This window comes from Magallana gigas, chromosome 1 (genome assembly GCF_963853765.1).
Source record: "Magallana gigas chromosome 1, xbMagGiga1.1, whole genome shotgun sequence".
Taxonomy (NCBI): domain Eukaryota; kingdom Metazoa; phylum Mollusca; class Bivalvia; order Ostreida; family Ostreidae; genus Magallana; species Magallana gigas.
The window spans coordinates 22923938-22996026 of NC_088853.1; the positions used below are offsets into that span (position 1 = coordinate 22923938).

The 72089-nt window shown below is 31.6% G+C and overlaps 1 protein-coding gene, 1 long non-coding RNA gene and 1 other non-coding gene across 3 annotated transcripts; all 3 read right to left on the minus strand.

Annotated features, from left to right (window-relative positions):
* Positions 1-15620: 15620 nt before the first annotated feature.
* Positions 15621-55667, minus strand: LOC117687113 (receptor-type tyrosine-protein phosphatase epsilon). Its single transcript, XM_066085574.1, has 27 exons — positions 55608-55667; positions 55105-55131; positions 54270-54406; positions 53341-53574; positions 51858-52112; positions 48030-48167; positions 47168-47308; positions 46263-46397; positions 26686-26775; positions 25788-25905; positions 25292-25398; positions 24618-24790; positions 22012-22099; positions 21819-21895; positions 21683-21719; positions 21418-21515; positions 21107-21235; positions 20759-20901; positions 20210-20345; positions 18979-19128; positions 18576-18675; positions 18149-18222; positions 17807-17932; positions 17544-17666; positions 17206-17330; positions 16451-16586; positions 15621-16289 (listed from the first exon to the last, which is right to left on the minus strand). The coding sequence occupies exons 3-27, from the start codon at positions 54334-54336 to the stop codon at positions 16218-16220; spliced, it is 3072 nt and encodes a 1023-aa protein (XP_065941646.1). The 5' UTR covers positions 54337-54406; positions 55105-55131; positions 55608-55667; the 3' UTR covers positions 15621-16217.
* LOC136276512 (uncharacterized) lies at positions 36325-37627 on the minus strand. Its single transcript, XR_010714993.1, has 2 exons — positions 37403-37627; positions 36325-36904 (listed from the first exon to the last, which is right to left on the minus strand). It is a non-coding gene; the product is annotated as an uncharacterized lncRNA (long non-coding RNA).
* Positions 41366-42689, minus strand: LOC105346874 (uncharacterized). Its single transcript, XR_010711663.1, has 3 exons — positions 42561-42689; positions 41493-41630; positions 41366-41398 (listed from the first exon to the last, which is right to left on the minus strand). It is a non-coding gene; the product is annotated as an uncharacterized protein (transcript).
* Positions 55668-72089: the final 16422 nt, after the last annotated feature.

Sequence of the window (72089 nt, forward strand, 5' to 3'; positions counted from 1 at the left end):
CCATTGACTTAACCTTTGTATTTTGTAACGATTATTTTAATCAAAATTTTTTTGTAAAGGGTACAAAACTCTGTAGTGATATATTTTTGCTATTATATTCCATGTTATCAAAACTAAATTCCCTTACGAACCACACATATCGCATTTTAATATCAGCGTAAACAAAAGCCATGTGATATTAACTATTTAGCAGTATAATGAGAAAAAATAGCATTTATTTTTTTCAATACAAAATATGTGCCTTTATTTCACGAGAAAATATTTGAATTACTGTATCTTGTATGCAAAACAAAAAAATTAGGCCGGGATCGGTTCGGGGAGGGGGGGCGTTCAACTTACTGGGGTCAGGTTTGTCCTTTCAAATCATCCCTCTGAGATGATAAAATCCAGAAAAGGTGGGCATTGTATTTTCAAAAAATTTAAGCTCGTTTTCTGCATCTGTCAAAATCCCACCCTCCCTTCCCTAATAGTCATATTTTCCTTTTTCTGCTGTTGTGTTCTTTACGTATTTCAATTCATTAATGAGGACGAAGATGTTCGATTGTGAGTATTTTTTAAAGACAGTTCAAATATTCGTCGTGGCATGTACCTGTGTTTCGTTTGCACGCACCAAATCAACTGGTGCCTATGTATTGTTGTGCTTACTTGTTGAAAAATGACAATTGATTTGTGCATGTGAAGTTGCTGAACTGTCAAACCAGTGAATTGTGTAAAATTGTTCTTGTCTTATTATCTAATTTTCATTAAACAATAAATCAACAGCACTTTTGATAAGCTTCGTTTTTTCGGGTTCTGTTTTACAAAAATCTTACTAACAGAAACTCTACTGCATTAACATAACATGAGTGGGGGTGAAATGAGTTAAAAAAGTGAATAAAATCGTCAATTTTATATATATATATATATATATATATATATATATATATATATATATATATATATATATATATATATATATATATATATATATATGCCATCTGGTTTTGAGTTTTGATTCTGTGTAACTTTAATTTTTTGTGCATCAAGTAATTATCCTGAAATGTCATTGATGTTTTACCAATAAAAAATGTGTATAATAATATAGATTGAAAAATGCTTAAAAGGTATTAAAGCAAAAAAGATTTTTTGAACTTTTATTTATTTTTTTCTATTCAAAATAAATTAATCTTTGTCGTTACAAATAAGATATGAACAAAAAATCTATAATTATGAATAACATTGTCATTTTGTCTGTTAGAACAATTTTGACTTGATATTTTTAACAGTTAAAAGAAAAGAAAACTGAAACCCTGAGTTTGGGGAATCTTATGGTTGAATTAATTATATCAAAAACATTTTATGTATATATACATAATTAAAGAAACATCAAACCAAAATTTGTCTGTTTCTAAAAATTTTGTTTTTGTAAAACAATCACATCACCTTCCATATAATCAAATTTAAATACCTTTACATAATTTATACATACCATGATAATCCTTGAATATGTCGTACTTTTCCTGGGAATCAATCTTAATGAGATCGGCGTTTCTAGCGTGACAGTTGGCCTGAGCTGTTGAATATGAGACAGGTCCTTGGAAATACTTCAGACATATTTGGTAGGGCATCAAATAGTAAGTCGCATAACCGTCAGCACAGGGCACTACAAAACACACAGATAAAATATCACTTCTTTTTAGTGAATTTTTAAGCTTACATGTAGTACAACATTTTTAAATTGGTACAAAAGAAAACGGTACTGAAATCCGAGTCAATATCTGTGCACAAAAAACATTTTCGACAAATTATTGTCAAATTCACACATGGGTGTTATTTTTTCAGTTTAGATAATTCCTACTCAAAGTACATTTTAACCCTTTTTTCGAACATTGGTTTAAGTCCATGCCTGAAATTGAAAATTATTGACCTGAAATTTTAAGATAAAACACTTATTGCCCACCATTGACATTTGAAGTTTATAATTATGGTATATTCAGTTTAATACTGATGCATCGTTTAAATAATATTCACAACCATATTGAAGACATGAAAAGCACTGTAAGTACTGGATATATTGAATTTAAGATAGAATATTAGATAAATATTCATACTTTACAAGTCAAAGATAAAGAAGCGACTAACTATTGTTTTCCTTAAAAGGTGTAGTTTTAAGTCACTTTCAAATAGAAACCTTTTTTTCTGAAAAAATTTTTTAAAAAAATACTTACATGTTGGTGGGACGTAAGAGTTCCAATTGGGATCAGCTATGTCACTTCCTGTGATGTCATTGCAACACATACATGTGTTTGTAGATTCATCGTGGCTGATCATGACTATCTTTTTCACTGTGATAACACAATGTCCGAGACATTCGTTCTTGCTTATGATATTAGGAATTTCGTTACACGAAGATTTCGGATACTCCTTTGTTTTGATACCGTTAAAGGTCTTGATTCTAGTTGCTTCAATGCCAATAATATTAACAACCAAACATATCACGAGAGATGCCGTTGGTAACATATCTTAATTCCTAGTTTACCGTTTAAAAGAAATATTTGAGTAATTAGCCGCTTCTGCTGACAAAGCAATAGAACTGAAGTGTTATACTTATAGGAATTCGTTTATTATTGAATGAGAAATCGTAAAACATCACGTGACTTAGAAAAAGAAATTTATCAGAATAATTTTGTTTATGAAGTAGTCTTATAATTAAATGTTTTTCTATTCTATTTGAAAGTTTTGATTTTTGACTAATTTCTTTTTGACAAAAGAATTTTCCGTTGACTTAACTTACTAATGTTTATGTAAAATTGATTATAATGGTGTATATGATGGATGGTAAAGCGGTCTTTAATGTTTCATAATTATCAAGGTGCATTATATCAAAGCAAGGTAAACAATTAATAATAACACAATGTTCCAGTAGCAAATTGCATGACATAAATGGTATAATTATCTGGAGGTTATATAACTTTTATATCTATTATTTACATTTTAACAATAAACCAATCTATACCTATTGATTAACTTGAATGAGTCTCCATTTGTTAGAGTACACCACCATGGTTGGAAGATGTCGAAAGATCTTAAGATTTATGTATTTAAATATTGCATTTCGTCAGGTGTTTCATTTTTTTTTTAAAAGCCCTTACATATAGAAAGAATAACATGCAGTCAACCTCTTGTTTAAATTGTTGAATTCGGACTATGGGAGCAAATGTCAATATCTCGTTCTTGTGATACCTGTATATGATCGACTCTCGACCGTACTCGCACGATTAATGAAATAAGTCTTCGTTCAAATCATCTTGGTAGTAAAGGTCTATACTACCATGGACACGAGCCCGGACATGTACTTCTTCCGGTCCTCCGCTCAGGTTGATCCAGCAAACGTTTGGCATTGGAGAACCATCATGAAACTGCCACTGACCATTGACCTTTATTGATTCTATCCATACTTGTATGAGGGTATTGTTGGCAATCGGAAGTTTAATTAAAGTAATTGAAAAAGAATTGAGAATGATTATATTTTTCACGTGGATTATGTATACAGAATAGATTATATGGTATGCTCTCATATTTTACTTACATTTTTTTTTATAAAATGACTTATATAACGTTTAGACATCTATATACTGGCCATTGATACCCACTCAAATTCAAGTTTTTATGCGTATCTTGTAACGATTACTTCAGAAAAAATAAATTAAATCAATATGACTATGTGAAATAATACATTGTCGTGGTAAATTGTCGTCTTAAATATTCTTGAATTTAAAATGAGCAGGCTTTAGCACTAGGTAAATAAACATTACATTATTACATTAATAAAAAAATTGGCATTACTTAATCTTGTGATTGAGATTTTAAATTATTGGTATACCGGTATGTTGTTCAACATCATACATAAATACATGTCTATCAGTAAGGCATATTCTGTTTTCAAAAATTAGTAGAATCATTCTTTAGTACGAGTGTAGAATACTGGAATTCCACCGAAAGGGACAAAACTTACGGTTTAGGACCAACTAAAACGAGGCTATGCCTACATCTCATACTGATAACCTCATACCGAAGAAATCGATCTCACACAGGTAATAATGCGAGAACTTATTATTCACACTGTTTTGTATGATTTGGTGTCGGACGATTATAATGTCTAAACTTTACTTCAATTCTGCTTTCGTTATCATTGTGACATACTCATAATTCATGTCAGGAATTGTATCTGTAAAAAACAAACATGAACATGCATACAAAACAGGTAACCGGTTTTTTCTTTTTAGAAAACTTCTTTATATGCTACAGGTAGTGCAATGTACGAAGTGAACACATGACGATTTTTTCTAATAAAGTATATTTATTTTTAATCTAATCAATTAAACAAAAGAATTTCTGAATTGATTAGCTTATTCCATCATCTATCATATCTTGAAGGCAAATTATGTTTGTTTATATTTTAGATACGTGTAATAATATACAGGGTGGGATAGAAAAAATTTCATACTGATAACCTCATACCGAAGAAATCGATCTCACACAGGTATTAATGCGAGAACTTATTATTCACACTGTTTTGTACATGTTTGATTTGATGTCGAACGATTATAATGTCTAAACCTTAAGTTCTGCTTTCGTTATGAAAACGTGTTGTGATTGAAGACTTGTATGAAAACATGTTTGGAAAATGTTTAAGGAAAACTATTTGTCGAACACAGTTTGTGTAATCGTTTCAGAAATTCTTTAAATAATGAGACGTTTAATGGCGAGTATATATAAAGGGTAACCAGCATTGGTATATACTCATAATTCTTGTCAGAAATTGTATTTGTAAAAAAAAACATGAACATGCATGCAAAAGACGTACCATTTTTTTATTTTTTAGAAAACTTCTGTATTTTAATCTTTCTAAATTTGTGAAGACTATTACAAGGTTGATATTGTTGCGTGCTGTCAAAATTTAACAAATAGTCAAAATTGATGGTAGCTTTGAGCATTTCTATAGAGAAGTGTGTGTCGCCTGATATCATCTAATGATACGTGTAGACTTGGACATTTAAAATGATAATCAGATATCAAAGATAAGCGGGAGAATTCATGAGTTTACAAGTGAACGTCTAAATCTTACACAAGATGGTGAAATTCATATAGACACAGCTATGTAACGTGAAATTAAATAACCATATTTACTGACATGAATATTACTTCTTTCGACAAAACAATAGAATGAAAAATCCCTATTTTCATGTCAATTTTTTTTCTTTCTCCGATGATCAATCAAAAGTAATTCTCTCGGAGAAAGTTTACCTATGTACATTGAAAAAAACCCGTGAAAAATGTTTATAAAATAGACCACGGCGGGAGACCATGGTGTAGCGATTTTTAAATTTAAATAAATGTGACATATGGGCATATTTGTTCGGATTATGGGGGTTACATGTACATAAAGTAAGCTCGACGCACGTTCGATCCATGTTTTTGTTTTGTTTGGGTTTTTGGCTTTCTTCTATTTTATCATAATTATATATCAAGAAATTTAAATTCCGTACAAATCTAAAATGTGCAGATCTAGATGGGGTAAAACGTTTAAAAACATGAATTCATGTTTGTATCATTGGGTGAAGCATTGTTTAGAGTTATGTCATTTAGATGATCGCAGATCGCCGGTTCCAACGCGACTGATCTACTCCGTCAATGTTTTAAGGAAAAGTTACGTAATCGTATTCAAAAAAGTCAGGGGTCTATAGGTCGAATAAAAATGCTTGCAGATTTCTAACAAATTGGTACAGAATATATGCTTGATCGTCTTTATTTCTATTTTAATCATATATGTTGATTGTAGTTTTTAATATTTAAATGCATAAACAAGGATCTTGCTTATGTCTGTCGTCGCGTGTATAGGCAGCGCAAGTAAAATGTAACTAAGTGAAAATACAGAAATATAAAGATCTTTGGGTTTTCTTTTAATCAAACAAAAGAGGAGGATTCATTTACAGTTCTTAATTATTGATGGATATACACATTAACTTCGCATCCATCTACATTAAGGTAGTCTAAGCGGGCGAAGATCTTGTACAAAATAACCACAAATCGTTCTAGTCGATTAACGCGCCATAACTCTACACGGCAAAGTGCGAGGAATGAGTTACTCATATTCATTACACAAAGCTTACGTTTTAAAATGTTGAAATTATTGTGCCATGTAGAAAATGTAAACACTAACTTCAGTTTTGACAATATAAATTAGTCTTAGTCGACGATGTTGCATGTATAAGTCCTGCTCGCTTACAAAAAATGTTAAACGTTGCATATAGATGTTCATGTTCATGGCGCTTTCCCTTTAATGCACAAAATCCAGCATTGTTAGGTTTGGTAAGGGAAGGTCCCCAGCACAACAAACCTGGGAAATAGGAAAGGAGGACATCTCAATCAACGATGTTTACAAACGTATAGGTATTATCTAACACGCTGAATTAAAATCCAGTGAACAACAGACAGCCGTAACATAGGCAAGAACGCATACTTAGCAGTACGGAACGACCTGTCTCATAATACGGATCTCTAACTCTTGTTAAACTCTTTACAAAAAAAAGTACTACTACGAATATGAATTGTGGAACAATTTAAACCAACTAAATTTACAACATTTAAAAAAAAAAGATATCCAAGGTCTGATTTCAACAAGGTCAGATGTGTGGTGGGGTATGCTTTTTTATGGACAAGTGGGTGAAAATCTCCACGCTACAGCGGGAATCGAACTCATGACTTACAAATGCGTAGTATATATATTTTTTTTTTCTTCTTCTTTGCTTTACAAATTCACTGCAACTTGGTTTTTGTTGAGTAAAAACTTGAATCAATTACCCAAGTTGAGGTGAAATCTGTAATAATAATGTTTGCAAAAAAAAAAAAATCAGATTAGGGTTTAGACCCCACGATAATTTTGCAATACAAAAATGACCATTCTACATATATCTTTTTAATCCTCTAAATTTACTGGGTAACTATATAATCAAACTAATATACACCACATTAATAGTAAAGTTTGGGTAGAGGTGGGTGTGTCAAATATTTTGTTGATAGATAATGATATAGCGGTAATAATATTATGCTTACTTGTCAGTTACGGACTGTATTAAAACAAGTAACAATATACATGGAGCTTATTTTGATTTCGATGAAAGAATACTAAGAGGTAGGAATCCATCGTGAAAAAAATTGAAGATTTCGTAATAGTCTAAAGGTTGACTGAGAGATGGATGAACTTTAATAACTTGACATCTGCAAGGCCTGGGAGAAATCCACCGACCGTCGACATGAAAATAACGAACAACTGAGTAAAATTAATTATAAAAGTTTGTATAAACATGTACAGCATTCAACACAATATTAATAATATGCATTCCTTGACTTTTTATTACTGCTCTTACGAGGGATGTACCACAGTTGCATAGACAAGTGGCGTTATGTAGTTAGTAGAACACACGGGAAAAAAATTTGTGCCAAAAAGGGTTCAAGTTACTGTGGAATCATTAGAATTCGTTGGGTCTAATTTTCGTGGATTGCTTAATGTGGGGATGTTATACCTATAAATGGATATAGATTTAATTTAATAATTCCTGGAGGCTGTTAAGTTTTGTATAAATGATACCCACGAATTCCTCGACAACTGAGCCACCACGAAATGTAATGATTCCAAAGCATTTGCATTTGAACATTTTGTTTATGTTATATTTTGGAGGGGGGTAACTGTTGGAATTGACAATCCCGAGAAAACCATTGTTTACCGACACGAAGCGGAGTCAATTTCAACTGTTACTATCCCAAGCAGGCACGATTTATTTTCTATACTTCATTTTTTAATTTTATAAAAAAATTTACCGTTGACGTAAATTCACACATAATTTACGCGCATGTAACGATTCCTTTTATTATACGTTCGTGTTAAATACTGAAATCTGTTTCCTTCAGCGTTAGCAACACATTTGGCAACGGGTAACACAACGAACTGTTACATGCGACTAAATTATGCACGGACGGTTCGCCATAGAATTCACGTCATTCCTTTATAAAAGCTTTCAAGTTAAAGTTTTCTTTAAAATGAAGACATTCAGTATAATAAAATAAATAGTGCATTTTTGGGAGGGTTATAGTTGAAATTGACAATCCTCGAAAACCATTCTCAACCAAGGTTGACAATGGTTTTCTTGGGGTGGCAATTTCAACTCTTACCCTCCCAAACAGGCACTATTTATATAGTGTTACCCGTTGCTAAGTATGTTGCAAATGTTTAGGGTTAAAGAACGGATTATAAGCTGCGTCTAAACCATGAACGTATGATGATTAATTTTGAGCGTGATTGCATTACTTAATTGAAAGAATACAAGCTAAAAACTAAAACAAAAATCAGCATAAAGAAATTAAAATCGTGAGAAAAAGACATTTTCAAATAAAGAGGAAAAACATATATCTAACTAGGATAATTTGTTTGATGTATTATCCCAACCAAATTGTCGGATTTATCGGATTTTAAAATGATTTTATTGCAGGACATTTGTATTCTGCTAAGAAAACGTACTATTATACATTGTATGTGCTTTTAATTTGCATCGTAACTCGCACTGATTTATATGATAGAAATGAAAATACTAAATATTTTTAGTTCAAAGTTTCTTATGTTTTAGTTTGAGGTGGGTAAAAACTCTACACTATAACTTATATTACGGCATACCATCACTAATAAAAAGAATTTACAAAACAATTGTTGCCTTCTCCCGAATGATTAATTCATTGATAAATTATCCAAATCTTGGTGAATATGAATATTTCAAACTATCTTTCCTCTGAAAAATTTTCAATAGCAAGTCTTATCATATAAAAGAATATATAACTGCAAAAATTTTTTCTGATTACTCCATCAAAAACATTGCATGTCGGCATTAGAAGGGTTCATTTAGACGTAATTATTAAAGTTCTTTCAAGTCGTGCTTAATGTCAAATCCGTAGAGAGTTTTATTTATATGAAGGTGCGTCTTCAAACACGATATGGCTGAATAAAGATTTCAGAAGAGAAATCATCATTTTTAATAAATCTGCACTTATAAGAACAATTTGAGGCATTTTTGCATGTTGAAATAACAAACAAAATGTTCAAGGAATGATTTATTATTTCAATATAGAACAAATATGCAAGCAAAAAAGCAACACATTTACGTTAAACAAATGTTGCTATATAAAAGACAGCAAACAGGCGAGTGTGGCAATATTTTGCTATAAATGTTCCGTGACATCAACGAATCATTAATTCAATGTTTCAATTGTTGTTCTCAAATTAATTATTGAATGACGACAGAACATGGTATTCGCACGAATAATTACATAGACGGGCGTTATCAGCATCACTACAATGAAAAGAATTAGAGCTTTTGGCCCGGATATGTACTTGATCTGCATTATCCCCCATGTTTATAGGACAGATGTTCGGTATCTGAGTTCCGTCATCAAACAGCCACTGATCTCTGACTTTTTCCCCTTAAACCCACACTTGAATGTCAACATTTTTGGCAATTGGTCCTGAAGTAAAATTAATTCAAAATGGTTATTTTCCAACATTGTAATTTGTATGCTACTATGAAAATGTAAAACTGACTAGATAGCTTGGACAAAACAAAATCTCTAACCATTGACTTAACCTTTGTATTTTGTAACGATTATTTTAATCAAAATTTTTTTGTAAAGGGTACAAAACTCTGTAGTGATATATTTTTGCTATTATATTCCATGTTATCAAAACTAAATTCCCGTACGAACCACACATATCGCATTTTAATATCAGCGTAAACAAAAGCCATGTGATATTAACTATTTAGCAGTATAATGAGAAAAAATAGCATTTATTTTTTTCAATACAAAATATGTGCCTTTATTTCACGAGAAAATATTTGAATTACTGTATCTCGTATGCAAAACAAAAAAGTTAGGCCGGGATCGGTTCGGGGAGGGGGGGGGGGCGTTCAACTTTCTGGGGTCAGGTTTGTCCTTTCAAATCATCCCTCTGAGATGATAAAATCCAGAAAAGGTGGGCAATGTATTTTCAAAAAAATTAAGCTCGTTTTCTGCATCTGTCAAAATCCCACCCTCCCTTCCCTAATAGTCATATTTTCCTTTTTCTGCTGTTGTGTTCTTTACGTATTTCAGGTCATTAATGAGGACGAAGATGTTCGATTGAGAGTATTTTTTAAAGACAGTTCAAATATTCGTCGTGGCATGTACCTGTGTTTCGTTTGCACGCACCGAATCAACTGGTGCCTATGTATTGTTGTGCTTACTTGTTGAAAAATGACAATTGATTTGTGCATGTGAAGTTGCTGAACTGTCAAACCAGTGAATTGTGTAAAATTGTTCTTGTCTTATTATCTAATTTTCATTAAACAATAAATCAACAGCACTTTTGATAAGCTTCGTTTTTTCGGGTTCTGTTTTACAAAAATCTTACTAACAGAAACTCTACTGCATTAACATAACATGAGTGGGGGTGAAATGAGTTAAAAAAGTGAATAAAATCGTCAATTTTATATATATATATATATATATATATATATATATATATATATATATATATATATATATATATATATATATATATATATATATATATATATATATATATATATATATATATAAACTAAAGAGAACACTAATTTGTGAGCAATATAAAAAATAAAAAAGGGTTCTTATTTAGGAAAAAGACATAATATGCGTTATCAAGTAAATATGTAAAAGTTTTACAGATCTTCTGTTTTTGTCTTTATGCAAACGTTTAACAATTTAATCTCCAAACTATTCAGCCTTTTTTTCATACTTGATTTTTTTTTTGTTCAATTAAAATCAAGGTAAGATTTTAATTGAACAAAAAAAAATCTAGTATGAAAAAAGGCTAAATAGTTTTGAGATTAATTTGTTTAACGTTTGCATAAAATGTTCACATAGAATTAAAATGTAATGTAACATAGCAAAGCCAAAATGTCTAGTAATACATTTAGTACTTCTTGTAAACGATATTTTGCTCAGGTGAGCGTTATTGCCAACTGAATGCCTCAGGTTTTTATGTAAATTTACAGAGAAGGGAATGCTTTGAAAAGTAAATTTTATTGTGCATAAATGAAATATTTCTGCATGTTTAAATATTAACAAGAATTTACCTAATAAATGGTAACTGCGTAAATTATTCAAAACAACTAGCAATCTGTACATTACGTTTCATTGTTGACTAATTGCTTTTCTCAGAAATAACAATACGACTATAGTTAATTAGTTAAACATCTTTAATATATCAAACAATTATTTTCGATCATGATAAAAAACACATTATTTTTTTAACAATTAAGGAGACAAAAATGTAAATAATAAGATTAGTCAAGCCCACCTTTAATAAAGATAGACACATATTGATTTAATGTCGAAAATAACCATTATTTTTGTATATTTGGTCTCTTATAAATTAATATACAGCAAGCAATTAAAAAAAATGTTCAGTATTAATGTCAAAGAAACACATGACACATGCATGCACTGAAAATATAGATATAAGTTTGAAAGTTTTCCAAGTTAATCTTTAAACAATTAAAAAGCCATTAAAATATAATGCAACACACATGACAATGAATAATATTGTGATTAACAAAACGATTGTTTATAATAAATGCCACAAAATTTAAGTACATAAATTATGTGGCGTAACAAGGCCGCTCCCTCGAATCTCTCACATTGTTGCATGTACATATGTAGCGTTTATGTTGAATAAATATTCCATCAGTATACAAATGATATGAATGGCATTAATCAATCTAAATTCAAATAAGATAACAAATATTTCACAACCATTTTAACATAAAAAAACAACATATTTTAGGAAGAAAAAGGAAAAACACGATAAAAGATGTAAATACCATCTCGTGAAAAAAAAGACTGTGAAAAATATTAATTCTATTTTTTTATTTTCAAAAATTACCTTGTTGTGAAAGGAATAAGAATTGTTTATAACGATGTATTTCTAAGAATATTTTAAAACCCACTTTTAATAGAACCCTGCTTTGATTCACGGGATCTGTCAACGTGACAATTTAATGTATGCAGTATTTATACGAAGCTGTTTAATTAACTTATCGTACACATTTAAATTAGACAAAATTGACGCTCGTTAATGTCTCTGTCAAAATCATTCTAAGAATGTTTTTAAATTTTTAGCTTTTAAAAATATTTTCAACAGGTTTATTTTGACAAATAGTTTTTGGATAAAAAAAACCCATTCATTTCAAGGACTGACCTTCTTAGACATCACGAGTGAAAAAAGATAGGAAAACCGTATATTAATTCAAAGATACGTAATGTTCATGTTTTGTATACACAATGTCGCATAAAGGTAGCGCTAGCACAGGAATGAGATCATGCTAACAGTGTCGTGTTTAGAAAATAAACTAATTAAAAAAGATGATTGATACAAAGTTTAAATTCATATTTGTTAATTTGCCAGAGAATGCAGTTTTATATTACACATATATCGAAGAACGCTTTTAAAAGTACTTTTTTTTGCCTATACTTATGCCATTTCAGCATTCTGGGTGCTGAAGATTTGTCTAGCCTTGTGCACTCTTGTCCTTTAATTCAGTTAATATGAAAGACAAAATACAGAAAGAGAGATGATATATTACAAGTAATATAGGGCATGTTTGGAATCTGCAGATCGATCGCTTGTTCTTAGCAAATATTTAAAAAAAAAAACAACTAGAAAATCACAGTGGGTATGTAAGTGGGATACAAAACGGAAAATCTTGTTTTTAATACATCTTCGAAATGAAATCGTTAAATAAATTATATCGTTAAATATAAAAAGGATTTAACAACGATTAGACGGGTCATTTTCGACATGGAACTCGTGCCGCCTGAAAACCTGTTGTTACAAATTGTCCGGTCTTTAAAGAGTATTAAAGACATTTTTAAATATTGGGACATTGTTTGACAAACATCTGCTCTTGCATATCCAGTACACAGTTTTATAGAAGGGTAACATTTAAATCGTCAATGCAAGTACAAGTAAAATCCATGAACAATATAGAATCTACTCTTTAATCGCAAATAAACGTAATTTTACTATATAGTGACTTATATCTCGAAATGATTTCAATGTGTTTACGCTCGTAATAATAAAAAGCATATACATGTAACGAAAATGATACCGAAAAGCTTAAATTTATAAGAAATTCATTATTGTAGTCACTTTTTTTTTTGCGTAGGGTGCACTCGTTTTTTAATGAAAATGACTTATTCTTCAGGCAAAAGGGTAGTCATTATTTTACGTCAAATTATGACCCATGGTCATTATTCTAGGCGGTCAGTATTCTGCTTTACACCAGTATCATATTTGTGCAAATGAAATATATTGTGTTTATACTTATTAACACCTACTATGCTTTAGAACAATTTCACTCATGAATTTTACACATGGTTTTTACCCTTTTGAGGTTCTTAGTCGATTCTTATTTATATAAATATATTATGAAATAATTAACATGATGTCAAACATTGCAAAATATTAACACAAATATTATTGTTCGCAATAAGATATGACTGGAATGAATAAAAATGGAACGGTGAAACTATATAAGTAGCAGGTTTTCTATGGGTTTACATGAAATCAGCAATAATAGGAAAAACCCTCATTAGCCATTTGCCGTGAGGCACTGCTACATGTACATGGACATTTTTGAAATTTTTTGTTGTTGGTGGGGGGGGGGGGGTGGGGGTGAACAATAAACATCACAGATATCAACATCAAAGATTATTAAACAAGGAACTTGTGTGCACCTCCTTGATAAATGATATTATAATTAACTAAACGATACTCGATGTACTTTAGTTACCATAATGTTCATAATGTACTTTAATGATGAATATAAAATAGCTCTATGAACTCTAGTAAACCTCATTAATAATCAGATAATTGGACTTGTTTTTGAGAGGGACTTAAGTAAAGAATCTACCTGTTATTGTAGTTGTCACGTTGAATTTCACCTTGATGGATATATTAATTACTAGTATCCATATGAATGCGCTCGTAACTTTGAAATGTAGTTGATAAGGCAATTGACAATCACATAAAATAAACTACAATCTGTCTAAATATATCCTCGACTAACGTTTTGCTTATTTAAAATGTGAATGATGCAATGACTTGGGACATACTTTTGCCAATTTTAAAAAAAAAATACATAGCGTGACAAAATGCACATTCTTATTAGTCCCCTACCGGTTTTCACCGGAGGTGACTATAGCTTTCCTCGAAGTCCGTCCGTCCGTCCGTCCGTCTGTCTGTCTGTCCTACTTCAGTTTACAACACTTTGTTTCTTTCTGCGTTTGAGAAATAATATGAAATTTGCTGAACAGCTTCAAAATGTCAAACAACAGATAAAATTTACACTTTTGTAATGTTTCGAGAAAATTAATTTTTTATATTCCAATTGTTTAATGTTCGGGTTCGTAATCGGGTTCGGTGTGTATTAAATAAACGAGGAAAGTATGTAGTCAGTATTAATATCGTGCATTGTTTGGACAATTCCTTTTATTGTTTCTCACAAACAAATAAGTTCTGTAAAATTGTGTCAAGCATTGTGTTGTCAATTTAATCGACAGGGCTTTTTTTTTTATATAATTACAATTAGGTTCGTTATCGGGTTGGTCTGTCGATTCGGGTTACAGAAGACGGTGAGAATTGATATTCTGCATAACAGTGCATTGTTTTCACAAATTTCTACCATCTGGAAGGGGACGTGTATTGCTTATGGAATACTCTCAGAATTCCTGTTGTTATTGCACCAGTGTAACAAAACCGTAAAATGAAAAGCATATTGGTTGCGTACGATATTCACGAAAACAGTATTTTGTTAATTTATGGGAAAATTTCTGGACTCTCACATCACACTAGATGCATATGCATTTCTGTTTCTTACTTTAGAGTTACACTTAACAGAAAGTGTTTTTTTAAATCTTAAGACTGATGCAACATGCCTGTGAAAGTGTTTGTGAAAACATCAAAGAGTATCAACGCGATTTTTCATTATATATTGTACAATAACTGCATGCCGTAGGTTTTTACAATATTTGAAGTAGTTGCCCTTTATAATTTGTAAAAGTTAGAGTAGTTGTCCGTTGACTATTGACGTCACATTGTTGTGTCTGAATCAGAACAAAAAGCAACGTCGAGATTTCCTCACATCTCTGCAGAGGAAAGAGAAAAAAGTTTGAAAATGAATAGCAACAAAACATTGTAAGTAAACATTAGTAGACGAAGATTTCAACATAAATACATGTAGATTTTGTTTTGAATTTATAATATCACATCAAAGAAAATGATTTATAAAATATTTCATATCCTGATTGATTACATCTCACGCTAAACTTGAAGAAGACCCTTGTGAAGGCTTTCCGTCAAAATCAGATTTTGTAGCATTTAATTGTATATCTGTCTATAATGTTTAAGGTATTTACATCATCAGTTTAATAACGATTAGTTAAGTATAAAGCGTGTCGCTTTAAATTCTCCTGTTAAAAAATAAAAAAAAAATACACCGTCAAAAAACGTGCATGGAGGTATTCACGTACTTGTCAATGAAAACAAAGGAAATAAAACGATCAGTTTTTTAATGTTTAATATTGTTGGACTGGGTATCGTATACAAGTGTGATAATAGCAATTTACAAAACTTGCAATAAATGCTTATATTTAATTTACATTTTATTATAAGATACTTTTCGAATAAAAGTGGATCCAGTGTTTTGTGTTGTCATACGTCTTCATAAAACATAGAATCATTTAAAATTTGAGCAAAATAGTTTTATCAAGTTTGTGTAATTATTGCCACACAGAAGTAATTAAAAGTATAATTTAGTTCAAGATGTTTTGAAATTATTTTTTCCAAACTCACTATTTTTAACATACATTTTTTTATGCTAAGGGCAGAACTCCTGTTCTAAATTTGTCTCATTGATATGTAATGTTTTATAAACCACCGATTTATTTAACAAATAATTCTAATTTTATTTTGTGTTTATATATATACTGACATCAACTGAATTAATCAAGTTTTGATATATAAGCATAAACATTTAGCACAACAATATTCTTTTTAAATTGATCATGTAATTTGTATTGTTCCAAACTTGGGTAGATTTAAACGGCAGCGATCACGTATTGGCATATATTCCATCTTCTGATACAGAGAGCGATAAGAGTTCATAGCATCTCCTATATTCCTCCTACAGAGAAAAAATGTTAGTTAATATATATATATATATATATATATATATATATATATATATATATATATATATATATATATATTTATATATATATATATATATCTGTGTGTGTGTGTGTGATTTTTGTTGTTTACATATCAGCTGATCACCCTACTTACCAGCTTAGTGATGACTTCCGGTCTCCTTGTGTGGATCAGTCTCACTGCAGTCAGTATGTCTACCTCTCTATCAATACGTAACTGTTGGATGGCATTATGTAAAGTGCAAAATATACCAGAAGGGCCGGCACCGTCCCTGTAAGATAACAACTAAAATATACATTGGCGTTATTTAAATCATAGAATATAACATAATACACCTGACACCTCTCTATTAGTTATATACATGAATATCAAAAGGCATTTTATTAAACACACCATAAGATAGTTGGACTGACACTTTCCCTGTAATGAACATTTTTATATTGTAAAGGGCGATCAAGATCAACAGAAATGGTTATGTGCAGAAAAGAGAACGCGTCTGAAGAGCATGAATCATCTGATATGTGTAAAAAGACGATATACTTATACAGATTTGATAGGAATTATCGTCATTATTGCTCAAGTGTGTGTCAATTATCTAAAGCGATGATTTATAGCATATTTCATAGACAATGATTGGAAGTGTATAATAAATCAATGATATTTCTTTTCGTTTTCAATCAAAGTATCATTTAATTATGGAAACGAAAAAAAATAGACTTCAGTAATGTTTTATTCTTTAATCTTTTTAATTTATAAAAATGTTAAAGGTTGAATTTTCGATTAGAACAAATGTAAGCTTGTGAACGATGTTTTTTTGTTTGCCTTTTGTTTGGGTGTAAACCATTTTTTTCTGTTAACGACAGTTTTAATTAACATTTACTTCAACTTACTTGCTGATGACGACTGACGTAAACTCGCTTTCTTTTCCCTTTTCAAGCAGCAATTCTACACCTTTTATCATGGCATTATCATATTCAAAAGGTATATGGAAAACATCTACATCCTGTTTGATACCCTGTGTTACATTAAACATGATTTCATTACATTTTAACTGAGTTATTAAATGTGCAATTTCAGTAATTTACAGATTGGTTAATCAGTGTAGTATGTTTCAATTTATTTGAGTCTATTGTAGTTATCCTAAAACAATGTAACACATTGTGTTCCTTTTTTTAATGAACATAATACAATATTGAAATTTTAAAACAAGTTTGAAACACAAACTCACGTCCTTGAGAATAGCTAATGTATCCTGTGTAACTCCACTGATACTACTTCCTGCATTACCGGAAGTTAAAGTATATGGAGCATATATGCTTGAACAACCCCTCTTTGGAATCCATTGTATTTCCTAAAAAAAGACGTTGATATCTAACTATCTAACTTATGATTTGAATTTTAACGAGGCAATCTGATCATGCTCAATCACTAGAACTCCCCGATACTGCGCGCAACAAATACATGTTGACATCTGTAGATTAAAGACTATACCTCTCTGTTTTCAGTTATTACAACAATTGCATTGACATCATGATCCACACACAGTGTCCATAAATCAACAGTTGTTTCTGGAAGAGGGACTTGTGTGAGAATAAACGCACCACGGTTCAAGAAAGACTAAAAGGAAAATAGATTGATATTAATTATTATCATAGCAGGTGCATTCGAGACTTTGATATAATACAGCAAAACTGTGTTTAAAGTAACTACTGAAATTGAATTAAAATATTATTTTACTAAACACAGAAAGATGCTTATGAAATGTTTGATATTTGTAATACGAAAAAAAATTTTTTAATTAGAATAGTATGTTTGTATAACGTTGTGACCTACCGGAACACAGACTGCGTTTATGTAGTCGTTTCTCCATTTTACATATGATGTCAAGTAAGGACGATACTTGGAAACTAAAATTAAATAAAAGAAAAAAAACCTGCCACGTTACAAAAACCATTTTAAGAATTCTATATTCTTAAAGTTATAAAATTAAAACAATGAAAAACAGCCAATTAGAGTCTTTTTTGTACACTACGATATGCAATTAAGCTTCATTTTTGTACAAATTTCAATCTAATAAAAACAAAATAGTCAAGAGCTGCAAAGTACACGAATATTTTAAGCATGGTCAAATATACCAAACATACCATAACGTAAAATGTAAACGTATATAGTACCTTTATTATAGTTGTGCATAAACAACTGCCAATAACTTATAACATTATCTGATATTTATTAAATTATAATTTATGGAACAACAAACCAGGTATGACATTCATGTTTGAGTTTTTGTTTTTATTTTCTGGCTTCATTCCGTCCTTTTTGTCTTCGTCTTCAAAAATTGGTTTCACACTTTGCAGGAACTAAAATAATATATTCTATGATACTATATTTTTGTATAACCAACTTTTCAATATGAGCTATACACATGGGTAGTTTTACCAATTGCAGACCATTTATGAATATGAAGAAATGTACATTGAGCCTCATTTAGCAATAAAACACAAATGGTCCATTTTACTTTGATTTTATACTTCGTGTATATATTAATTATATTTTTCACAATACATTTGCAACGATTCAAAATCTAATACATATGCATATCTTTGTTTTATTTTTCATAGACATGAAACACTTAACATTATCTTATAATAATCAGGCCATACCTTGTATTCTTTGTATAGAGCCCTCTGATTTAATGGTGACGAGTCCTGCAACAATGTGATTAATTTGGTCGGTATGTCACTCTCACGTATAACCGTATCTTTGTCTTCGAATCCAAACTGCAATGCTTTATGAAGAAATATGTACTGGTCCTGGGAAAAATAAAAACAAAAAAAATTTAAAGTGTGCTAATAATCTAAAATATGTATTACAATTTCAATATTAAAAAAAAAGTTCATCATCAGATTGAACTATTACATGCATGTAACGTTCGTTTCCATTGTTGTACATGTAGTTCAGCAATGGATCCAAAATAAAACCGCAACTACCCTACCACAAAGCTATTATTATTCTCGTCTTATGAAACAACTGATTTATAAATTTTGTTTTCACTTATATATTAATGCAATTGATGAATTTTAGTAATGCAGTTGATAAGTGTTTAAATTTGTAATTTATAAAGAGATAATTTAATTCTGATTGTCACACTTTAAACATTTGATGGGCTAAACAAGTTCTTTTTAAGCGTAAAACATAACATGCCTAAGTCAGAATAGGAAACACGGACGAAATATATTATCCGCTTGACGTTAGATGTAAACGTGTACAAATCGTTATTTTACTAAATGATGGGTCTTTTTTATGACTGTAGTCGTAGAAAATTAAATTATTATGATTTTCTTAAAATTTATGCATATGTTAAACGAGCATAACATAACTTAGGACAGTTTTCGCTTTTTATTTATAAACCGCGTTGTGGTTTATGAAGTGTGAACTGCCCTTAGTCATGTTATATCGTTAACATACGAAGAAGTTAAATTCATTCCTTAAATACACACTTCTTTGTATCTTTATCTGCATACATAGCTTCATTTTCATCAAAGGTCATTTGATTTGTGAAGAAGTGTTTTTCTACGCCTTGGTTTATTTGATTGTTTTTGTTTTTTGTTTCTTAACAAAACATATTTTATCTTTGAGAAAAATAAGTATTAGCTTTGTTATACTTAAACAAGTAAAGAAAAGGATTTGGTTTTTTTCTTTAAAGAATTCACAGTTGTATATTGCAAATGGTTTTCAGATAGATACGTATTTTTTGTACGTAAATTAATTCTGAAAAAAAAAATAACGAGTATTTATTTACATGGATGTTTATAGGAAACCATATCGCAACAAATCGCATTTACATGTTCCATGTTTTAAAACAATGTTCCTTCTTTAGAATTATTTTCTCACCGTTGTTTGTACCATGGTCATTCTGTCCTCTCTCATTTGTTTAACAAATTCAAACACATTAATTTCCCCTGTCTCTCTTCCTTGTTTTAGCAAGCAGTCCAGACCTATGAATGTTCCTGTCCGCCCGACACCAGCGCTTAAAAAGTGAAACAATAAAATATTAAATTGTATGTGTATGTAAACAAATGTTTGTTTAAATTACGTTCATTCCTATTTTTTGCTAATATATACGTTATTGGTTCTTAATTCACTCTATTATAATCATATTGCCAAAGATATTTTCCGTCTTCGAGTTTTCTTAAGTGACCCGACACCAGCGCTGGAAATATGGGGTATGGAAAATCTATATATTTCTACCAGTATCTGGCTCTAGCTCTGCCTTGTAATTAACACAGTTTCTTTTTATCCGAAAAGGAAAAAGCCTTGAGTGTCTTCAATACGTTATTTATATTCTTTGATATAATTATTTTGCAAACTATTTTCCTTACTTTAAGATAACATAGTACCATTTTAAAATATATATTTGTGCAAATCAATGTTGGTTCTGACCTGCAATGAACCAACATCAGTCCCCCTGGTTGATATCTTTTAGTGACTGCTTTATGGAACTGACCCAATCCTATTTCTTCTGGCGTCCCGTGGTCTGGCCAAGCAGTGTAGTGGAATTGGGTTATCGTTCTTTTTTCAGAAGACTGTGAACGAAGCATGCACAATGTCGAAAAAATTTTCAGTATTCGGTAGTCATAAAAAATCTTATGATCTTGGCACAATGTACAGATATTTCGAATTCTAATACAAGCCAATTATTTGTTCAGGTAAACAATAGTGCCAAAGAATAATACAAAGTGCATAAAATTTACGGTTCTCAAAAGAAAATCTATTTTAAAATCATCTTACTTTTGTGTTCTGGACTGTAAATTTCCTATACATATAAAATGCGTAAACTTGTTCTTTCAGTAGCTTCATTTTACATGGACCAACTTCTAGTATTTTCTCGTTCGTAGGCCAATACTGGGTACATTTGTTCTATTGGTAAAAGTTACATCTGCTTTTCAGATTTTGCATTTCAATAATAATAAAATTCTAAAAATATTTAACCAAAAAAATAAGATATAGATAAATAAAAAATTTTAAAAAAGATAAACAAAAGAAAAGAAATATAACATTTTAGTTTAACTAATGAACATTCGTTATATAAATGGATATACCTTCCCGTTTTCGATAATATTCGTTAGCATGACAATGAAACTGACGTTTTCCTGCCAAATCATTCTCCAGAAGTTAGTCATGGTGTTGTTCTTAGGCCCTATATATTGTATAGAACAGAGAAATGGGTGGTTTCATTATCATTTTTATCTTAAGAACACAGTTTAAGGTCTCAAATACATCATATTAAATCGTATTAATGAGCAACTCTCATTTGATAACAAGAAGTACTTAATGGAAAAAAAAACCCAATAGACACAGAAATACCTTGGGCAGCTATGTACATTTCTTGGCCATTATAGTCCTAAATAAAACGTAAACATATATAAATAATTGTATACATTTTTTATCGAAATCAAGTTATTCAGACAAATTTCAATGATAAAATTAACAAATATTCCACCTTTATGAAGTTAGCGTTGGTATAATCGTTATCTCCTTCATTCCAAATTTCTTTCAGAATTACCCTTGAGTGGTCGTCTATATAAAATAGATATCAACAGATAGGTATTTTACAGCTTGGCTTTTAAGAAAGAAAAATCACTATACATTAAACAAGTGTAGGTAAAAATAAATTTATAAGGAAAATATAGTACATGGGAAGGTAGTTTTGAATCTGTTTTTTGCCATGTTTTCTGGTTTCATTCCTTCCTTACATAAAGAAGTATTTCCAGCTGGAAGTCTCTGCAAAATTACAAAACAAAAATATTAAACAACGTAAATCAGAATCTTTAAATTAATGGTTATCATTTACCAACAAAAAAACCACTATTTATTTAGCTTTGCAAGTAATAATCAAATTAAATGCAAATATTATTAGAAACATACTTTAAAGAAAATTGCTTTTGATCAACAAACGTGAAGTATATCAAGCAATATAAAACAAAAGGCTTTCTGGAATTTATATTATTGCAATTTGATGCCAAAGATAGAATCATGTAAAAGAATTTGACAGTAAAATTATGAGAAGTCACTTTTTGTTTTCTTTTTTTTCCCCCCAGAAACTACAGTGTTGGTAACGTGAAAGGTGAAAAACTTTCCCATGTTTTCCTATAGCCGGTTTCCTGTATCCTATCCTGCAATTAAGCTTTATCATATCCTATCATCTATTCTCTACCATATCATCTATATTTAGAAATAGGAATCAATAAAAGAGAAGTTGTGATAAAAAAATACTTTTATCAACAATATTTTGACTAATTAAATGATAAAAAAAGTCGAAATAGTCTATCAACAAATCTTCAAAACGAGAAAATATATTTACCTGTGCATCGGTTTAATTAAATCGTACGCGGAGTACACAAACTCAAGTAAACAAACAGGTTATGGATTTTTGTTTTTACTAGATACATGTGTTATAAATATTGAAAAGCAGACCAAGAGATTTTACATATCGTTTTAACAAACATTTTTAAATCAAAATCGATCTATTCCTCATAATATAATAACCAAGAGAGCTAATTGGTAATCGGCTGATTCTTTCTGTGAAAAATGTAAACACGATTCGGTAAATTGCAATTACTTTATGAATCATTAAAAATATATCGCATTTGTTGTTATATCATTTGGATTTACTTTGGATCTATAGCATCAATCGCATTAATAGTACTTCATAATTAAATCTGTTCAGTTTATTATCGGGCAGGGATATAAGTGATCGAACATCGAGGATAAAAGAATCGTAAATAGTCACACATATACTACGTAAGCTTCTTCTTATGTTGTCTATAATTTATATGTCCACTTTTTCCTCAAATGAATTCTTCTGTTTTAAATAAGAACGTCTTTACTTAACGAAAACTAAAATCATTTATGTAGTAATTTCACACAGTATTATGAAGCCTTAACAGTGATTGGGAAGGCCAAAAATGTCAATGGGACTATGGCCCCACAGTTATTAATTTTAATGGGCCATTTTCATAATGAAAGGGCCATCTATTTATTCATTGGGGCCATTTTGTAAAACTGATGCAATTTTTTGCTTAATGATAGATAAAATCAGTCTCTGTACTTCTGTGTTTTTTTGGGGTATTAGTCAAACCCTTTGACCCAATTATTACCGTTATGTAGAGAATTTTTCAAACTTTGAAGGTAACTGTTGTAGGGAAACATTTTTTTTTTATTATTTAGACATTAATTTTGCGAGTTATTAACTAATTACAAGTAACAACTAATTGTAGTATCGACACTTAAATAAACATCGGTTGTAATTTTCAATGCACAGTGTGGTTGCATCACCCGTATTTATAACCCCAATAATAGTAACGATAAGCATGGAAGGAAAGTTGTGAGTTTTAATAATCACAACAGGGATTAATTGAGGCTGTAAAAACTTCTTTTCAATTAGATAATCATCATTTTACTGCATTTGGGGTTAGTTTACATAATTGAGAACTCAGAATACTGGGCGACTTCAACTTCTCTTTCGGAGGAAATTCTGGAATGATCTACTACGCATAAATGAGTGGAAACGTTTTTATTGGTTGTTCATTTCTATTTTACCAAACACGACCAATGAAATTTGATGTTTTAAAACGAATGTATTAAAAGACGATTAGGTAAGTCGTACAGAGTAAATTTCCAGCGGACATCGCTACAACTTTTATAACCGATGAGAAATTTGAATGCGCACTTCGGCGCTTAGAGTAATTGATTTAATGCACCATTTTTCTCTTAAATGCGACTATGGCGCGTGGCACAGGTCCTTCCCAATCACTGCCTTAAATGTTTACAGTCATTGCATATTCGCTATTTTCGAATCGACAAAAATGTAGCGCGCATCAATTTTCTCCACTGTTTTGTGAATATATCACATTATCAATAATTGTTTGATAGTTTACTTTGTATGTTTTTAATGAGTTATTCCATTGTTTTCGTTTTGCAAAATGACTCTGAAATAAATACTGGAATCTGATTGACTACGGAATGCAGAATAGGATAAGACTGGATAGGATAGAATTTAACCTAATTATTTCTACCGTATACCGTGCATCCTGCATCCCATCCTATCCTTGTCAACTTTCATAATGATACGTTCACTATACGATAAATAGGATACAATAATGCCGACAAAGATTGTGGGTTTTTTTAAAAACACTTTCAAGAAGGCACATTACTCATTCATAAAGATCAATCTTTAGTTTTCGATTTAAAAAGTCGATATGGTTATATATTGTATTTGAATTGAATATATTATAGATACCTTGTACTCAGATTGAAATGTGTTATTTTCTCCGGCACTTTTTTCGGACATCACACGCTGTAAATCTTCAAGACAAATAGCTGTGTTGACTTCTGCTGTATTATAGTAACCCCCGTCATCTTCTACCAATGCCTCGTTCATATATTCACCGGGAGATATATCATGCAAATTATCTACAATGCAGAATTTTAAATTTTTTACTACCATAATGGGTTGTTTAAAAATGAAAATTGATTGTTATATGGCGTCACTCTTATCTAATTTTGTCAATAAAGTTGATTCATATTTTTTATTGACCATGTTTAGAAAAAAAGATGCTTTATTGGCTTCCCTAGTTAGATTGCCGACACCTTGTCTGAATTGGCTCAATCATGCACTCAAAAAAACAAATTTGTTTTTAACTTAAAAAATCCTGTGGTTTCGATACTTACAAGAAACATTATCGATTTTGACTGATTCAAATTTGTTGTCTCGGTATAATTTGTGGAAGATTGGTGCATGTAAGGCAATATTTTTGATGTATTATCGATCTTATTTATACACAAATTTCACCTGCATCTCGTCTGGACGTCTGCTTACCATCATACATAAGAGTTTAATTTCTGATTAATTATTCTACCTGTTGTGTCATATTATTGAACAATTCGTAATCACTTAATTTTCATTGATATTACCTTTTAAATCAGCATACTTCCTTTCTTTACTAGCATGTTCCGAATGAGGAGTATTTGATTTTGATTGTTCCTTTTTTGGGCTCGCATTGTTCATGCCTCCTCTACGTCTAGAAATTTCAAAAGACAAATACATATCATGGTAAACACTAAAAATACATCGTGCAATTTTTATTTCTTATATGTCATATCAATTATTAAACAATTTTAGTTTATATTTCTTTTTAATTAGGTCTAGAAAAATCTCACAATGTATCAAGTGTAAAACATCCTTTGATTTAAATTTAAAGGATAGGGTTACACTGAAAACATTTTCTTGTAAAGAGTACATCGTAACAAAAGAAAGAGATATGACATACATATACATATTATTTAACAACATTTATGTTAAAAAATATTTAAAATCTATAATAAAAATAATAATATATAAATTGAAATCAGCATCTTGCACTATGAAAAAACATTTAAGAGTTTTTTTAAAAGGCTTGGAAATTTTTACCGTATGTAAAAAACACCAAGAACGCCCACAGCCACTAATACAATAGTAACAGCAACTACCCCTCCAGCTACTGCACCTGCATTTGAGTCAGGCTTTGTGCTTCTAAGTGGTACTTGTACTAAAAAGAACCACTAAGCTGACTTCAAATCAACGCTTTAAGTATAACTCATCGGCAGGTATTTACCATCGATTTCCATAAAATTGTGATTGTAATTAAATAGGCAGTTAAAAAACATAACGCAAACTGTTAATGCTTTGCATTGAGATTTATTTTCTAGCAAAACAGCACTTATGAACTGTAATTACATGCGGTATATACTAGTATCGAAATAAAACAATATAACAAGGTCTAGTATGAAGTACAAACCATTACAACTAGGAGATTCCCAACCATCATTACATCCAAAGATACATGTTCCAGTGTCTATGTTACAGCTTGGTGCGCTTGAGTTGCAGTTTAAACACATTTTATTGCAATTTTTCCCATAATAACCCTCAATGCAATCTACAAATGTACGGTACACCCCTATTTAATTTCTTAAATACATATTCTCAATTGTAAGATACAATTTAAAAGAGAAACTGTCAACCTTTAATGTTGTAGTTTTGAACGGAAAGATTTTGATTGTGATTGAAAGCCAAATTTTGTCAGCTTTGTGATGAAGTCATTACAAATTATCTCATTTAATCATTTTCCACATTCAGTGCCACAATTGCTGTCGTAAAAATCCTCCTTGCATACTAAAAGCAATGACAAACAATCTTAAACTACTACAAAATTCAAGTAAATTCAAGCAAAAATGCAAATGTCTGTAAATTCAACGTGTTAAACTAAGCAAAACTTAAAGCAATATACCTTTGCAAAATGGATGTTTAAAGTTTCTTAAGCATCTTGTACAATATCCAGTATCTTTATTGCAGGCTGATCCATTTACACATTGACCACAAACTTCAGTACACGAACTACTGTAAAATCCATCCTTGCATTCTTCAATGAAATTTGATTTAGAGAAATTAAAATCAAACATTATATTTTTCGCCAACTGCCTAAGTTGGAAAATAGTAATTAAAAGATTATGACATATGTGACCAAAGCTGGAATTTCTTGTGTTTTTAAAACTTTACACTTTTTTATGTTAATGTGTTGGCCATTTTACATGAAACTTGTGGCTAAAGGGATTGTTTTTATTGTGACGTAACATCAATTACCCTTTATTTAAGATATGAAGTCAATATTACAATAATATCGCAGCTATTTGCTGGGGCTATTTTACGAAGATAATAACTCTAAGCTGCAACACATAGCAGCTGAGTTTTAATTAATGCTGCATAGTTCATATCAAACAGTTCCTGATAGTGTATATTATGCTTTTGCTAGAGTAATGTATCACTATAAGATAAAATGGTTAAATCCTTTTATATCGTTTGTAGAAAAAGATATAAAATATGTAACCATGGATTGTTAACGAAACATAACGCTTCTTTCATGAGCATGCATCGGTAGCAAATATCCATAGCAGAATAACAGATTTTCTTGTAGAGCGTGACAAATAACAAGGATGAACATCTTTATAGAGCAATGAATATGTACGTATCAATTAAGACATTTTGCCATTAAACTTTGAAATACCTGCACTAGAGTAACTGCTGCCTTTGTTATGCAGTTTTTAAGAGGAAATTAAAAAAACTTGAGTGACTCAAATGACCTTAAAAAAAAAACTACAGCAAACAATGCTTTTAGCCGAAGCCTGCAATGTCCTTAAGAAGTATCTCTCAACGTATGGGGAGGGACATTCCAATCTCAAGGCGTATCGTCTATAATAGTGTGTGAGAATTGGCTGCTAATAATGATGATTGTTATACTTTCATGTTAAATACTGAAATCTGATTGGTTAAGACGCAGTTAATAATATTTACTATTACCCTCAGCGTTAGCAACGCACTTGGCAACGGGTAACATTAAAAAATGTTACATGCGCGAAAATTATGCGCGTACGGTTCGCTGTAGAATTCACGTTATTCCTATATAAAAGCAGTAAAATTTTCTTAAAAATTTAAAAAAAGACATTCAGTATAACAAAAAAAATAGTGCCTGTTTGGGAGGATAACAGTTGAAATTGACACCCCGAGAAAACCATTGTCAACCTCCGCTTCGCGTCGGTTGACAATGGTTTTCTCGGGGTGTCAATTTCAACTGTTACCCTCCCAAACAGGCACTATTTATATACTAGTAAACATATTGGTGTGTTTTATCTGGATTTGCTTTATATACGATTTACATGAATTTTGTTCAGTGTGAAATAAACAATTTTTTTTCTAAAAGAGGTATATCAGCTAGAAAAAGACCTTTTCAGATCGATTTCAGCCGCACTAAAATAACTTTAGACCATTAAAGAGATTGTAATTGTAGGCATCTCTGTAAAATCAGATTAAACAAATCAGAGAGGGCTACATTAATACAGTTACATGAATTTGTTTTGTGTTAAATGCTTTAATGTAAATCGTTGTTATGCTGACATCGTTATGAAAGCACAGCTCCTAATATGTCTCTTTACAATTTGGATTCTTACAGCATTCTACACTTACCGTCACATCTATTCCCCTGCCAGTGACTCTGACACCCATTAGGACAGGAGCCATTCCCTTTGTCACACACGCCATTGTTTTTACAGTGTCCACATATAACGTTACAGTCAGTGCCGTAGTAGTGATCGGAGCAAACTAAAGCAAATAATGTAATAATAGTCATTGCTGATATACAACCGAAGGCTTCATAAATAATAAAAAAAGAAGTAATTAAATAGATTAACAGTTAAACACTTATCAAAAAAATAATTCAATTTTTCTTTCAGATTGCTCAATTCTATGCTTTAAATCTTTAAAAAGGTCCCAATTGGTTTAATTTAGATTTTCGATAACGGAATCTATTTGAACAGTGTCTTGTGTGCAGTTTCCAAAACAAAAAACCAAAAAAAAAACCCAAAAAAAAAACCCCAAAAAAAAAAAAAACCCAGCCCCAAAACATACAAAGCATAACAAACAATTTATTAAATAATTCCAACAGTTGACAGATATGTAGATCATATGAATTATTAGTACATACTATTGCAGAAGGTTCCAATCCAATGATTAGCACATCCATCATTACACATTCCCGTCAATTTATTACATGGTGCTCCATCTTTACAATGACCAGGACAGTCTGCACACGCTTTGTTTGATATGAATTGTCCATTACGACATACTGTAATATATACACATTTTTTCTATAAAGCAAGTATCTAATAAAGTAGTCTAATAAAATGTATTACTTGATTTGTATTAAACCATACATAATGAAGTACGTTCCCCCTCTTTTTATCCTAAGGTTTTCGATATTTCGAAAATTTGAGTTTTAAATACTATTCAAAAAATAATTGGTAAATTTATATCTATAAACAACTTTTATCTGCTTTCTCTCTAAAAATATGGTAAAAGATACTGATTTCCGAGTGCTGTATTAGTGGCATTATTGTAGTAAAATATATTTGCCGCGATCCGCTAGACTTTAAATGCCTTAGACTAAGACTATGGCGTTGTGTTTTCAAATATAGCGATAATTAATTGCCGCAAACAAGTAAATTACCGATAATATCTAAAATAAAGCCGATGTAAAAAAAAGTTCGCTTACAGTTGATACATACATGCATGATGTATTTCAAAATGATTTTGTACTCATTTTTTCTCTTAATTGTAAATATTACAGAATCTTTTAAAACTGCGCATTTAAGATTGGTTATTTCTAATTTAAAAAAAAAAATAAATACCAATGCAATCAATTGTGAGAGCGTTTGGATCATTGCATCCATGTATACAGGATCCATTAAATGCGTCACAGTGTTGGTTTTTACATTTAGATTGACAGGAGTGCTTGCAGCCAGGTGAAAACCTTGTAGGGTCACAACCTACAAATGTAAATTATTATTATTAGGGTCTTCCGTTTTCAGCGGAAGACCCTTCTATTATTCTATTGTTTCTTTTTCAGGTTTATTATTTTTCTTCTTTCCTTTCTTTTTTTTTTTTTTTTTTTTTTAGAATTTTTGTGCTGAAGATTTCTCAGAGATGTGTCGTCCGATTTAAAAATATGAGAAAAAACACACTCCCCCCAAAAACCAAGTTTTTAGCACTGACCCATGACTCTAACTTCACATATTTCTATCCCAGTATGCATATTGTTATCATATTGACAGCTAGATGTATATCCTGGCGGTCGTGTGTTGATAAATGCGATCCCTTGTGTTACGTTGTTGACGGTTACATTCATAACAGACGTTGGACATCCAGACTTGGGATCCTGGTGATATACGAGATGTTTCGGATCACGCAGAGGATGAAAGGTCTCCGGAATATACGTGTAAACGGAAAATCCAGCTGATCTTGTATATGCTTGAAAATCAATGGTTAATGCTTACGTTAAAAAACTGCAACAAGTAAATTCTTTATTAACTGATGATAAAGATAATCAAAGTTGAAATTCCTTTAACCCATACGACTGAACAGATGAAATGTTGTGTAATAAAATTTGTTTTAATATTTTAAAAACGACCGTTTGTTATTTTTATATTGGAAATTTTCTATTTCGATCTTTGCTATACGATATAATGTAATTTTGCGGTTTATAAAGGTAAACTCTCCTAAGTTAATTTTTACTCGTACAATATTGGAAGAAGATAGTTTCATTTTTTTTATTTCATTTTCACCGACTAAAATCTGAATATAAGGTCAATTTTTAATAGAAAGACGTTAATTGATACAAAATTTGAATGCAAGGTCAAGTGGTTTAATATGTCTTGTTCGCGCGTCGTAAATAACGTTTGACGATATAGGCCTATTGAAAAAGCAACAACTTATCACCGAAGTATGAACTTGGTTGGTGCATGAGCAAATCTCATAGGAAGCGAGAGGCTGGAGGGGCTTTTCAAAGGATTTGATCATGTACAATTCATGTTCATATCACGTTGAACTTTTTTCACTTGCTGTTTATTACTTATATTTAGGTTTGAAAATTGATATTGTTCAAATTTATAAAAATAATTGTATTTAAATGTTTACAATAATCAAACCGTCGAGCGATAAGCATGTGTGCTAATATTAATACATGAGCAAATCTTCTTAGAAACTGGAAGCTCGAAGGACCTCTTTGAACATTTGATCAAGTACCAACCAAGTTCATATTCTGTTGAACTTTTTAACATTGCTGTTTGTTACTTATATTTACGTTTGAAAATGGCAAAATTCATGTTTATAATTTAAGCTACAAGCGATAAAAACGTGCGAGTATTATTTTGACATTATAAAAAAGTTCAAACAGAATTGAACGTTTTTTATATTATGTAGGTTCATATAAGGAAACATTTTTGCAAATGTAAATGTACCGAATTTAACGTTATCATTGTTCCAAAGATAGATATAAGGAAGAATATTTGCAAATGTAAATTTATTAACTCGATTAACTTATCAAATAAGGCGTTACAACTCTAAATTTAAATCATTCTAAAAAAGACTTCGTAAACTCACTGTCAGATCTGAAATATATCTCTATATATGCTACGTTGAAAGGCTGTTTTAACCACACCTTCCACCATATAGAAGAATTGTGGTTCCCGTCAACATCTGTTATAGCACAGGAGCCTGATTTGTAGTCCTGTGAGACATTGCCATCAATAGCTTTAATGGCTGGCCAGTCTGGATTATAAGGTTCTGCACCCATAGCGGCTTTTCCACTGTATCCCTGATCAATAACTAGATTAACTGAAACAGCAAAATATAAACAATAAAAAATGTTTCATCTGCATATACATGTACCTGCATATATAAGTACAAATCAAAATCTGTTAGGTAAAAAAAACAATTGATTAAACGCATTCAGAAGTTGAAGTTGGAGTTTTGTTCGCTTTTCGCTATTCACTTTTCGAATAGCTAATATAATTCTCTGTTCGGTTCGCTATTCAAATTACCGTTAACATGCTAATAAATGTAAATTCAATATTCCGTATTAACTTTTTTTTTAATCAAAATAAACAGTAATACAGTAAAAAAAAATTCTTGCTGACCTGACCAGAACATCGACATACTTAGCTAGCCAGGCAAAAGGTAAGAAATTCATCATATTCTATTGCAATAGAAATATTTTTTCAAAGGTCTAGCAAAAACCATGTATTCAATATTTGGGCTTCATATTAAACGAGACCGGGCCCGTTTAGTCGATCCTCAAAAGGAATTGGGTTTACACGGCAATTAACAGGCTTAGCTAGTCTGGCGAAAATAGAATATTTCGTATAATACAGTTATAATGGGAATATTTTTCAAGGTTCTGGCTAACACCCTGCATCTAATGTTTGGTCATTCATATCTGTTGAAAATAGGGTCCTAGGACAGTCCAGTCGACCCTCATAAGGATGGTTGTTTACACAGCCATTAACAGGCTTAGCTAGCCTGGCTTATAATTAAATAGGATATTTTGCATTATACAGTTATAATGAGAATATCTTTCAATGGGCTGACTAACATCCCTATCCTATATTTGGGCCTTCATACGTGGAGGGGAAGGGACCCGGAGCAGACCAGTCGACCCTCAAAAGGAAATAGGTTTAAACGGAGATTAAAAGGATGAGCTAGCCTGGCGAAAAAAGTATATATCGCACAATACTAACTTCCTGTATCCTATATTTGGGCCTTTATATTGGGCCTTATTTTGACAAGATTGACCCCCAAGAAATTCTATTCGTCCCTCAAAATAAATTTAGTGTACACGATTAAACAGGCTAAGCTAGCCTAGCGAAAACATGACATTTCGTAAAATACAGTTATAAAGAACATAATTCTTAAGGGGCTGGCTAGCACACTGTATTTATCATTTGAGCTTCATAGTTGAATAGGATAGGGACCCAGGACAGTCCAGTCGACACTCAAAAGGAATTGGGTTTACAGCCATTTACAGGCTTAGCTAGCCTTGCGAAAATAGGATATTTCTTATAATACAGTCATATTTGGAATGTCTTTCAAGGCGTTGACTTACACACTGTATCCTATTTTTGGGCCTTCATATTTTGGAGGAATGGGCCCCCTGAACAGTCTAGTCGACCCTCAAAAGAAATTACGTTTACACGGCCATTCACAGGCTGATCTAGACTAGCGAAAATAGGATATTTCGTATAATAAAGTTATAATTGGAATAACTTTCAAGGGGCTTGTTAACACCCTTTTTCCAATATTTGGGCTTCATATTTGGACGGGATAAGGCCCCAGGACAGGTCAGTTGACACTCAAAGGAATGGGGCTCAAATTGCCATGAACAGACTTAGCTAGCCTAACAAAAATAGGATATTTCTCATAATACAGTTATAATTGGATTATCTTTCAAAGGCCTGGTTAACACACTGTATCCCATATATGGGCCTTCATATTTGGAAGGAATATATAGCTCTGGGACAGTCAGGTCGACCCTGAAAAGAAATTTGGTTTACACAGTCATCAACAGGCAAAGCTAGCCTGGCGAAAATAGGATATTTCGCATAATACAGCTATAATTGGAATATCTTTCAGGGGCTCGCTAACAACCTTTATCCTGTGTTGGACCTTCATATTTGGAGGGGTTGTGGGCATGACCATATTAATATCTATTACACGTCTTGGATTAATTTTATGTAAAATTACACCGAATGCTATTTTTAAGCAAATATTTATGTAATAGTTTCCGTGCTATCTGGTGAATAGTCATCAAAACAGTTTACATTCGATTCCCCTCATTTTTAAACTTGTAACACCTCTGTAAATGTTAACTAAGTCTCTAAGCTAAATCTAACTTAGCTTTATAATAAATATATTAAATAACTTTAATTGTTTACCATTAAGCAACTCAACATATCCCACACATATAAAGTTTTCTTCGGTAAATAAAAATATCTATTTGTTGACTATTCAGACAATAGCAAGTTTATTGTCCCTTTCGACAGCAATACTTACATAACTCATGAAAATCAGACAAATCAATAAAGAAATGAAATAGATTTTTTTAAACACACACAATGATTAAAAATTTGTAAAACTTACCAAAACATGACGTTCCTGTAATCATAAGCTGTAAAACAACAACCTCTACTCTCAAATACGACCACATTCTTCTGTCAAAACATACCCAGTATAAGGAAATTGTTCATGTTTAAACTTCCGGGTAGTGTCACTATTGGACACGGTTACATCGAATTAACGCTTTGAAAACTGCTGATAACAGTGTGTGGATGAAATTACCCTTTTCAAAGTTGTATTGTCATTCGTTGAATTAAAAGTTTATCTAATATTGAAATGATTTAGAACAGAGAAAATCATATTGAAAAAAGATTTTTTTCTGGTATATTGAACAGAAGTAAATAAAAACAGGACACGACAAAGAACAAAGAATTGATTTTCCTTTATATTGCTTATAAATCTACTACATGCACTGCTTCTCAAATTTCATTTTTATCATTAGAAATGCAGTCCTTAAGCGTTGTAAATAATAAAAACAGAGAAATAGAATATCACCAAAATCGTGACCTGCTCCGTTAAAGAAGGGAAATAACACGTGTTTCCCCTTTCATGTGTACATGCACTGAATATACCACACACACTAAGCACCATCTGCGCATTTCAGAGTACTTACTATGTCAGTTCCAAGTTTATGGATAGTCATTGACGGGATAAAAATACTGATGATCTAGGACAGAAATGTTTTTAAAAAAGTAATACATAAATCTTCATAAATTATATGGATTTCAGAGAGTTCAGTTTTTACGAACTGAGCCGCATTAGATGGCGAGGTTCAGAACTATAACTCATTTCACAATCAAAATGAAATGTACGAAACGAATGACTTAATGTGAAATGTTTACTCGGTGGCTGTACTTTCCTTGCAAGCGTGTTGTCTTAAATGAACAACATGATAAAATAGTAAGAATGATTAAAATTCGGTATCAACGAATTCAAAATATACCGCGTTGTCCATTAAACTAAATACAATACAAGTACATTGTACTTAACTTATTGATAAAAAATTGAAAGCAGTTTTCTTATTTAAATCAAAATTATAAAAAAAAAAAGGTTTCAGTAGTACCTTTATTAGTCATATAAATTTAAAGGTATTTATTCATTTATTAAATATAGATTTGAATTAAATTAAAGACAACTATATTTACGTTTTACGAGCTATACTGTTTGGATAACGGCATTCCACAAACACCAGTCAGAAACTAAAGACTTCTGTAAACATCGATAATAAATGTGTTCTGCAAACAACCTGATTTATTGCGAAAATGTTTGGTCACGGAGTTACCGGCAAATGGGTATCGTTTCTGTACTGTGTCGATTGGTCTATAAAACGTGCAAGTCACAGGAATATATTTGCAAAAGGATATTACCTTAATTTGATTTGTTGAATTGAAATAAAGACAAGCAAGTATTGATAACGAAAAGACCAATTCATGGTCACACGAGATAAAGCTCCCTTTTTTGTAACACATTTCTGTGTAAGTTTGTGATGTTTTAAATTTTGATATGTGAATTTTAAAATGTACTGTTTGTTTGTGAAATGTGTCCGCAATCCTTTTATCTTGCACTCCATTAAATTCATCAAACAAATATTCAAGCGTCAAACTAGGAGTCCTGCTGATACAGACCAATTACATCCTGGTACCTGTGTCCTCAAGGAGTTTGGGATTAAGACGTTGGAGCACGGTGCATGTATTTGAATCCAGGGTAGAAGACTAAGATTATTTTAAAATCTTCCGGGTCCGTGTTATAATTATCCTGTCCTTGAGCAACTGATAAGCTATGCAGATTTTTTAAAACCAATTTGGAACGAATAAGAAATGAGTAAGTTATTTACAAGGATCAATCGTCGTTGCTTCACCAAAGAGTCCTAAAACATAAAATAAACAAGGGATTGTGAACATAAAATTCGACGTCTTATACATGCTGATATTCAGATTATGTTTACCAGCGAGTTAGAAACACATATATCAAGCGTAACTTTGCTTAACAATTCACCGATCGTGTTCAAAAATGATTTTCCACAAGTAAAACGCACTTCAGAGCAAAGGAAATGCGGCTGCGCGTGGTTAAAAATCAAGGTGTTTTCAATTTGAAAAGCAATCATGAAAATCGAAGGATGATATGCTTTGCACCTATTATTTCTTGCAAGTTGACACGTTGTACCTTTCTCGTTTTCTTTGCCAAGTCAATTTCGAAACGAAATGAAATTTTTCATTTAAACTTTAGAAAGGCTGTACTTTTCTCACTTAAATGAAATTCCAGTTTTAGTTTAGAATGAATTTAAAAAACCTAAATGGTTTACACTCATTTAAAAATAAGCAGTACGCTCTTAAAGATATATCCTTCCATTAATGCATGGTCCTCAACACTCTGAATTGTTAACAGTTACATGTACAGTATATGTATAGAATGCCAATGTCGTTGATGTAACGGGATGAGCGGAGGCTACTCCAAACAACAACAAGACATCTTAAATTTAACAAAATTTAATAACAAAAAAAATAAGAGAAAGAAAGAAAAGATAGAAATATAAACACTAAACCACACAAACACTCACACAACTTTCACTCAACAAGAAAAAATATCATGTTTATACAAATGACCAAAAATAAATTAGAAGAGTGTCCGAATCTCCGGGGCTGTAGTCCTGAACCAACTACGGACAACCACAACTAGAGTAGTTTCGTCACCACAATCATCATCATCACCATCGCCATCATAATCATCGACACTATCGTCAACATCATCGCCTACAACACCATAATCATAATAGACATCATCGTCATCACCATAATCATCTACTTCATAATCATCACCGACGTCACCATGAACGACATCATCTACATCATCTTCATCGACATGACCATCATCATCGTCGTCGTCATCATCACCATAACATCATCGTCGTCATCAACATGAACATCGCATCGTCATCGACTTCACCATGAACGACATCATCTACACCATCATCAGCGACATGACCATCATCATCATCGTAGTCATCGACATCACCATAACATCATCATCTTCTCAACATCAACAATATGACACTACAATAAGTGTACAAGTGACACCATAACACCATAATAAAAACAATATTGTATAATACATCATATAAGTATCTCACTGATAGTATCAAACTATGATAATGTATAAATAGTATTATATTAAAGGCAACATCTCAAAATATTGTAAGTATATGGTAACTAAGTTATTTGTTTACAGTAAACAATATGGCGTCTGAGACTTCCGGTGACGCACTTCCGCCCAAGTTGTTAAGTGGAAAAAGTGACAATAAATTGTAAAATAAAATAACGCATAGAAAATAGCCCTTTAAATCACCGTTTCTTTATACAGCAATAGCAAAAACTGTACTATAGAAAAAGACGAATTCCATTTAAACACTCTCGCTAAAGTCACACATCAGTGAACACACAGGTAACTCTACAGTGAACAATGGTCAAGGTGACTTTATAGGACGACTGCGTAATACTAATAAAAAGGCAAAAATTTACAAATAAACTACACCAAACTAAATAAATACTTACCACGGTCAGCTATCCGTGTCCGCGTCAAATGCTGAACTTGTGAAACTAAAACATGCCACACAGGCTTCTAACACGATACCCCCTTCACACACTAAGCACGTCTTTATTGCTGGACAGCTCGGCCGGGTATATCTTAGCGCCTATTGTTAGCGTCGGCCAAGCACGTTGCAAAGAATTATGGGAAAAATAAAATCGGGTGTGTTCGATATGAACAGTGATTGTCACAGTTGAAAACTTCTTGTGTTAGTTTGGTTTATTTTTTCGTTTATGTATTATACTTTTCAAATGAATTAACAACAATTTGAATGAAACAAAAGACAATTGTAAATAAGTTTTGACCTTTTTTTAGATATTTTTTTTTCTTTACCAATCTTTTTGAAAAGATGTGAATGTTTTGAATGAAATTCCAGTTTTAATTTAAAACGAATTAGAAAATAAATAAATTGTTTACACTCATTTAAAAAAATGCATTATACTCTTACGGATGTAAAACTCCGTCCATTAATGCATGGACTTCACCACTTTGAATTGTTAACAGTTACATGTACAGTATATGTATAGAATGCTAATGTCGTTGAAAACTTCTTGTGTTAGTCTGGATTATTTTTCGTTTATGTATTAAATTTTTCAAAACAACTTTTCGAAAAGATGTTGTGAATGTTACAAAAGTGAGATTAGAAAGTCCTTTTTTTTAAATTTAATAATATGGTGCTATATATAAAACAAATGTATTTTGGTGTGATAAAGTATATGCTCCGTTAAACTAGGGAAATAACACGTGTTTCCCCTTTCATGTGTACATGCACTGAATATACCACAAACACTAAGCACCATCTGCTCATTTCACAGTACTATGCCAGTTCAAGGTTTATGGATAGTCTTTGACGGGATAAAAATACTGATGATCTAGGACAGAAATGTTTTTAAAAAAGTAAAAAATAAAAACTTCATAAATTATATGGATTTCAGAGAGTTCAAGTTTTACGAACCAAGCTGCATTAGATGACGAGCTTCATAACTATAACTCATTTCGCAATCAAAATGAAATGTACGAAACTGACTTACTGTGAAATGATTACTCGGTTGCTGTACTTTCCTTGCAAGCGTTTTGTCTTAAATGAACAACATGATGAAATGATTAAAATTCGGTATCAACAAATTCAGAAAAACCGTATTGTCCGTTAAACTAAAGACAATACAAGTACATTGTACTTAACTTACTGATAAAAATTTTGAAAAATGTTTCTTATTTACATCAAAATTTTAAAAAAAATCTTCAGTAGTTCCTATATTAGTCATATAAATTTAAAGATATTTATTGAATATAGATTTGAATTAAATTAAAGACAACTATATTTCCGTTTCACGAGCTAAACTGTTTGGATAGCGGCATTCCACAAACACCATTCGAAAACTAAAGACTTCTGTAAACATCGATAATAAATGTGTTCTGCAAACAACCTGATTTATTGCGAAAATGTTTGGTCACGGAGTTTCCGGCCAATGGATATCGTTTCTGTACTGTGTCGAGTGGTCTACAAAACGTACAAGTCACGGGGATATATTTGCAACAGGATATTACCTAAATTTGATTTACTGAATTAAAATAAAGACAAGCACATATTTGATGACGGAAAGACCAATTTATAGTTATACAAGATAAAACTTCCTTTTTGTAACAAATTTCTGTGTAAGTTTGTGATGTTTTAAATTTTAATATGTTAATTTTAAAATGTACTGTTTGTTTGTGAAATGTGTCCACGATCCTTTTATCTTGCATTCCATTGAAATCATCAAACGAAGATTTAAGTGTCAAGCTTGAGTTTTGCTTGAACAGACCAATTATATCCTCCTACGTGTGTCCTAAAGGAGTGTGGGATTAAGACGTTGACGCACGGTGCATATTTATTGGTTCAATCCAGGGTAGATGGCTAAGAATATTTATTGTAATTTTCTTGGTCGGTGATAAAATTCTAATGTTCTTGACAGTTTTATAGAAATCAATAGAATAAAATATGATTCTAAGGTAAACTCTTAAATTGAGTGTATTGACGAAATAATGCCATGAAGATTATGATTAAAAATACTTGTGCCTTTCTCAAAGTTCTTATAAACACAAGTATACTACTGTATAATGTAAGCGTAGTAACTCAATATTGATTTTTTTTTTTAAAATAAGCATCGTATGATAATGTTTTGCTTGCGAAAAAAATTGCGAGAAGTTTTTATTTTATTTAGGGGTCTTGAAAACAAGAATATTCACGATATTCATTTTGAATAATTATTGATTGTTTCAAACATTGTGTTTTAACATTGGTGTTTATTACTTAGATTTACGTTTGAGAAAGGCCAATCGATCAGAATCATTAACACAACAGTCTTTATAGCTCACCTGAGCTGAAGGTTCAATTGAGCCTTTCTGATTACATTTTTTCTATCTGTCTGTCTGTCTGTCCGTCTGTCTGTTTGTCAATCTGTTGATATTTGTTTTTTACATTTTCAACATCATCTCCAGAACCACTTTACCAATATCAACAAGATTTGTCACGGAACACTCTTGGGCAAAATTGTGAAAATAGACCACTTTTCAAACAAGGATAATTTGAAATAATTACAAAAGATGAGAAATATTGAAAAATCCTCTTCTCAAGGATCATTTGGTCAGGAAAGCATCCCTTCAGCTAGTGTAAATAAAGGGTAGGGTAAAGAGGGGTCACAATGGGGGTCAAATTTTTACATAGGGATATGTAGAGTAATTTTTTTTTAAAACTCAGAAACCAATCAGTCAGGAAAACTGAAACCTATCTAGCAGCATCCTCAGGTAGAGTAAATTCAAGTTTGTTCAAACCATGATCCCTGGGAGTAGGATGGGGCCACAATGGGGGTTGAATTTTACAAAAGAATATTTTGAGTAAATCACTAAAAATCTTTTTCATAGAAACAAGACTGTTAGGAAATCTGAAATGGGACACATTTTAAAGTATATACATGTATAGAGAAAAAAAACCTTTTACCAAAGAGCTGTGACTTAAATGAAAGCAACCTTAGATAGTGTAGATAAAAGTTCGTTAAAATCGAAATCTTAGATAAGGTGGGGCCACTTTTGGGATCCAATTTTACAAAGGAAACTTTTTAATCTACTGAAATGTTATGATATATGGTTTACTTATATGCAAACCTTTTGACAAATTGCCGATTCTATAAAACTTATTAGCCGTGGCCCCTAGATGATTCGATGGTCTCTGTAACATATTGAAGGGGATTGGGCAGAAGGTACAGCCTAGTTTAGCCCTCTACATGAAACCAAACAATAATGCAGTCAAACGATAAGCGCATACGATTTTTAATGTGACGTCATTAAAAAATTCACATAGAAGTTAACATTTCACTATTTTCTAATTCCATATTAGGAAATATCTTTGCAAATGTTAGTATAACATTTTGAACTAAACACTCTCGAAATTATAAAGACAAAAATGCTACCTGCTATCTGAACATCACTTGAACAGATTTACCATTAATACAGATAATGTGATTCTATAGCATTTTCAAAGATAAAGTCAAAGTTTCGATCGCAGCGTGGAACATAAAAAGGTGGTTAAATGTTGTTACGTTAGTTATTAATCACGTTATATGGAGTATCCGATACCGTAGAACCGAACGTTGAGTAAGCATGGTTCTCATCCACAGTTGATAAGTCGACGTACGTCTGAGGAGATTTGTCGTTCTCTGGTACAAATGCATCTGTACGGTGTCTGTTGGTTTTATTTTTTATGATATGGCGTGACATGTAGAAGTTTACAAAAAGGCTGATAGCAAACATTGTGGAGACACTTGCTATGATTGCTACTCCTGTTGTTGTTAACTGGTTTTCTAGGAAAATAAGTAACATGCTGTATTCTATGTTTGGTTGATACATGCAAAATATTTTTGAGGTAAAAGATATGATTTTTTTTTACTTACTCCTTTTGTCGAATTCAGATGCAATAAGTTTAGCTGTCAAAAAATGATCATGTCAGTGTGAAAGTAGATAAAAATATAATGTACTTTGTTTACGATTCTGTCAATTCAATTCAACATTGAGGATTACCTGTTACACAAAAATCACCGATCCATCCAGAATCGCAACCTTCGGTGCAAACTCCGTTTTCTGCGACACAAGATTGACCATCTTTGCAATGTCCACAATCAAATCCACAGTTTGGGCCATATTTGTAGGAAACACATTCTGACATTACAAAAAAGATGATATATAAGTTGGAAACAAGGAATCTATAATTTTTCAATTGTTTGAAATTAAGTTGCTTGGAAATTAATAGACCTATGGCATGTCAAACGTTGCAATATTCGATCTTTTCCATTTGTAATGTATAAATATTCATTTGTATGGTATGATTTTTTATTTGTATTCTATATTTTTTCATTTGTATTTTATTATTTTCAATTTGTATTCTATAATTTTCCATTAGTTTTTTTAAAAATATTCATTTGTAGTGTATAATTTTCCTTTGGTATTGTATAATTTTCTATTTGCATCGTATCAATTTCATTTGTATTGTATACTTTTATATTTGTATTGTATAATTTTCCATTTGTATTGTATCATTTTCATTCGTATTCTATAACTTTCAGATGGTATTATATAATTTTTCATTCGTGATGTTTAATTACACAAGTTGAAAATAATACAATACAAATAAAAAATTATACAATACCAATTATAAAATACAAATACAGAATCATACAATACAAATTACAAATGAATATTTATACAATAGAAACACATGTTCATACAAATATGTTATGTATACAGGTAACTCTTGATGGCTCGAACTTAATTCGCTCGAAGTTTTTGATTGCTCGAAGTGAGTCCAGGGTCCAGATTTCTGCATTACACATCTGTTTAAAATGATTAACTTCTCCAGGAAAATGAATATTATGGGGTTTTTTTTCCATGTCCATTTGATACTCTATCTCTTTTTCTGTGACTAGTTTTATTCACTTTTATAACTTAATTCTGTATATTAAAAAAATATAAACGTGATGCAACAACGTTTAAATATTCACATTAACATACTGGAAGTAAAATTTGAGATGATATTCGTTTGTTGGTACGTAAAGCAAGATCAATGGATCTTTGGACTCATTTACAGCATACCTTGACAAAAAGGGGGTTCGAAGTTTTGACTGCAGCCATTGATGCAAGTACCATCATGTTTTTCACACAATTCTCTTCTGTTACAGTGACCGCATTTGGCAGAACAGGTACTATTGTAGAACCCGTCTTGACATACTAAAATATGCAATGTATCACTTTTGTAGTTTAGAAGAAACATTGATTACAAAGAAAAAAATGGTGAAGTTGTGTTCGTTTCTTTTACTTTCACACTTGCTGATAGTTTGGAACACAACCATGATAACATATCACCTTGTATTTATCTCCCGTCTTTCCATTTACACAGTGTTTGCAACTGGAGTCACATGTATCCCCGTACTACCCCACATATCACACTTTAACATAACAATACAATTGAATTAAAAAAAAAGATTGATGCTAACCTGTTTAAACATGAACGGTTCATACTGATAAGATTAACCAAATCATAACCATTTTAGTATGAAAAACTAAATGTTTGTTGAACCTCCTTTAAAATATTAGATTCGAAAAAAATAATCATATTCACGATCAACAGCCAAAAATTTAGCTAAGTGAATTTGAGTTTATGAGATAATTTCTTATTTTCATCCGAAATCACCAAGTACGTTTAGTATGTAATAAAACATACACATAAAAATGTATGATTGTTTTATAATTGTTGTATTTTGTTTGTCTAAACAATAGTGAAAACCAAAGAGCGAGCCGATTATTCTTTTTAACCCGATATAATCATGGTATAAATATTATTATACTCTCTTGCATACCTATTTCGATAAAGAACATGCATCATGGGCGGATCCAGAATTTTAAGTTAGAGGGGGTGCATGTTTAAGGCATGCGATCCGAGAGCTACCATGAGGCCCCCGTTCGGTCTAGGGCAAAGCCTTAGTTTGGGCTCAGGTGGCAAAGCCCCCCAAAATTCATTGATTCTAGAGATTTTTAGGGTAAAATACGGACCCTTTTTCTTCTTGTGAATGTACTTTAAAGTTATAAAGTTATTTGCAATTTTAAAAGGTTTGTAGAATTGAGGCCTAAACTATGGTAGTACCATACGGTAAAACCCTCTGCCTTGCAAATATATTTGAAATTGTCTTACAACTGGCTGTAAATTTGCCAGTTTAAATATCAAATTCAATAAGACGACGTAAATGAAATTTTAAGAAAAATAAAACCATAATAAACGTGGAAGTATACCTAGTATAACCAATTACTTAAAGTTGGGTGACTAGTCACATTTGAAAGTGCGTAACTTAATTGCGCTATCTTTGTACATTACACAATTGAACACATGGGTTTTGTTCATACTACACCGTTGAAATCAGTCTAATGGGTGTAGAAAAACCCATCATGTTTCCAAAAAATGATAATTATGACTCGCATTCGTACGTTATCTTTGCTAGAAGGGGTATGTTTTTACATAATTTTGACAACTTTAGGAAGGGCGCGAGCTGGGTGCCCCCCCCCCCCTGTAATCCGCCACTGCGGCAATGTATATAATAACCTATTGGGAATAATCTTAAAGCTTGCTTTAATATCATCTCAATAAAATGTGCCCCGTTGTTGTCTTGCGGTTTTACATCAGTTATAGATTTAAAAAAATCCAGTAAAATATCAAAAATGTCAAAAGAGCAATATGTAAAAGGCATGTACGATGCACTGGTATTACATGTAAGTGACTGACATTACTGCTGCCACCTTTTTCTAATATGGCGAAGACTTAAAGAGGATGAATTTCTCCGGTCGATACCTTGTTAATCAAAGAGGTTTTTTTTTCGATTGGTTTCCTGCGTTCTTGATATATAGAATAAGTAAATCATTATTTGATAAGTCATTAATATTATAATTTGTGCTGTTTTGGTTTGCTTTGTTTTTTGTTTTATTTTCGGTAATGGTCTATTCAATCAATATTTATATTTATAAAGAATGCATAATTATGACATTACCTACAAGGTGTCTCATTTAAACATCAGTGCTACAATTGCTGTCGTTAAAATTCATCTTAGCATACTAAAACAATCACAAACAATCTTAAACTAGTACAAAATTCAAGTCAATTCAAGCAAAAATGCAAATGGTATGTAAATTCGATGTGTTAGCCTGAGGAAAACGTAAAGCAATATACCTTTGCAAAATGGAAGTATAAAGTTGTTTGAGCATTTTGTACAATATCCAGTATCTTTATTACAGGCCGATCCATTTACACATTGACCACAAACTTCAGTACACGAACTATTGTAAAATCCATCCTTGCATTCTTCAATAAAATTTGATTTAGTAAAATAAGAATCTAACATTATATTTTTTGCCAACTGCCTTAGTTAAAAAATATTAATAAAATGATTATGACATATGTGACTAAAGCTTTTTTTTCAAACTTTTTAACACGTTTTAAATAGATACATTTATCATTTGATAAGTCTTATCGCGAAAGGGAGATTTTTTTAAATTGTGACGTTACCCTAACTCCTTTTTTTTTTATTTCAGATATGAAATCAATAATACAATAAATCACGGGGATTAGTTGGGGCTATATAACGAAGTTATTTACCATAAGCTGCAAGGCGTTGCAGCTAAGTTTTAGTTTTTGCTGCAAAGTTCATATCAAACAGTTCCTGATTGTGTATATTATGCTTTTCTTAGCATAATGTATCAGTATAAAAGAAAATTGGTCAAAATTTATATCGTTTATAAAAAAAAATACTCAAATATGTAATCATGGAATGTTAACGAAACATAGCGCTTCTTTCATTAGCATGCATCGCTAACAAATATATAAATCAAAATAACGTATTTTCTCGTAGAGCGATACAATAACAAGGATATACATGTTAATAAAGTGACGAATCTGTACCTATGAATTAAGACATTTTGCCATTGAACTTTGAAATACCTGCATTAGTGTAACTGCTGCCTTTGGTACGGAGAAATTAAAAATGTAAAGTGTTAACGCACAACGCACCATGCACGATGCACTCGACGGACAAAGACCAATTGCAAAAGATGAATTTAGTGACTCAGATGACCTAAAAAACTACAGTAAACAATGCTTTTAGCCGAAGACTGCAACGTCTTTAAGAAGTACCTCTCAACGTATGGGGAAGGACATAACAGGATAAACCTCCGCCATTCAGTCAACTGGTGGATAAGTGAATATTCTGAAAATGTGACTGAATGACATAGCTATGCTATTTAGCCACATTTCAGTTACCTTTCAGTCATCTTTCAGTTAACTGAATGGCAGAAATTCATCTTATGCATTCTTATCTCCAAGCGTATCGCCTATAAAATAATGTGAGAATGTCAATGGCTGGTGAAAATTACGACTAGTAATTATGCTTGTATGTTTTATCTAGTTTTGATTTATATACGATTTACATGTATTTTGTTAGCATGAATTTAACAGTATTTTTTTAAAGGGGGTACAACAGCTAGAAAAGGATATTTTTGATTGATTTCACCAGCACTAAAAATAATTTTTGACAATAAGAGAGATTTTACGGAATTGTAGCCATCTCTCTAAAATGATATAAAACAAATCGCAGAGGGTTGCATTTTCGCTGTAATATGACATGTTACATGTATGTGTTTAATGTATTATTGTAAATCGTTTTCATGCTGAAACCTTTATCAAAGTGTCAAGCCATACGCAGCTCCTAATATGTCTGTTTACAATTTGGGATTCTTACAGTATTCCATACTTACCGTCACACCCCTCTCCCTGCCAGTGACTCTGACACCCATTAGGACAGGAACCATTCCCTTTGTCACACACACCATTGTTTTTACAGTGTCCACATGGAGTGTTACAGTCAATGCCGTAGTATCGATCCGAGCAAACTAAAACAAATACATGTAATAATAGTCATTGCTGATATACAACCGAAGGCATAATAAATAAACAAAAAGATAGCAAAATTGTATTTGAATTGATAAAGAGTTAAACATTTATCCAAAAATAATTCATATTTCATTTTTTCAGATTGCTAGGTTCTTTGTAAGAACTATTTGAAAAGATGACAATGGGTTTATATTATACTATAACGGAATATATTTGACCAGCGTCTCGTGTGCGATTTTCTAAAATCATATACAAAATAGCAAACATATTATGAAATATTTGCATATCCATTGTTCTTTCCCACTGTAAGTCCATACCAAGGAATTGCAATTATTTTTCTATAACCGCAATTGCTCTGTCTGTATACTATGGCGTTATAAAGGTGTGACATATATGTGTGTCATATACTTTTCCATGACGTTATAGATTTAAACCACTATACGATACATCATGTGTTTTTCTCCAACTCCATAACATTGATGTATTTAATATTAAAACATGTCTTATTATAAAGTTTTAAAGGAATTGCTGTTATAACATATCATTGATTCTGTTAACAAATCTATGTGAATTAATAAAATACATTACAGTCTGAATGTTAATTTTTGATGCAATAGCTAATGTCAAGGTCTAGGCTATTAAATGGTATTTGCAAGTGGTAAACATGCAAATATAAGTTATAAACAACGCCATGTTCACTAAATAACGTTGTTTATTTCTAAAATAATTGCAACAGTTGACAGAGATTATATGAATTATTGATACATACTATTGCAGAAAGTTCCATTCCAGTGATTAGCACATCCATTATCACACATGCCCGTCAACTTATTGCAAGATGCTCCATTTTTACAATGACCAGGGCAGTCTACACACGATTTGTTTGATATGAAATTCCCATTAGGGCATACTGTAATATATACACATCTTTTCACAAAGCAGGTATCTAATAAAGTTTTAACTGTATTAATCGATTTGCATAAATTCATACACCTTGTAAAACATACCCCCCCCCTCCTCCTTTTTACCCTAAACATTTCGATATTTCCAAAATTCGAGAGAAATCGAATTAACAAAGGAGTGGGATATTTAGTTAAAAGTAATTTATCATGCTTTGTTTCTTTATGGAAAAAGTGGTACATATATATGTATACATGTACGTTATTTCTATACCGAACTTACTAACTGCCCAAAATAAAACAATTTTCGCAATAAAATATCACTATTTTTTGTAGAAGGTTTGTAAAAGACACTTTTTAGAAAAAATATTGGTAAATTTTTATTTATAGATAGTTTGTATATTCTATCTTTAGAAATATATTTGTAACTAAGTGAGTGTTGTATATGTGGCATTGACGTTGTGAACAATCTTTACCACGATCTAAACTTTTAATGCCTTGGACTAAGACTATAGCATGATGTTTTGTATTATCGCGATAATTAATCGTTCCAAACAAATTATTTACTGGTAAAATTTAAAATAAATTAAAGTCGATGTAAAAAAAATGGCTTCTAGAAAATAAGGTATATTTCAAAATGATTCTGTACACATTTCTTTTCGAAATTGTGAATATCACAAATTTATTTATGTTTACGCATTCAAAATGGTTATTTGTAGTTAAAAAAAATACCAATGCAGTCAAGTGTGAGAGCACTTGAATTAGTGCATCCATGAATACAGGATCCATTGAATGCGTCACAGTGTTGGTTTTTACATTTAGCTGGACATAGTTGATTGCAGCCAGGTGAAAACCTGTTGTGATCACAACCTAAAAATGTAAATTATTATTATTATGAAAATGATTGTTTTGAACATTTTAAAAATCAAATTCTGATATCGACTCATTAATTCATTGCTTCCAATGTCCGTTGATTACGCATAGTAACTTTGTACATCTACTACCTATTATCAACAAAAACAACCTTCATTACTTTAACAAATTTTAAATATAATACAAAATATGGCAATTCTAGAGTATTGTTTAAAAAAGAATAACGGTGTTGTTAATTGCAAAACAAATTCGAAGTAAACGAAATTTAACGAATCTGTACCAAACAATAAGAAATAGGACAAACTTAAGGCAAACAAAATCACAGTCTTATAACAAGTAGGCGTATCAACATGTTGGACTGACATAAAAGTCCTATATTGGTCTTGTTACATAATTCCACGACAGGTTTAAATAGGATAAATGCACATTCTTATACCTTTAAAGGGACAAGGTAACGATTTTGTACACACATCTAAAATATAATTTGAAAGTTCTTGGAATCTAAAGTTTAAATACAATTTATCCATCACATAATACATACAAATATATTATCTAAATGATTTCCAATATTCAAGTATTCGTTTAATTGGTAAATATGTCAACAATGGTCTGAACATGAGGGCTGATCAAAGGTTAAATAGGAGTACTGGTTAGTTTTCATGTTGCTTTATATTGCTTTATGTTACAGGTTAAAAAAAATAAATAATATCAAGTACTAATCCCTACGTATGACCAACATAAGTCGAATTTTTTCATTTTCATGTAAAACAGAACTCCTTGTATTTATCACCATTTAAGATAATATTAAAATTACGTACTCCGCATTTCGACAAGGAAAAGTAAGTTCAGTATAACCCTAAAAAATGTATAATTTTCTGGCACGGTTTAAAAGAAATATTTTCTGTTTCTATTTGACAGCGGATTGTTGCATGAACATTTGCCTAAATAGTCTTATACGTAATAGTTAAGATAAACCAATCAAACATTATTGTGTACAAAACTAAAAATATTTAAGTAACAAGACGCCGTCTATAATAGAACAATAGATCAAACGATTAAACGCATGACTACATGACTTATATCCTCAAACTTGCAAGTAAAAACGCATTACAGTGTATATTGTATTAGCTTCTGATAATTTTCCCCTTATAATAAATGATATAATATATATTATTTAAAAAAAACTAGATACCCCCTCGTTTCTAGTAACGAGCATGTCTTCCGAAGAATTTATTGATTGGTTAGATCAATCGATATGAATCACCAACGCAGAAAAGCCCTCGTCTACAATGCTTAAAAAAATATGTCTCCATCTCTAGATATATTGGGTCAAAGTTTAAGGACTTTAGCTCCTAAACTACTTAAATGCGTCATACATGGCCATGAAAATGATTTTGTCAAACAAACATTGTTATGATGAACAATTTTGCTTCGATAATGCATTACAAAATCTTTGTCATTTCATTTTTTTAACAAAGTTAACAAGTCACTTTGCCAATAGTTGAAGGGCCAGCCCCTTTTTATTGATTTCGTTGAAAAGAACCTATAAAAGTCTACTGCGTTTGTAATATATTTTTTCACAAAATATTAACTGATAAAAAGATACAGACCAAAACATACGAATATTTTTAATCAAAATTCGTAACCAATTTTCTTGCCTCGGCGATCGCAAACACCAAGAAATGGTGCCATTGACAAAAAGCAACTTAAAAGGTCACAACTTTAAACTATAGTCTATCTATCCTGAGAGACATATCAGAGGTCATTTCTGAGATCTTCTCAGCACAAAACAGGTCGTACAAACTACAAACTCAGCCATAAATCTGGACCAGAAGTGATGAAACAAACATATTAGAAGAATTATTCAGTTCATATCACATGGTATCATCTGTGAAAACAATCGTTTAAAGCAGTTTAAATTTTAAAAATAGCATGCAGAAAATGTTTGGAAAAAATAACATTAAGTACTTGTAGATACGAACTCGTTCCCAGTAGCGAGTATGTCATTAGGCAATGAAATATCGATATTTTTGTAGAATAACCCCCACCCGCCGCACCCCAAGTTCAAATAATGAATACAAATCACTAATAACATCATAAATGGGCATGGAAATATTTTTTTTCAGATACTATTACGACCAACAACAGGGCTTTAAAAAGCAATACAAAATTTTTACTGTTTTAATGTTACTTGTAATATACTCTATGCGGCTTTTTGACCTTAATTAAAGGGGCGATCCCCATTTTCTTGATATCATAGGAGATGGCTCACGCGGGTATGTTAAGGCAACTCTGAGTTCAATGACCGTCGGTATTGTGATCAATTTAATTTTATTATGATCAATGTTTATTTCTATGAAAACAGCGCTAAATATTAATATCAAGTGAATGTGTTTGCCATGATATTATATTTCTACTTCGGAATCGAGTTGATCTTAAAAGTTTCCGTGCCATGGTATCACATGACAGATAAAAATAGATAACTTTTTTACCTTAACAAAAAATCAAAAAGTGTAACAATACCCTTATAAGTTTATTTGTATGTATGATACAATTATTCGATTGGCAATTAGTTAATTTTTATTAGTATTGCTGCTAAAATCCTATTGTTTATCGCATAAAATAGATTTTGTCATTATTTATCGGAAACCCCCTCTACTTCTTCAATTACATTGAAAAAACTACGTATACTAAGTATCTTATTTACAACAACGAAGCACATGATTCTAGCTGCATTTTTCAAGTAGTTTAGATTACATGATTTTGATATTTGCCAAATTCAACTTTCATAATATACGGGATAGTGTTACACTTCTGCCTTTTTGTACTTTTTTGACGGAGGAAAGGCCGGTCAAGCCACATAAATGTCTATCTGTTCACCTTATAACACTCGCTAATAAAACAAAATATCCATACCCGTATTATCCCAAATATATCTAAACTGATATTCATCTAAATCTTGTGTAGTGTCTTGTTAGTATAAAATGAATTTTATTTCGGCATTGTTTACACTGCATTCCGATTATTTGTCTCCCGACATTGATCATCTCAATTAAACATGCATGGGACGTCATCAATGATAATTATACGTAATACAGAGAAATCGAAGATATATTCAATTGGAAGATTTTCTAATGACATTCTACACCTGTAGTTTTTATAATTTAAACCAAAGATAAAGTGAAAATTGACATGTTTCTTGTTAAAATATGACTTTATTTTGCTTAGCGTGACGTCTAATTGATCGCCGAGAGTTGCCTTATCATACCCGCCCAAGAATATAAATATTTTACGTTTTTACACCTATCTTAAGTTCTTCCTTTTCTAGATATAAATGATCGAATATTTGAGAGGCCAGCCCTGTAGCTTCTTAATTAGGACAGACATTGGTGTTTTGAGCAGTGGAATCGATTAAATTTGTCAATGCAGACTTTTTCGTTATATTTTATTTATATAAGTGTGTGGTCCTAGATGTGTTATATGATATGTACATGTATGCAATACTATGTTTATATAGTTACAATTAAATAATACATACAACACACTACCTGCTTGTTATCATCTTTAAAACGGTATAGTTTTTATATCCCTTGTCTTAAATCTGATGAACAACTTTCAGGATCAAACAAATGAAAAAAATATGAAAAAACCTAAAAATCAAGATTATAGCATTTATGCAAAACTGACCCATTACTTTAACTTCACATATTTCTATCCCAGTATACATCGTGTTATCATTTTGACAGGTAGATGTATAATTCTGTGGTCGTGTGTTGATAAATGCAATCCCTTGTGTTACGTTGTTGATGGTTACATTCATAACAGACGTTGGACATCTAGACGTAGGATCCTGATGATATACGAGATGTTTAGGATCACGCAGTGGATGAAACGTCTCCGAAAAATACGTGTAAATAGAAAATCCAGCTGATCTTTCATATTCTTGAAAATCAATGGTTAATGCTTGCATTAAAGAACCGAAACAAGTCAATACTTTATTAACTGATGTTCAAGATAATCAAAGTTGAAAATATTTAACAAAAACGACTGAACAAATGAAATGTTATCGAATAAAATTGGTTTATTTTATTGTTATAACATTTTTTTTTCGTTTTTCTTTATTAAAAGGATTTATTTATTTTCCACCTATGCTATACATTGTAACATAACTTTGCGGTTTATAATGCGTAAACTGTCCCAAGTTATGCTATACTCGGATAACATTAGAAGAAAATATTTTCATTTCTAATTATTTGATTTTCGACGACTAAAATCACAAAATAAGGTCCATCTTTAATAAAATCCTAAGTTGTACACTATTTAAACGCAACGTCAAGCGGATTGATCAGTTTTGTAGGCGCATCGCGTTTTGACGTCAGCTAGAAATGTTTTACGATACATGCCTGTTTTACGATACATGCCTTTTTAATGAAAAAGCAACAATTTGAAAATTTACCGAGATATGAACTTGGTTGGTACATGAGCATATCTTATACGAAACCGGCGGCTCTAAGGGCTTCCTAAAGAATTTTATCACGTACCATTCAAGTTCATATCACGGTGAAATGTTTAACTTATATTTAGGTTAGAAGAATGATACCGGTTCAGAATTATAAAAAAAAGAACCGTGTTTAAATGTTTACAAAAAGAAAATGTCGAGCGATAAGCGTGTGTGCTAAACAATGCAGCATCATTAAAAAGTTCATTTAAGAAATAAACAGTAATTTAAAAGATTCATCGGGATATTATATGTAACTTGGTTGGTCTCGTGATCAAACCATGTGAAGTCCAAATGACTTTAATCACTTACCAACCAGGTTCATATCCCGTTGAACTTTCTTACTTTCTTGTTTATTAGTTATGTTTAAGTTTGAGAATGGCATATTGTTCAGAATTGATAAAATTACCGATTTTTATATGTTAACATTAATCTAAGCGTCAAACGATAGACGCGTGCGATTATCATTTTGAAAAAAGTTTTAACAGAACTGAACCTTTTCGCTAATTTGGAGGTTTATATAAGGAAACATATTTGCAAATGTAAACATAGCGAATTGAACGCTATCGCTGCTCTGACGGTTGATATAAGGAAGAATATTTGCAAATGTAATTAAATGAATTTGAATAAGAGGCTTTACAACGATTATCAAAATATTCTTCGTAAACTCACTGTCAGATCTGAAATATATTTCAAGATATGCTACGTTGAATTGTTTTTGTAACCACACTTTCCACCATATAGAAGTATTACGGTTTCCTTCAACATCTGTTATAGCACAGGAGTCAGATTTGAAGTCCTGTGATGTATTGCCATCTATAGCTTTATTGGCGTTCCAGGCTGATTGTTCAGGATCTGCACCCATGGCGGCTTTTCCTTTGAAGTTTTGTTCGACAACTAGATTAACTGAAACAGCAAAATATTCATATAAAAAAAGTTTCAACTATATATACCTGCATCTACTAATACGAATCAAAGTCTGTTATGCAGAAAAAAAATAAAGATGGTTATCGATTTCGTTTCAATTAGGTTAATGAAAATTCTATAGTTAATATAACATTCGATATAAATGTATTTTGATGTTGTCTGATGTACTGGGTGAAGACAGTGCATTTTGCTTACACATTTGCGCTGCACATTACATGAAAAATATTAATATTTAATATATATTTTTGAATATTTTATGTAAAACTAAAACGGATGTTGTTATACATGTATACAACCGTGAAATAGTTTCCGAGCTATCTGGTGAATAGTCATCAAAACTATTCACCGGAGCCATTCGATTTCCCTCGTTTTAAAACTTGGAACGCCTCTAATGTAAATTGAATCGCTACGTTAAATTGAAAGTCCGATTACTTTCATCGTTTACCATTTAGAAATTATATATATCACATATAAAGTTTTCGGTATAAAAAAATATTTATTTACTGACTATTCAGACGATAGCAAGTTTATTGTCCCTTTTGAGAGCAACAATTATATAAACCATGATTAACAAGTAAACAAATAAATATGACATTTTGACAAATCAATGAAAGAATAATAAAATATCTTTATTTTTAAACACACACTTTAATTTAAAAAATTGTAAAGCTTACCAAAACATGACGCTCCTGTGACCATAAGCTGCAGAAGAACAACCTCTACTCTTATATACGATCTCATCCTTTCTCAAAATGTTTGCAGTATGAGGAAAGTGTTCATGTTTTACTTCCGGGTTGTGTCGCTATTGGACCTGGTTGCATAAAATTAACGCTATCAACAGTGCTGATAACAGCATGTGGCAGAACGGAGCCTCTTCATAAAAATATACTCATGAAAAATGCCTAAAAGCATCACGGTCTATAGATGATTTAAAAGAGCATGGTCAAGATTTAAGTCAAACATTTTTTTTTCCGAATTTTATGTCTACAGTGCTTAAGTAGGGGATTTTCAAAGGCAACCATAATTTGAGTGCTATGTTTTGAATTATAAGCGAGGTATAAAGCTTAACATTATTTGCTATGTAAACAAAACTGTTGTGTACATTTTGAATGCTGAAGTAAAAATTTGAGTTTTTGTCCTTAATTGAATGTGTTAAACGCAAGGAATTGTTTATTTAAAATAAAAATGATTTAAAACAGAGAAACTCAGGTTGAAAAAAAAGATTTTCACTGATATATTGAACCGAAGTAAACAAAAACAGGACACGATTCTTCTTTACATTTCAAAGAATTATGAGCCCTTTATCTTGCTTATAAATCTACTACTGACTCTAAAATTTAGAAATACATTCCTTAAGCATTGTAAATAAAAAAAAAGAAAAAAGGATTTAACCAAAATCGTGACCTGCCCCTATAAACAAAGGAAATAAAACGCGATTCCCCTTTCATGTGTACACTCATTGAATAAACCACAAATTCTAAGCACCATCTGCTCTTTCAGAGTACTTACAATGTCAGTTCCAAGTTTATGGATAGTCTTTGACGGGATAAAAAACTGATGATCTAGGACAGAAATGTATAAAAAACTAATTGATAGATACTTCATAGTTTTACGAAGCAAGCCACTGTAGATAGCAAGGTTCATAACAATAACTCATTTTACAATCAAAATGAAATGTACGAAACTGACTTACTGTGAAATGTTTAACTCGGTGGATGTACTTTCCTTGCAAGCGTGTTGTCACAAATGAACAACATGATAAAATGGTAAGAATGATTAAAATTCGGTAACAACAAATTCAGAAAGTACAGCGTTGTCCGTTAAACTAGAGACAATACAAGTCAATTGTACTTAACTTACTGATAAAACATTGAAAGCACTTTTCTTATTTAAATCAAAATTTATAAAAGAAAAAACGTTTCAGTAGTACCTATATTAGTCATATAAATTTAAATCTATTTATTCATTTATCAAATATAGATTTGAAGTAAATTAAAGACAACTATATTTACGTTTTACGAGCTATACTGTTTGGATAACGGCATTCCACAAACACCATTCGAAAACTAAAGACTTCTGTAAACATCGATAATAAATGTGTTCTGCAAACAACCTGATTTATTGCGAAAATGTTTGGTCACGGAGTTTCCGGCCAATGGATATCGTTTCTGTACAGTGTCGATTGGTCTATAAAACGTGCAAGTCACAGGAATATATTTGCAAAAGGATATTACCTTAATTTGATTTGTTGAATTGAAATGAAGACAAGTACATATTTGATAACTAAAAGACTAATTTATGGTCACACGAGATAAACCTCCCTTTTTTGTAACACATTTCTGTGTAAGTTTGTGATGTTTTAAATTTTGATATGTGAATTTTAAAATGTACTGTTTGTTTGTGAAATGTGTCCGCAATCCTTTTATCTTGCACTCCATTAAATTCATCAAACAAATATTCAAGCGTCAAACTAGGAGTCCTGCTGACACAGACCAATTACATCCTGGTACCTGTGTCCTCAAGGAGTTTGGGATTAAGACGTTGGCGCACAGTGCATGTATTTGAATCCAGGGTAGAAGACTAAGATTATTTTAAAATCTTCCGGGTCCGTGTTATAATTATGCTGTCCTTGAGCAACTGATAAGCTATGCAGATTTTTTAAACCAATTTGGAACGAATAAGAAATGAGTAAGTTATTTACAAGGATCGACCGCCGTTGCTTCACCAAAGAGTCCTAAAACATAAAATAAAAAAGGAATCGTGAACATCAAATTCGACGTCTTGTACATGCTGATATTCAGATTATGTTTAACAGCGAGTTAGAAACACATATATCGAGCGTAAATTTGCTTAACAAGTCACCGATCGTGTTCAAAAATGATTTTCAACAAGTAAAACGCACTTCAGAGCAAAGGAAATGTTGCTGCGCGTGGTTAAAAATCAAGGTGTCTTCAATTTGAAAAGCAATCATGAAAATCGAAGGATGATATGCTTTGCACCAATTATTTCTTGCAAGTTGACACGTTTTACCTTTCTCGTTTTTTTTGCCAAGTCAATTTCGAAAGCAAATAGAATTTTTCATTTAAACTTTAAAAAGGCTGTACTTTTCTCACTAAAATGAAATTCCAGTTTTAATTTAGAATGAATTTTTAAAAAACTCAAATGGTTTACACTCATTTAAAAAAAGCAGTACGCTCTTACAGATATATCCTCCATTAATGCATGGTCTTCACCACTTTGTATTGTTAATAGTTTTGTATTGAATGCTAATGCCGTTTAAACTTCTTGTGTTAGTTCTGTTTATGTTTCGTTTATGTAAAATATTTTGTAAACGAATAAACAACGATTTAAAGAAAAGAGAGACAATAGTAAATAAGTTTTGACCCTTTTTTTAAAATTAGATTTGTTAATTTTTGTTTACACAACTTTTCAAAAAAAAATGTAAATGTTACGAAAGTGAGATTAGAAAGTCATTTTTATAAATGTTAATAAACTTGTAAATATAAAAAATATATATATTTATTAGCTTCAACAAAACCTGGCATTTCATAACAACAGTTGAAGTGGTGTTTTTTATTTTCATATTCAACAATTGATAAAATCTTAAAGGGTACCTGCAGTGCAGGTCAATTTTTGATATAATGGAGATCTATCTATAAAAACATAATCCTGAAAATTTTACAGCGATCGCATAACCTGATTTCACACCTGAACGAGTTTTGAATCAAGCCGATTTGGCGCGAGATGATCTGTGACGTCCCGGTTAAACGGCGCTGTATGAGAAACAGGAATATCGTATGAAAACTGTTCGTTTTCTTGCATTGTTTTATCGATATACGAGCATTTTTTCTGTGGTTTTATTTCCTTATCAAACCTGAATGACTAAATATACCGTTGTTTGAGTTTAAACCCGTATTATATTTTTAAAAAATGCCGAATTCGGAAAATTGTTTGCTTCATGAATTTAGTCAAATGTATAACACATTTTACATATAAATGCACACCATATGTAGCAAAATGACAATTAATCAAAGAACTTTTGTTATAAGAAACATATTTTGTTAATATTGTCATTCCTTGCATGATTTTTCCGTGACATTATTAACTGATTAATAATATTGATAATACATATTTTGTAAAAGGTAACGCGGGGTCTATTCCTCGTATAAGGCATAAAATTACAAATGATGTCGCCCGATTATTCAATAGTATTAATATCGGACCACTAACAATCAACAAGTATGCATTCTTTAACAAACAAACACTAGATTATAAACGAATCAAGGCGAAAGTCCAAGATGGCGTCATGATTAAGTCCGTCTCGTATTCTTTTAAAAGTACGATAATGGAATTTCATTTTACATTTATTTATATCCTTTGTCAAAATGTTCAAGTTTATTCAGATTTCATAATGATTTGTTGTCAGTATAACAATTTAAGCTATATGGAGTTAAATTGCTGACCAAAGCGCTCGAAAGATACTTGCACTTTATCAAATAGGAAATTATAAAGACCAAGGTAATTACTTCCGAAATAATTACTTGATCACATAAAAAAGGTTTAAATTGCTAAATTGTAAATTTGGTCTTTTTTAAAGTGATTAGATAAGTAACAATAAAGGCATTTACATCGAACATTAGTTTTACTATTTGATAGTCTCATGCATGATTCTTTAATCACTGGCTCAAAAGGAGCAGTGACGTCAGAATGTAAACAGGACGGTCTTCGTGGGGCTCTGATAAAAAGTATTTTCTTTGAGTGATTTACGACAGATCGTCAAGAAAAAAACTGGTCAGTGAAAATATGTAAGTCTAAGAAACATATCGGGCACACAAATTAGTTATTTCAGTTGTTCTGTGAATATAATCTATTTGATACTACTTTGATCGAAGACACCAATGCCGCCATTGTGAATACCTACTCACTGCCCGTTTGTACATTTACACTATATTATTTTGTGCTCATTGAGTCTTCATTGTGTTATACATCGTATATATACTTCGTAATGGCCTCTGGCAATGCTGCTGATGTAAATCCACTAAATCCATTAAAGAGACAAAGACAGAACAGTAGCTTCAACATGTCCTCTGATCTTAGTAAACTCAATGACCTGCTAGACTCAATTTCTTCAGATGAAAACGAATTCAAACAAGCCATTAGCCTTATTCCAAATAAGGAAAATTTCAAAAACGCTCTAGCTGGAGTTTTTGTTACGGAGGTAACACAATTACGCAAAGAACTCAGTGATCTTTATTTACGAATTGACGAAATGGAACAATATTCTAGAAGAAATTGTCTCAAGATAACAGGCATACCGAAGAGAAAAACGAAGACACTGACACCTTTGCACCTAATGTATTTAACAATCTTGTTCTTAAAGAAAACACAGAGAAAATCTCAGTTAAGGATATCTCCAGGTCCCACAGGGTAGGGAAATTTGACCCTCGCAGGAAAACACGCGACATCATAGTCAAATTCACCAGCTACAGAGATAGGGCCAAAGTGTACGGCAATAAAAAAAACCTGAAATCATACAACAACAACCCTTCAAAGCAAACTGGCCGCATATTCATTAATGAAGCCGTCACTACCAGGCGTTCCAAACTCTATGGGAAAACTCAAGACCTTGTAAAGAAGAAGAAGATCGACAGTACCTGGACCTACGATGGACGCATTTACGTTAAACTCAGCGGTCCAAGAGGAAAGAAGGAGTGCTTCCATGAGGGTAACGCGGACAGCAACTACGAAGAGGGACAGATCTTAGCGTCAACACCCAAGTCGTAAACTTACAAAACTCTTCGTTGTGATTGTAACTCACACGTGCCCGAGTTTTACAGACGCTTGAATCGTGGTCATTTCAACGTTTCCTTACTTTTGTTTTCGTTTATAAACATCAGTGCAGTGTTTCTACCAACTTTAAGGATGCCCCGTGTACACGCAAAGTATGTTCACGTTTAGTTTTATCTTCACATTACTGTTATTGTCACACCGTCCTCACGATCTACATATTATAGTTGGATGTTGTTTTGTTCTTTCATGCATTGCATGCACTTTATACATCCAGATATGTGTATGTAAATATTACAACAGTTCTAGATACAGCGGTAGTTTACTACCCGCTTTCCATGCTATTTCTACAATTTATCTCCCAGTTCCACCATGTAAATTGTGGGAGTTAATGCACTTTTCTTTATATTTTTTATGCATTTTGTCTAGTGCACCTTATGTTTGTTTGTTTTTTTGCTCCTTTGAATTGACACACTTTGTATATTGCCAAATACTTGTAAAATCTTTATACCCTCTACGCTGGCAGTACAGATGTAAATTAAGCTATGGACTCTACTTAATTTACATATTAGACAATGGGTAAATCTCTTGAACAATACCGTGCCGCTGTGGTTTTTTTTATACTCAATGTCATAACATACTCTCGAAGTCTGTTCTCAGATTTTCCAAATCTGTCAACATGTTAGACTTTCTGCTGTTTATATGTAATATCTTTAAACAACAATGCAAAATATTGTCTTCTTGGTCTCTTTGAATTAATTTTGTGCACAGCTGTTCATGTTTTTTATTCTTCTACTATCTGGTGACATTGAGACAAACCCAGGTCCTTCTGTTGGAAAATCCCTTGATATATTACATCTTAATATTCGAAGCATTAGGAACAAGATTGACTCTCTAATGTATTTAGTGCATGATTTTGATATTTTATGTTTTACAGAAACTCATTTAGACTCAAATGTTTTAAATGAAAATCTGTTCATTGAGGGTTTTAATAATATGTTAAGAAAAGATCGTAACTGCTATGGTGGTGGAATAATGATTTTTGTTTCAAACTTTTTGAAGGCGAACCGTAGAGAAGATTTAGAACCTTCTGATACTGAAATTATGTGGATAGAAATTTCACAAGTGAAAGGGATTCTTCTAGTATGCTGTATTTATCGTCCACAACACTCTAGTAGTGCTTTTTGGCAAAAATTGTCTTGGTCTTTTGAAAAGGCTACTGATATTTCTAATAATATTGTAATTCTTGGTGATCTAAATATTGATTTTTTAAAGGTAAATAACCCACATGAGATACATACAATAATGAACAACTATAGACTGACAAATATTATACATGAACCCACAAGAAGTACACACAACACAAATACCCTCACAGATCCCATTATAATAAGTGAAAATATATGTGTACATGATCCTGGTACTTTAAGTGTATGTAATGCTCTTAGTGATCATCGGGCAACTTATATCTATATTCATCAGAAAACAAATACAAACATTGCATATAAACGCAAAATTTGGGATTACAAGCATTCAGATATGGAACTTTTAAACAAACTCATACTTGAATGTGATTGGTGTAGAATCATTGATGACACAGATAACATAGATAAGGCCACAACAAATTTTACTAACAAACTCCTTTCTTTTATTCATCACTGCATACCTGAAAAAACTGTAACTATAAGACCGAATGATAAACCATGGTTGGATTCTCTTCTTAGAAAAACCTTGCGAGTTCGTAATAGGTTAAGAAAAAAGGCACAAAAAAACAAGAAGAGGATCTGATTGGGTTATTTTTCGGAGAATAAGGAACAAGGTTAATAACATGAAGAAACATGCAATTGCAAACTACTATGACAATATAGACTCTCATCTTAAGGATGCTAGCTTAAACAATCAAATATTATACTGGAAATTGTTGAAAGATTGTTTCCACACTAAACTAACACACGACATCCCACCTATAAGGTATACCATGGACAATGGTAAGGAGGGTTATGCATTTTCAGACACTGATAAGATTGAATTACTTAACAATTACTTTACATCTATTACTTTCTTAGATGACAGCAATCATGACCTTCCAACTATAAGGGGGTGTAGATTTAATAACTCTTTTTCAGAAATAAGAAAATAAGAGCATGAGATTACAGATATCATATCTATCATTCCAGTTGATAAGGCAGTTGGTCCTGATTGCATTAGTCACAAAAAGTTAAAATCATGTAAAGATACCATCTCAAAACCACTTTGCATATTATCTAACAAATCATTATCACTCAATTTCCAGAATGTTGCAAATAAGCACATGTTCTTCCATTATTTAAGAAGGATGACCCTTCTATCACTTCAAACTATAGGCCAGTTTCTCTTTTGTCTTGTATAAGCAACATTTTTGAAAGAATTATTTTCAAACATGTATACAATCATATCAAGCAGGTTTTTTACCAGGTCATTCTACAATGCATCAACTATTAGAAATATACCACTCGATTGTTAAAAGTATTGATGAAGGCAAATTTTGTTGTATGGTGTTTTGCGATCTTTCAAAAGCGTTTGATCGAGTATGGCACAAAGGTCTAATTTACAAATTAAATATATATGGAATTAGTGGAAACATGCTGGATTGGTTTGAGAGTTATTTAAGCAACAGAACAAAAAGTTATGGATAGAAATATTTTTTTCTTCCGAATGGCCATGTTAATGTGGTGTTCCTAAGGGCTCAGTACTTCGGCCATTATTATTTTAATTGTATGTAAATGATGTAGCTGAAAATATGATATCTGTATGTAGATTATATGCTGATGACAACTCTTTACAACAATGTTCAGATAATATTAATCTTATTGAACAAAATCTTTATCATGACCGCAGAATATTAGATGAATGGTAAAAAAAATGGTTGTTGAAATTCAATCCACAGAAAACCAAAGCTGTATTTTTCCATTTGAAAAATGTACATCATTTTCCTAATTTATTTTTTGAAAATAGTCAATTGGAATATGTTACTGAACACAAACATCTTGGTATACAGTTATCTTCAAACTTAAATTGGTCAGAACATATTGATAACATTGTTAAAAAAGCTTACAAAAACTGGGGTTACTTAAAAAGCTAAAAAAAATTTGTTTCAAGGGATATTCTATCACAAATGTATGCATCTTTTATTAGACCACAATTGGAATATGCTGCCGAAGTATGGGCTGGTTGCAAACAGATGGACATAAAAAAATTGGAAAAGGTTAAATTAAATGCCGCAAGAATAGTAATTGGGCTCACAAGTTTTGCTTCAAGAAACTCAATTTATTTTGAAACAGGTTGGGAACCTTTGGAACACAGAAGAAATAGAGCTAAATTAATAACTATGTACAAAATGCACAATAACTTAGAACCTACTTACATACAAAACATTGTATCATATACAAGAGGCAGTGTTTCAAGGTACACAACTAGAAACTCTCTTGATTATTCTGTTCCAAAATTTAAATGAGAACTATTTAATAAATCATTTATTCCTGATACTGTCAGAAGATGGAATGCCCTAAGTCTTAATACAAGGGAGGCAACCTCTATTAAAATATTCAAAAAATGTTTATACAATGATACGGTAAAGCCTCAGAAACATCTTTCATTTTGAAAAAGATTTTTAAACATAACACATACACGTTTGAGACACAACTGTATTTTAAATTCTGACTTATTCCGCTATAACTTAATAGCCAGTCCAAACTGTTCGTGTGGCTTATCAGAAGATGCATACCATTTGTTTTTTGTCTGTAAAAAGTATACAAGAGCTCGGAATTCTCTAATGAATAAGCTATTGACATTACGTTATGCACACATTATAGATGCACATTTATTGTTATTGGGGGATGATCCGTTAACAAATGCACAAAACACTGAAATTTTCAAGACGGTACACATTTTTTTGAGTGAATGTGGTCGTTTTTCAAAAAATGTCTGAATTTATAAGGTGATATTATATATGCAGTAGATTGTTTATTCATGTATATTTATGTGTATTGATTTCTAACGTTATTACTGGCAATATTTATAAAATTTCATTACTAGGAGAACACTATCTAAGTTTTAGAACGTGTGTCTTATCCTTTTGATTTATTTAATAAAATATGTTCAATTCAAAATTCAATTCACTGGTTGACGGACTATACACATGTTTTACTTACTTAGCTTACGAATGCTTGATTTTACACAGTCTTATTTATTTTTCTGTTTTATTTTTTTAACAATTGAGTAGTTAATTATACACAAATCAATTTACCAGTCTAGAGGTGTGAAACCCTGTTTTTGTTCACCAGACTCGTGTACCATATGTATACATAATTATGTAATTAGGTTATAACCCAGATACACGTGTGTCTAGAGCAGTGGCTTCGTTAGTTTACCTTTTTACCCGTGTCATTGACTCGGATCACTCGGGTGTGAAAGGATATTATGTAATCAAAAAAGGAATAATGAACATAAATCTGCCCATGCAAGCATTTTAAGATAACGTATTCATCGATGAAAAGGCGACGAGAGTAGCAAATTTCAAAATCCTTTAAAAAGAAATCTGATTGTAATAAAATAATTACGGATACATATATCTAAATCTACAATACTTAAAATAACTAGATACGTTAAAAAATCAGACCTATATCATTCATTTTGCCTGAAAATTCGAAATTAATTTGGATAGCTTTGTAAAGAAATTTCCTTTCTGTTGACCTCGTGACGTCACTTCCGCTGAAGCCTCGTTATCGCCTAATTTTGTTTTCTCTTGATTAAATTTCCTAAAGCAGGTTAAAAATAGCCACTTTGAAGCGGCGTAACTCCGTTATTTTCGCACCGATTTCGTTGCAGTTTTTTGCATTAAATTTCGATACATAAACTCTTTGACATCTGTTTCACATCGGCTGGGCTGCAGGTACCCTTTAACGAATAATCAAGTTATAACATTTATTCATTGGCAATGAAGATTTAAGAGAAAAAAAACAACAACAACAAAACTTGAAACAAAATATAAAACTTTTATTTTTATATTGAAAAAAATATATGTTAACATAAACCTGTAGTTGATCAAGTTTACTACAAAAAGACAATGTTGCCAGTTTGTTTAAACATTATTTTTACTAAGTCATGATTATGAGCTAATAAAATTTAATCTATGAAATATTCACGATTAAAGTAAATAAGGTCGATGTTTCAAAATTACAATAAAACCATTTAAAAAGAAGAATGCTATTTATTTTTTTAATTTATTGTTTACTTGTTTTAAATTCAAATAAATGAATCAATAGCGCAATGCTATGTTGGTTAGATTGGCTCAACCCCTATCATCAGCAAAACTATACATGCATCATTAGTTTTCTAAAATTTTTGTTTTAAGAAAAAAATAAATAGTTTTTTCTCTACCAAATAAGTTTTGGGGAAAAATAACATGTACAAAGATTTACATACAATAATTTAAAAAAAAAACCTTAGGAAACACTTTTTTGTTGAAGAAAAAAAGCTAAACAATATATTTTTCCCTTACATGTGAAAGAGAGATTTTAAGCTATCGATATTTACACATCAAAATTGAAAAACATCATGCCTCATGCTACATGCTATATTTTCAGACTACTTCTTACTTGAGGATGTAATATCATCATTAAATTGCATCAACATGCGTTCTAATCCATCTATTTAATAAGGGTTTTTAGTAGTTTATTCCCAGAAATGTTAGCCACATTCAATTGTTGAGATGGCATTGAAGATTATTATTTAATTGCATCCACATGCGTTCTATTATTTCACCTGATAAATAAAGGCGTCATGTAGTTAAGTTCTTTACAAGGCAGCGAAAGCCCAGATGTTCCATTGAAAAAGCGTCTATATATTCTCTGCACACTCCAGTTACGTTCATATTGTCTACTAATATGGATGAAACTTCCACTTCGCTCGTAGCCATGTAATGTTTGCCGAGAATATCACCAGTTATGACATATGCTGGGCCGCCAAAGTAATCCGGGAAATTATCTTGTTTGTATTCCTCTTTTGACATGTAATATGGAAAACCTATTTATGTAGACGGTCCCGTGTCTTACTTTACATGAAATAATTGAATTATTCTGGTTGTTGTTTTTAAGATAATTTAAAATAGAAATAATGATAATTAAAGTTGAGAAAGACGTCGTCTTCTACTTTTAAAATAGATATTATTTTTTTCCAATTGATGTAAAACCAGCAAATAAGGCAGATATACTTCTCCTTTAAACCTTATTCAACTTTGTCCATGTAGGTTTCTTTCTGAATGGTAAACGTGTTTTTTTAATTTTCTGACTGACTTCTTCGTCAACCTCTTTACCGGCAAAGAAAATCCGTTGTAGGAAATTATCTTCTTTAACAACACTAACCCGTATTTTCCTGATAGCCCTTTTCTCTAAAAAATGACCTGCATCAGAGAGGACATTAAATCAGGCACTTGAATTGACTCTCTGAAAAAAAGGATTATTCTCAAAATGATGAAGACTGTAACGCATGCACATAAATTTGTGTTGTACTTTTACGATAGAATCCGGATGGTAGTTCACTATCGGATCATTGCACTATAAGGGTTTGGGTGGATTTTTAGTGATGATGAAATACTTAATCAATATATCCTTTATAGATATATACTTTATATATCAATGAGAGTAACACAACTGGAATACCTTTGATTCTAAACAAATAATATGCTCCACTGAGAACAAAATAACAATTAAACATAGTCTAGTCCACCGGTGCGGTCAACATTTATTTATTAGTACCAGGGGGAATTGCTGTGGTCCAAATGAGCAACACAAGTGTTCCATTAGTATCCAAGATTATTGATAAGGAATGGGAACAATTTGACAGTTATACCTGAAAAATACCGAACTTTATGCGCTAGCCAAGATTAAAATCTAGACAGGTTTTACACAGATGTCTTACATATTAAATAAGTGTTTCATTGGCTTTGAGTCAACTTGCGGTATGACTGCTGTTCATCTCTAAAGGAATTTTGTACATAGAAAATAAAAACAAGTCTAAATTTGCATTCTCGTTCATTGACTCTTTAATTTATTAAACTGAATTCAAATTTTGAACAATGCATTGTAAGCAAAATCATTAAAAATTATACATTTTGTGTGACCAATAGATAAAATAATATATACAATCTTATCGATTAAAGAACCAAGTTAAATGTTAATGTTTATGTTGTCCGGCTTAGTTGGAATATATAATATTTTTTTAATGATATGAGGCATAAGTTTACACTTTTTTTCTATACTTTATAACGGACAAAACCAGTCATATTCATGATTAAAAAGAATTCTTTATCAGTATCTTAATGTCTCTCATCAGAAACTCAGCTGATCTTTCTCCTATCGGTAAATATCTCGCACCAATATTAAACCTATGAATTCAGAGATAATGCATGGTTGTTATGTTTTAAATTTTCAATTTACCGTGTGGTAGTACATGTAAATAAATAGTACTTATCTCAATTTTAAAAAGATTAAAAACTACAAGTTTTTATCGTGGTTTTAAGATCTGATTTACAAATCCTTTATTGTAGCTCTTCGAAAAACGCTTTCGAAATTAATTTCATTTTTTCCATGACACGCATGAAAATGAAAAGGACACAGATCCCTGAAATGACAATTTCCTACAACATTTGTTAATTTTGCTGTTAAAAGCGTTAATTTTGCATATACGAGGGTTGTCCCAAAATAAAGTAGACAAGCGATATTTTCCCGTAAATTAAAGTCACAGAGAAATGAAACTTGTACACATTAAAAAGGACAATATTTTAAAGAAAAATAAAATAGTTTAACAAAATCGGTTAACTTTAAATACTTTAAGTGAGCGTTTTTAATGTAAAAATATTGAGAGGCGGGGCAAAAGAATGATCGTTTAAAAAAGTAAAAACTAAACGCCTTTTTAAACATAAAATATATAAGAATAATTTTAAAATCGTGGTTTAACTTCCCATAAACTTTCGTAATTATGACGTAATTTTTAAAGATTTTATGATGTATTTTGCGACGGTTCGATAAATTTGGTTGAAGAGAAATGTCGGCGTCAATGTCAGAGGCGGCGCACTGGAACGTGATAAATTGTTGTAAAGAGCTCGGAATGACACCAACGGAGACCCACAAAAAATTAAAACTAACAGAAGCTCACAGAAATGTTTCTCGTGCTCTGGTGTTTAAGTGGCATTAGAGATACACGGATAGGTATGAAGAAACTAAGCAGGAAAAGATAGGCCGACCGAAGGATATCGACGACAACGTAGTGGATATAATAAATGACACTATTCGTGATGACCGACGTCGGACAGTGCGGGAGATGGAAGAAATTTTGGGGATTGGTAAATCATCCATTCATCGCATTCTATCTGATAATTTAAGGATGCAAAGGGTTTGCGCACGCTGGGTTCCTCGACTTTTGAAAGAAGAAGGAAAGCAACAGAGACTTTTGTGTTCCCGGGAATTCCTTCGCCGTGTTCGATCAGGCCGGGAAAATTTCTTAGATCGTATCATAAGAACAGACGAAACCTGGCTTCATTACTATGACCCAGAGGGAAAGCGAGCGTCAAGTGTTTGGAAAACACCGGGAACACCACCACCAAAAAAGGCAAAAGTCTCAAAATCTGTCGGTAAGAGTATGTTCATCATGTTTATGGACAGACATGGCATGATTCTCACACATGCTGTTCCCTCTGGACAAACTGTTAATGCCGCCTATTACGCTAAGGTTGTGCGACGGGATCTTATGCATGCACTAAGAAAAAAAGACCAATATTGGCTGCAAATAAGTAAAATATAATTTACCATTAGGATAATGCACCGAGTCATACTGCTGAACAAAGCTAGAACTCGATTTACTCGGATTCAGCAGAATAAGTCACCCACATTACAGTCCAGACTTGGCACCGATGGATTTTGCTCTGTTCCCTTATCTGAAGGCTGAGCTAAGGGGTCAACGATTTTCAGATTTGGAGGAATTGAAACAGGAGACATTACGAATTCTCGCTCGATTAGATCAGGCATGGTTTCAAAATGTGTATCAAAAATTGATTGATCGACATATTAGTGTATTGAGCACACCGGAGAATATTTTGAAAAAGAATAAGAACTGTGTCCTTTGAATTACTTTTGGGTTAAAGGTCTAAAAAGGACAATTCTTTGTATACTAACATTAATTTTGTTTACTGATTAATGACAACAATTAGACCTTTTTAGCATTCAAATAATTTTCTCTTTAATCGATCACATTTCAAAATTACACTGTAAACCTTAGTAAAAATGTTATTAACCCACAAATAACAATTTCAATAAACATATTACCGTCATGTGAATATTTTTTTCCTAGACATGAAACCAACTCTCCTTCATTAGCACTTTAAGTAACTGATCTGGAATATTCTGTCATTCAGATAGCTTCAACCATGTCCAATCAAAACCACGTATTGCAAACACATAGATTTTATTGGATGTCAAGGTAAAAACTACAATGGAAACAAATATAAACAAATTAAGTACAGGTACAAACGAATAAATGGTACATAAGACAATTCTAACACATTATCAATAAAACGTTAACCGACATTGTGACACGAACTGCGTTCCATAGAAAATTGTTTGAAAATGGGGCTTAGATAGTTAAACATTGATACAACATAATTAAACGTTTAAAGCATAACAGTGATATATGTAAAGAAGGTTCAAACTGTAGGAAATCATGTTTGACTAATAGCGTGAACACAAATCATGAAAATATATGATGACTGAAAACACGTGATACCGATAGGTTTTTCATGTAAACAATTCAGACTAGTTCAAATACGTAAAGAAACTGACAGTATGTATTAGACAATCATAAAAATACAAATGAGACAATATTTATAACAAACTTACAGTGTGGTGGACGCAAAATCACAACATAATCGACAGATCGACGAGAACCGAGCGCGTCACGTGCGCAGCAAAATCAAACTAAGGGGAGTAACTCACAAAAAGTATGGAGACACATTTCTAACAAAAGTGTACCAGAACATGGAAATTTTTCTTATTTTTTTGTCTAACCAGTCCTTTGACTGACTTATCTTTGTACATTTATCAGTTAATGTCCTTATTATTCTGTTGATTCATTTTAACGACATCAATAACAGTCAATCAGGAAAGGTCTACCCCAAAATATGACGTGATTCATTCACATTTGGTCTCAATTTTCTTTAAGAGCAGTTGACTGAATTTGGAGTATGATTTTTAACGAAAAGGAACGGTTGTATCGTAATTCGTGTAGATGATGCACGAGTTTACTAAAAAAAAAGTAGTAATTGGCGAACGAATTTATTTTTACCTATAAATTTCATATGAATCGCTACAAGAAAATCGTGACAGATAAGTCGGTCTAAAAAATCAAAATGGCTACCGTGACCAACTTCATTTATTGCTATAGTACTTGGAATAATCTTATACCGTCCGACTTGTGGGTTTTCCCTTGGATCACAAAATTAAAATAAATCTAATGATTTAAATTATCTACCAATTATAGTTCTTTTGGTTTTCCCGGTTAGTTGTAGATGTTTTACATAAAATACCGTTGTGTCAATTTTCTACAATTCTGAAAAACAGTCCCGGCTGGGAATTAGTAAAATTTAGACAAAGTATCAGGCAATTGCAAAAAGCCGAATTTAAACATACTAGATTGAAACAACTAATTCAAACACATAATTTTTGGAACATATTCGAGGAAAACAAGTGTGGACAATTACAAATTCAAACTTTTAGGACCCCGTCTTTCAGTACTCTCAGTACTTTGATTTTTAAAACCAATTTGGAACGAATAAGAAATGAATAAGTCACTTACAAGGACCACCCGCCGTTGCCTCACCCAAAAGTCCTACAACATACAATAAACAAAGGATCGTGAATATCAAATTCGACGTCTTGTACATGTTGATATTTAGATAATGTTTAACAGAAACACATATACCAAGCGTGAATTGGCTCATCAAAAGTCACCGATCGTGTTCAAAAATAAATTTTCCACAAGTAAAACGCAAATGTTGCTACGCTTGGTTAAAATTTCAAAGTGTCTTCAATTTGAAAAGCAATCACGAAAATGGGAAAATGGTGCGCTCTGCACCTATTATTTCTGGCAGGTAGATATGTTTTACCTTCCTCGTTTTCTTTGCCAAGTCAATGTCGAAATAATATGAAAGTTTTCATTTAAACTTTAAATAGGCTGTACCTTTCTCACTCAAATGAAATTTCAGCTATATTTTAGAATGAAAAAAAAACAACTAAATGGTTTACATTAATTTAAACAATGCAGTATGCTCTTACGGATATACAAACTCCTTTCATTAATGCATGGTCTTCACCACTCTGAATTGTTAACAGTTACATGTACAATGTATGTATAGAATGCTAATGTCGTTAATTTTTCGTCTATGTATTAAAATTTTCAAACGAATAAACAACAATTTTAATGAAAAGAGAGACAATTGTAAATAAGTTATGACCTTTTATAGATAAAATTTATTTTTTACACAACTTTTCGAAAAGATGTTGTGAATGTTACGAAAATGAGATTAGAAAGTATTTTTTTTTAATTCATCAATATGGGGCTATATATAAAACAAAAATAATTCGGTGCGATAAAGTATATGGGTTAGCCAGGAAATTCAACATCAAACGCACCTGTACAATGATATGTGAAGATAAATCATTATTTATCAAATTATTTACTGACTTTGTTCAGATATATGTTGGGATGATTAAATTTTAGTAGGACGAAGCAAACGTAATAAGTGAGGTTTTTTTGGGAAACGACGTTGGCGTTTCCAATTGGTATATTGTATCTGCAGTCGACTCATTATTTTTTCTTTGAGATAATACTTTACGTTAAAAGGTATATCCTCTTAAACACGTTTAGAATCGGTAGGACAACAAAGTAGTGCCTGTAAGCAAAATTTAAACTATGCAGATTTTTTTAAAGCAATTTGGAACGAATAAGAAATGAATAAGTTACTTACAAGGACCGCCCGCCTTTGCTTCACCAAAAAGCCTTACAACAAAGAATAAACAAGGGATCATTAACATCAAATTCGACATTTTAGACACGTTGATATCCTATTATGTTTAACAGCGAGTTAGAAACACATCTACCGACCATGAAATTGCTCAACAAAAGTCACCAATCGTGTTCAAAACTAAATTTCATACAAGTAAAAGGCATTTAAAAGCAAAGGAAATTTTGCTACGCTTCGTTAAAATATCAAGGTGTCTTCAATTAGACGTGAAATACTTTGAAAAGCAATCATAAAAATGGGAGGATGAAGTGCTCTGCACTTATTATTTTCGTCAAGGTGATTTTTTTTTTTACCTTTCTCGCTTTCTTTGTCATGTTAATGTCGAAACGATATGGAATTTTTCATTTAAACTTTGAATAAACTGTACTTTTCTCACTCGCATGAAATTGGAGTTTCAATCAATTTATAATAAAGAAAAAAAACACCCATTTAGAAAATGCAGTATGCTCATACGGATATACAAAGTCATTCCATTTTTACATGGTCTTCACCACTTTGAATTGTTAACAGCTATGTCGTTAATAAGCGCTTATTTTTGTGCTTTTAACTGCACAGTTGTTTGATTTATTTTTCCTTCATGTATGATATTTTTCAA

Excerpts from the sequence above, each read along its gene's own strand:
- LOC117687113 (XM_066085574.1), bottom strand. The coding sequence starts at position 54,336 with ATGAGATCGTATATAAGAGTAGAGGTTGTTCTTCTGCAGCTTATGGTC. Across the intron at positions 21,896-22,011 it reads ATTCAAAACTACCTTCCCAT|ACGACCACTCAAGGGTAATT; the intron begins GTACTATATTTT and ends TATTTTATATAG. Across the intron at positions 20,902-21,106 it reads TTACAGTCCAGAACACAAAA|TCTTCTGAAAAAAGAACGAT; the intron begins GTAAGATGATTT and ends CTTCGTTCACAG.